This window comes from Talpa europaea, assembly GCF_964194135.1.
Source record: "Talpa europaea genome assembly, chromosome: 12".
Taxonomy (NCBI): Eukaryota; Metazoa; Chordata; class Mammalia; order Eulipotyphla; family Talpidae; genus Talpa; species Talpa europaea.
This window is the reverse complement of record NC_140079.1, coordinates 81501741-81566714: the sequence shown is the minus strand read 5'-3', so window position 1 is coordinate 81566714 and position 64974 is coordinate 81501741. Positions and strand designations below refer to the sequence as shown.

The 64974-nt window shown below is 47.9% G+C and overlaps 2 protein-coding genes across 2 annotated transcripts; one reads left to right on the top strand and one right to left on the bottom strand.

The window, feature by feature from the left end:
- Positions 1-4586: 4586 nt before the first annotated feature.
- On the bottom strand, positions 4587-16110 carry BRAT1 (BRCA1 associated ATM activator 1). The gene is made up of 13 exons (XM_084249495.1): positions 15876-16110; positions 12330-12484; positions 10807-10954; positions 9675-10047; positions 9342-9461; positions 8237-8328; positions 7606-7724; positions 7207-7393; positions 6916-6989; positions 6187-6289; positions 5981-6079; positions 5635-5810; positions 4587-5329 (listed from the first exon to the last, which is right to left on the bottom strand). Exons 1-13 carry the CDS (start codon positions 16000-16002, stop codon positions 4631-4633), a joined length of 2472 nt encoding a protein of 823 aa, XP_084105621.1. The 5' UTR covers positions 16003-16110; the 3' UTR covers positions 4587-4630.
- A 4447-nt stretch (positions 16111-20557) lies between these two features.
- IQCE (IQ motif containing E) lies at positions 20558-55516 on the top strand (the record flags this gene model as incomplete). Its single annotated transcript, XM_084250174.1, has 22 exons — positions 20558-20593; positions 22884-22931; positions 24089-24134; positions 27515-27643; positions 28206-28340; positions 29168-29238; positions 32366-32479; positions 32606-32656; positions 35283-35353; positions 36321-36393; positions 36633-36682; positions 38208-38371; positions 39813-39868; positions 40927-41123; positions 42815-42919; positions 44235-44325; positions 47558-47728; positions 48420-48443; positions 50674-50784; positions 51244-51428; positions 53474-53619; positions 55407-55516. The coding sequence occupies 22 exons, from the start codon at positions 20558-20560 to the stop codon at positions 55514-55516; spliced, it is 2184 nt and encodes a 727-aa protein (XP_084106300.1).
- Positions 55517-64974: the final 9458 nt, after the last annotated feature.

The following is a 64974-nucleotide window of genomic DNA, read 5'->3' as shown; positions in this document are numbered from 1 at the left end:
TAGACACAACGCTCCATCCACACAGGCTTCAGATGCTGCAATCACTGCACTGGGGCAGACGTGAGCTGGCTGGTCACATTCATCCTCTGCACACATGGCCTCGACACTTTGCCCAATATCCTTTACAGCTAGGCGTGGCCATGTCACTGAAGTCTGGGCCATGGAATGGAGGGAGTAATGTGTAAGTTCGGGTCTTGCCCATAAAAACGTCTTATATGAGCTTCCATGTTCTCCCATTTCTGTATTCCTGGGGTGGACCCAAACCCTAGAGGAGCCTTACGAGCCATGGGTTGATGACAAGAAAGTACAAGAACCAAAGAGTCAGGGTCCCCCAATTTGACATTCAGAAAGAAGCTCCTAACAGAGGAAAATCCGCAATGCACTGCTCTGTGAGCAACAAACTTGTATTAGTTTAAGTCACAGAATTTTAAGGTTTGAATGTTACCATAACTAATATAGACAGAGACTATAAAACTGAGCTTATTAAGTTAAAGAAGACAGACTTGAAAGTATTGGTACAGAACAGAAAGCTAAATAAGTTGATGTTTTTTCAAGTACAAATAGAACGTAACAAACCAAAAGACAGAAAACACTGAAATAGGGCCTCCCCGGTGGCGCAGCGGTTGAGCACTGGGTTGCGAAGCTGCCCGCGGCCTCTGCGGCGCCGGTTTGATCCCCGGCTGCTCCCCGGCCACCAGAGGAGGGTCCCACATGGCGCGCAGACCTCTCCTGCCGCCCGCTGCTCCCCTCAGCAGTGTACTTCGGTCCTTCTGCCTGCTCTGCTCCCTGCTCTGGCTCTGGTGAATTCTCTCGCCCTCCCGCACTTCTGACTGTACCCACTGCATGCATAAACAAAACAAACAAACAAATAAATAAACATGCCTCTAAAAAAAAAAAACACTGAAATATTCAAAGATGGAGGAAAAAGTGAGATTTCAGAATTTTATTGGAGTTCTAGCAGAGGAAGAGGACACACACACACACACACACACACATATATTATGGAACAAAGGAAATATTTTGAAAGATAGTTTTTGCCAGAACTGAATGAAAAACACCAATTCACAGATTCAGTCATTCCAGTGACTCCCAACAAAAAAGAAATTTTCATCTACATGACAGTAAAACTGCAGAAAACCTAAACAGTGAAAAAAAAATCTTTAAAGCAGCCACACAGGCCTTCAGAGAACAGCAGTTAGGTGGATAGCTGGACTCTTGACCGCAACCATGAAGTAACAGAATGCACAGTCTCAGTGTGCTGAGAAAACAACTGCCAGCTTAAGTCTATGCTAAGTAAACACTCCAAGAACACTAGTGAAGGCATCATAAGACACATCAAAACATACCTTATCACCAGGCTTTCCATTGGTGCTTGATGAAAATGCAGGTTCAAGACTGGTAGTTAGCAGATGGAAGGGAGTTGAATGTGCGTGAAATAAGAGGGACAATTTGGTGGTGGACAAACACTACACCTTTGGTGATTATGACAGTGTCAAACGTTGTATGCCAGAAATACACGTCACAAAACAGGTACCCCAAAAAGAAATTATTTAAGGGCCTCCCTGGTGGTGCAAGGGTTAAGACACAACCTGAGAAGCAATCCACAGCCACTGCAGCATGAGTTCGATCCCCTGGCCAGGGAGCAACCCACATGGCGCAGCAGACCTCTCCTGTCTCAACCGCTGTTCTCCTCAGCAGTGTATTTCAGTCAGTCTGCCTGTTCTGTTCCCCACTCTGTCTCTGGTGAATCCTCTCACCTCCCACACCTCTGGCCTGTACCCCAATTCTTGTATGCATAAATAAATCTTTTTTTAAAAAAAGAAATTTAAAAGAATGTATGGCGCCTCCCTGGTGGCACCAAGGGTTAAGTGTCAGCACTATGAAGTGATCAGTAGCCACTGCAGCATGAGTTCAATCCCCAGCCAGGGAGCTGACCCACATGGCGCAGAAGACCTCTCTTCTTGCCGACTGCACCCCTCAGCAGTGTATTCCAGTCAGTCCACCTGTTCTGCTCCCCACTGTGTCTCTGGTGAATCCTCTCACCCATTCCCCCCGACTCCCACCCCTCTGGCCTGCACCCCAGCTCTTGGATGCCTAAGTATTTTTTTAAAATCACAGGTTCATGAGCCCCACTATAGACCTTAAATCTACCCACACCGGGTGACAGTCTCATGTTGGTGACTTTGCAAGAGACAGTTGCTGAAGAGGCTGACAGGAGCCTGGCCTCAAGAGTTGTGTGCCAGACTGGAAGCGTGGATAGTTGTAAGCAGGGAAGTGACAATGACCAGATAGATCACTTTGGCCAATGAGAAACCAACTGGTAGGAGGGAAGAATGATGGAATGAGCCCCATTAAGAAGTGGTTGCAGGAATGAGAGACAGTGGGTAAAGTCATATGTCATGTGTCATGATGTCACATATACAGTCCTGTCTTAATGCAGTGCAGCTAGCCAGGTGGAAGTGAATGTACAGCCCCCGGGCTCAGATAGAAGTCTGGGTAAGTGGAGTGTGAGGATGGTGTATGGAGGCAGGGTGAAATCACTTAGGGGAAGCAGGCAGAATAGGAAAAGACCAGAAGTTTCTCTGATGTGGGGAAAGGGCACAGGTTTTCCAGAGGCTATGGGCTTTCACATCTCAGCCTGACCTGAAAACTGGGGATACCGATAGGTTTGGTCAAATGCTTTTTCTGCATTTATTGATATGATCAAGTGATTTTTCTTCTTTATCCTGTTGATATGATGCACTACCTTGATTTTCAAATGTTAAATCAGACTTGCAGGGGCCTCCCCGGTGGTGCAGCGGGTTGAGAGAACTGCTGTGAAGCTGTCCACAGCCTCCGCAGCACCAGTTCAATTCCCAGCCAGCCACAGATTCCCACGTGGCGCAACAGACCTCTCCTGTCTCGCCACTGCTCCCTCAGCAGTGTATTTCGGTCCTTCTGCATGTTCTGCCCTCTGCTCTGTCTCTGATGGATTCTCTCACCCTCCTGCACCTCTGGCCTGTATCCCAGTGCTTATATAAATAAAATCTTTAAAAAAAAAAAAAAAACAGACTTGCACACCTGGGATAATTCCCACTTGATCTTGGTCTATGATCCTTTTCAAATATTGTCAGATTCAATTTGCTATTTTGTTGAAGATCTTTGCATCTATATTCATGAGAGAGATTGTTCTGTAGTTTTTTTTAGAATGTCTGGTTTTATTAGGGAAATGTAGGGCTCATAGAATGAGTAAGGAATTACTCCCTTTGCTTCTATCTTCTGGAAGAGACTGTGGAGAATAGGAATCATTTCTTCCTTGGATGTTTCATAGAATTCACTTTTGTAAGATTATTATCACTGATTCAATTTAATAGGGATAAGTCTATTCAAATAGTCTGTCTCTTCTAGTGCAAGTTTTGGCAGACTGTCTTTCAAGGAAGTGGTCCATTTCACCAGGTTATCAAATGTGCCAGTATAAGTTATTCAGTTTTCCTTTATTATACTTTTAATGTCTGGGATCTGTAGTGATGCCCCATCTTTTGTTTGATAGAAACTATTTGAGTCCTCTTTTTTTTCTTAGCCTGCGTACAGGATTACCAATTTTATTGTTCTTTTCAAAGAACAAGCTTTTGATTTACTTGATTTTCTCCATTGATTTTCCTGGTCTTAAGTTCATTGTTTATTGTCCTTTTCTGCTTACTTTGAATTAAATTTGTTCTTTTTTCAATTTCCTAGCTTCCTAAGGCCGAAGATTAGAATCTAATTTGTTCTTCTTTTTCTAGATTTCTAAAGTGCAAATGTTTCTTTTTTTCTAATATATGAATTCAATGCTCCAAATTTGCTACTAAGCTCTGCTTCTGCTCTATCACACAAATTTTGTTCCATGTCCACATAGTTAAAAATATTTTTAAATTCTCTTGCGGTTTCTTCTTTAGAACTCTAGAACATTACCTCTGGAAAGCAAATGGCAAAATCCCCATTTGCAGATGAGCAAACAAGTTCTAAGAGGAAGCAGTGTACCAAGGTCACAGGGCCTGGAAGTGGGAGGGCTGGGGTGGTGTACATTTTGCTTCCTGGGGCCTGGCCTGATCTCAAGTCCTCCTCATCCTGCCTGGTCAGTGTGAGGGGAGACTTTGAACTGCTCAGGGTGATCCTGGAAATTCAGAGGTTGGAACTCCCTGGTCTTGGTTGTACCTGGGACCACAATTGCAAGGGGCCAGAGTCCAAGGCCAGACACTTTCCAGTCTGCTGCTTGCTCTCTGACATGTGGGCATTCCTGGGGCACAGTGGAGTCCAAGTAGAGACCCCACACCCTTCATGTCCACAAAACACAAGCCTGCCCTGCAGAAGAATCCTTCCTCAGACACTTCTCTAAGCTCCACTAGGCCTGGGATCTACAGGTGAGCACTTCCAAAACACAGTGCTGACTCAGTGGCACTGTCAAAGACCATTTATTTTGAGTAGAAAATAAACCATGACTTTAAAAATACATCACAATGTGGAACTCTTTGATCTCTCTGGTCTTTCCTAGTCCCAATTTTCCTGGAGGATTCCCTATGCAGCCAGGCTGGCTGGAGCTCTCAGGATAACTGGGGCCTAAGGCAGGGATATGGTGCAGTGGGGTAGGCTGGGAAGTAGCCCCCAGGTCACCTCAGTAGCAGTCAGCCTCATTCTCCCCCAAGATGCCTGCGGTGGCCAGCATGTCCTGCAGCAGTGACTGAGGACTCTTCTCCACGTGGTCACTGCTCTCTGCCAGTGCCCCCCTAAGGCCCTCCAGGTCCAGAGATCTCAGCACAGCAAGCACAGCCTTAGGCTCCAGGTCCCCCAGGGACTGGCCCTGCTCACCTGCCTGCCATCTCTGCAGAGCAGCCTCCACAGCAGCCGTGTCAGGGTTGCTCCCCACCTCCTGTGGGTTATCACAGGGAGCAGTCTTGGCCCTCAGGAAAAGGAGGAGGTCACAGGACTTCTGGGCCACGGGTCGGTCACAGTCAAACAATGCACGAAAGGCAAACTCAAACAGCCGCACTCGGCAGAGAGACTGTAGGGCCTGGATCTGTGGGCCAGGTGGGGCCACCTTGGGAAGGGTTGCAGTGTAGGGACAATGAGCACCAGGCTGGCCCAGGATCTGCACCAGGAACACCAGTGCCAGCTCCAGGCCCTGGGCCCGGACTTCCCAATCCAGGTCTTGGCTTGCCACCTGGAGCACTCTGGTCACAAACTGCTCCAAGTCAGTGACCACATCAGCATGGCCATCCCTCAGCCACTCAGTGAAGACCTGCATGGCAGCCCGGCGAGGGAAGCCCTCTGAGTCAGCAGAGAGGATGTGCAGAAGCTCCATGAGCAGTCCTGTCTAGAAGACAGAGCACAGGGATGAGAGGGAACTAGGAGGGTCTTACGCCGAGACACAGTACTGCAGAGATAACCCTGTACGGCAAGGAGCAGGCTAAGTTGGCTTCATTACTGCTTAGCCTTATATTTGCAGATCTGTGAAATAGGGTTGACCACATCCAAGTGAGGGGGTGACAGGGGTGCTGGGAGGCTGAGCAAAAGAACACAGGGGAAGCACATGGCAGAGCCCTGGCCTTGCACCATTCACAACAGCAGACCCACTCCACCCCAGGTATCCGTCACACACAGTTCTGTGTTGCCTCCTACCTCCTGGCCCCATGGGTGCTCAGAGCTGGTGGGGGTGTTGTACAGCCCCCAACTAGAGAGCTGCCCCATGGTGGTTACTGCACTTGCGCGGACGTAGCTTTCAGGGTCTCTCAGGAGCTGGTTGGCAAGTTTGGGCACTTCTGAGGCAAGAAGCACGCGTCTGAAGTCAGCCTGCCCTGGGGATCAAGTGGCCACAACCAGCTGTGACCAAGGGCTGAGCCCGCAGCCTCCCCTCATGTTCCCCTGAGGGTTACCACAGTATTCCCAGTTCCCAAAGCCAACAGGAAGTGACCAGTGTGCTAAGGCCTGGCCAAACTGCCAGGCCACCCCCCATGTCCTCACTTACCTCCCCAGTGTCTGGTTATCTGGGTCAAGAACTCCAGGCTCGAGTCTCTCACCTCCCAGCAGGGGCTGCACAGGCGCTTCTGCAGCACAGGGAGCAGTTCTGGGGCAGGAGGGGCTACTCAGTGAGGCCCAGGTCCTCCCATCCAGCCTCCAGGTGCCTCCACCCTTGTGACTCCCAAAGTTTACCCCAGGAACAGCCAGGGTTACCTTTGAGGAACAGCTGGATAGGAAAGTCTAGATCACAATTGCTGGGGGTCATGGGTGAGCTCAGGAGCCACCCCATTGTGGCCTGGAAGGTCTTTTTCAGAACCTGAAATAGGCAGAGCAGAGCTGAGGGCCATGAGGGAGGGGCAAGCTGGACAACCTGCCCTGATCAGCTCCCATCAGCCCCTGTCACTTCTCCTGTGTCCCCTGCCCCTGCCCTGGGGCACAGCATGGGGACAGGGTACAGGGAAAGGAACAGTGACTTTGACCTTATGAGGCACAAGCATCTGGAGTTGGAAAAACTGGCATCCCAAACTCAGGGAGGAGGGGGTAGCCTCGCGAGGACACCCAAACTAGGGAAATGAGATTTCTATACTGAGACACAAGAAACTATCTGGGGCAGCTTTTTCACCAAGCCTGTCACCCAAATTTCCCACCGTCTACTTGGCAGTATGAGCATGAATGCTGCATCCACCAAAGCCTGATGGTGGGGAACAAGGACAGGGTGTTTTGCAGATGTTAAGAGTTTGGGCCCAAAGCACAGGAGCCTTCTGGCTCCAGTTGATAATTTCCTGCTTCCACAACCCAGTACAACCTAGTATTCCATCTTCACTGACTCTGGGCCCTAGCAAGCACTTCACAAAACAGCTCAGGCCCCACCTAGGGCCTGCAAGGGTTCCCCATTTCTGCTCCCCTTCTCCTCTCCCTTCCCCCTTGCACCCATGCCTGTACCGTGGGGCTGGAGTCAGGGCTCTGGAGATATTCCAGGAGAATGGCAAACACCTGTGTCACCAACTCTGGTGGGCCTGTGAGAGATGCAGATGAATGAGGAACACCAGTCCCTCACCCTTGACCTCCCCAGCACAGGAGGAAGCATGTTAATCCAAAGAGAGCAGAGGACAGATGGCGCTGACTCGGAGTCCCACCGCCCCAGGGATGAATGCAAGTCATCAGTCCCGCGTGGCTCTAGCAGAAGGCACAGGCATGACACCCAAGTTGTGCAAGAGAAATGTTCTCGCTCACCTGTTCCCTGAGACAGAGTCCCCAGGAAGTCCAGGGCTGCTCGCTGGACCCGGACACAGCCCACCAGGATGGCACAGAGGCGGCCCCCCACATCAGAGGTGGGGGCTGCTGAGCCATTGCAGAACCTCAATACTGTCACCACCGCTCCAAGGAGAGGCGCCTGGGGCCACGGCGAAGGACACTGAGGCTGGGGAAGAAGGGTTGTTCAGTGCAGGCTCAAAGGTCTCCTTCCAGGCTGCTGCCCCATGCTTCACTCTCCCTTTCAATCACTCCCTCTATCTAAACATCAGGAGCCCCCAGAGCTAGGCTTGAGTCAATACCTAGCCCCACTAAGGAGTTGGTCCTGGAGCCACTTTACCCATGGTCTGAGCTAACATGAGCAGCCAGGGCCACACCTACCAGTGGCTGCAGCAACTCCAGGTGGGCCAGAGTCCGGCACAGGAGACCCACATAGGCTGACTTGGAGGACAGAAGCACATCCATTGTCACTGAGTCACCCTCAGTCCCATCCAGCAAAGCTAGAGGCCAAACCAGAAACAACTCCCAGTGAGCGGGCATTTTCTATATGGCTACAATAGGTCTTCCCACCCCCATGCCAGCACCCCATGACAGAGACCAGGATTCTGACGGGAGGACTCTGAGGCTCAGAATGGGTGGCTGGAGCAGGGTGACATCAGACTGGCCAGAGACAGGCTCTAAACCTATCTGTAGGGCTTTCTAGCACCAGTGCCAGATCACGTGTCTGTCCTGGGTCAGGAAGCACCAACTACCAGAGTCTGCGATGGGGGTGAAAAGCCGTTGTTCTGGGGCCAGTCCAGATGATGCCCACCAGTGATGGCACAGCCCCATTAACTCTGGGGTAGAGACATAAAGGGCGAAGTCACACCTGGGATAATGCCCTGGTCACCTTCACTCTTATTTGGGGACAAGCCTGTTACTCTGCTATCCATCAGCTTATCCCAAGCCAGGGACATGTCCAGACCCAGGGTTCCGCCCTCCCACACCTGCCCAGACTTCCAAAATAGTATACCTGGGAGCCCAGGAGCCTGAGTTGTGGCTTTCAGGATACAGACGAGGGGCTGGAGGAGAACACCAAAGGCCTGGGCCCTCAGTGCCTGTTGGCTGGAGACAGAGGACACAGTGAGCACACCCCAGTATTGAGGCATGCTGGTTGCCCCACTAATGGCCCTAGCAAGTCTGGAGCAAAGGGCCTGGTACTGGGGATCTGGACACCCTCTGGACAAACAACTTCCCTGCAATATGTGGACTACTGGTGTAGACTCCTTGGGAGCTGCTAGAAAGCATCTCCCCAAGCCCCAAAGAATGAAGGCCTAGCCATACCCAACCCAATGGGCAGTGGCCATAGGGACTGAGGTCCCCTCCTTCCAGGGGCATTCTAGTGATTCATCTCTGGTTCAGTTGAGCTATCCTTTTCAACGTTCTGGAAGCACCTGTCCCAAGTGCATGGGCTGGGATTGGGTAGGAGACGATGCCAGCACAGAGCTGTCCTTCCCCCAGGCTAGCCACTCACCCATCATTTTCCCTTTGGACTGCTCCCTCTCTCTGAACATTGGGAGAACCTGGAGCCCAGAGAGGGCCTACATTGCATTCCTAGTCCCTCTGCAAAGTGGGTCCTGGGGCAACTTTCACCCTTAATCTTGGCCAACATGACCACCTAGAACCCTGGAAGGCTTTCCTCATTCTTCCTCCCTCCCTTCCAGGAAGCTGTCCACAGTGCCCCTGTTCACCAGCCCCTCCCCCACCCATAGCGAATGGCCCCTAACACCCACCCTGGTGTGCGCACAGGGTGATGGCCCAAAATCCACAAGCTACGGTTGCTAAGGAGGGGGATAGAGAGCAGCAGAGTAAGGGGTCCTGGGTTTGACCAAACCCACTCTGAGTAGAGCATCTCCAAGAGTTGCTTTTTCTCTGGGGAGCCAGAGAATTAAGTAGAATAAAGTATGTCACTAAAGAGAAAACAGAAGCCACAGCCTATAGCACTGTCTTGATGACATGTCTGCACTGCCTCTGACTGTTCTCTGGTCTCAGAAGGTTCTTGGGAAGTTCCCTGCTTATGATGGCCATACTGGAGACCATTTTACCTGCACTTGCACAAAATAAACCCCAATCCTTACCAGTCCTGCAGTTTCAGGATCCCCAAAGCCAGAGGCCCTGCATGTGTAGGGTTCAGGTGGCTCAGTGTCTGTGCCAGTATCTCCCACAGGCCACAGTCTGATGAACTCAATACAGGAGAACTGCAGGAGACACAGAAAGAGAACATTATCCCTCTACCCCACACCGAAGTCCCTAGGGTGCCCAGTGGGGCTACAAGGCCTGAGGCTGGTGTACCCAGCTAAGACAGAGGGTCTTTCCTAAGTCTGTGGGCTTTCAGAACCCCTCTGGGTTTGGACTGTTCCCAGTTGCACTCCCACTCCCATGTGCCCCCAGTTGTGCCCCCGGGACCTGACCGGGCCACGCTGAGGAGAAGGTCCACCAGCGAGTGTGCGGCCGGGACAGGGTCTTTCTCAAGCAGACAGGTCACAAGGGGACTCAGCTGCACCCAAAGGACTTCGGCCCATGGACTGTGGCAGTGCCCAAAAGTGGTAGTCAGGACATTCAGGGCCTGTGTGATCCTTGGAGGAACCATCGAGCGCAAGGACTCTTCAATGTGACCCACGATCTTCTGGGCACACGGCGGCCAGTCGGCAGTCTGTGGGCTAGGATGCTCCCCAGGTAGGCTGCGCATTGACAGAGCAAGGATGTGCACCAGGAGCTGGCTGGCTGCCGAGGCCACAAACAGGCTGGGGTCTCCCTGAAGGGAGAAGATGGTATCAACAGCACCTTGGGGAGGGGATGAGGGGTGGAGAAGACAGGGGTCAGAGGAACAGTCTGATGTAGCCACCAGAGACTACATCACTGAGGGACTTGTCACCAGACTCAGGAAAAGACTTAAAAATAGCACATTCAGGAAGCCCCATTCCCGCCCTCCCCCAGGCTCAGAGTTGAGGAGTCAGAAAAAAGGCTTTCTGGGCCTCCCCGTGGCACAGCAGTTGAGCACTGGGTTGCGAGGCTGCCTGTGGCCTCTGCGGCACAGGTTTGATTCCCGGCCGCTGGGTGAGGGTCCCACATGGCATGCGGACCTCTCCTGCCACCCGCTGCTCCCCTCAGCAGTGTACTTTGGTCCTTCTGCCTGTTCTGCTCCCCGCTCTGGCTCTGGTGAATTCTCTCACCCTCCCGCACTTCTGACTGTACCTGGTGCTTGTATAAATAAATCAATCTTTAAAAAAAAAAGAAAAGAAAAAAGGCTTTCCAAGGCCCCTGGCACCATCTCCTCCTGCTTGAAACCATGGAGGTTTGGAGTCTTTCTGATTAGTTTCAAAGCCTCCCAGTGGCCTGACTTGGCTGCCATACAAGTCACAGGTGTGACCCTCAAGAGGCGTTTGCCCTTCCTGGTGTGATGCATGTATTCCTCACAACAGCCTTATGATTATCACTCACTTCCACAGATGAGAGGAGGCCCAGCAAGGTATAGTGATTTCCCTGGGGTCACACAGCAGTGAGCACGACAAGGCCAGAGGCTGAAAGCAGAAAGACACTCACCACAGTTGGCCAGGAAGTGTAGGGCACTGGGGTGCTGGGCCAGGGAGCGCAGGCCCTGGATCCAGCCACTGCGCACACCAGGGGCAGTCCAGGCTGCTTGGCCCAGGGGGCCTGCCTCTCCAAAGAGGCCAGGCAGCAACTCCCCCTGCTGGGAAGCAGAGAAGGAAGTGATTACCTGGGCATGTTCCCAGAGACAAGCAGCACAGATGACTTTCCTGTTACTCAGGGCTGGCAGAGGCACTTCTCTGGGGAACTTTCTCACAAGCTGCTGCTACAACGTGCCCGTGGGCAGGTGTGCTTGGGAGGTGGCAGGTAGACCACTGCAGGTCAGTGGCAGTCATGGCTGCTCATTCTGCCTCCCAGTGGCAGTACTCCAGGGGAAGAGTTGGGTTTTAAATGAAGGTTCATAACCCTGTTACAGTTCACTTCAGGAATTCTCCCAACATTACTATCACTTTACCTCCAAGGCCTACCTCTGCCAATGACAGCAGTTCAAAGACCCCAACCTCTCTATAGCCTGCTCAACTCCAAGGCTTAGCATGTGGGGTCTTCCAGGGTACGTACCCTCCTTCAGGGGAGGTCCTATCCTATCTGTCCTCACCTGTCCAAACTCTACAACCCAGCTCCAAGCCCACAACATGGAGATGACTGCTCCTCAGTCCCCGACAGTTTATGAATTTCACAGTACCATTATACATTTCTCATATTTCTTACCACACACATAAGATTTGTGTTGGCCACTAGATTTCAGTAGAGAACCTGGTGCTGCCTATTATTAACAGACCCTCATGGGTGTAGTTATTCACTCTGAGTTTTACTTGTCTTGACTCTAACAATGGAGGTCAGAGCCTTGCCTAGTCCAAGCCATTGGGTATCCTGTTCAGCTACAGCCCCACCTTCAAGGGATGAAACCCTCTACTCACCTTGGACTCCAGAATAAAGGACCATGGGATCACAAAGACATACTTTCAATTACTCAAGGATGAAGAGTCTAACTCTACAGTGACCCAGAGGCTCTAAGAGGTGGTTGCTGCCTTTAGCTCACAGGGGAGGCCCTCTGTGGAATCTGCTATGACCTAAAGGGCCTCCCCTAAACCCCACCAAAGTCATAGCTAGTTCACAATGGGAGGGTACAAAGGCTCAGCCTTGAGTAGACTGTCTGCATGTCCTGGGTCTTGTTAATCTTCATAACTGCCAAGTCCAAACAAGACAGGTATGATTCTTATCTCTGTCATAAGGAGAAATCAAGGCTTAGGGGGTTTGTGACCTTGGGCAAGATCATCCAGCAGTTGAGTGACAAAGAGTAAACCTAGTCCTGTCTTAATCCAATAAGCTCATCCCTTTGCCCCAACATCATTCCTGGTGAATTTTCAAAGGGGGGTTATACTCAGGCATAAAATCTTGCAGTACAAGCCACGTTTCAAAGTCTCAGGGGCTATGACGGCCACCACCACATATGCACTACAGGAGAAGCAGCAGTGCACCTCTTGGTGGGTCGCTCAGGGGGCAGGGACCAGGCTCACCTGAAGATACTGGAAGCAGTCTTCCTGGGCTGCAAATACTCCTGTGAGGCGGAGTGAGAAGGAGAGGACTCTGGAGTGAAGGTCAAGGGGTTTCAGCATATGGAATAGCAGCTCTACCAGGCAAGGATTCTCCTGTAATAACAAAAGACTGGACCCTGGAGATGGCCCAGTGGGGAAGCATGTCACTTGGGCAGAGCACTACGTGTCCCCCTAAGGGATGGTTCTTCCAGCAACTCCCAGGTCACTCTGCTCTCAAGCAGTGAGATTTAGCAGTCTCACTGGGAGGAACTGTTTGCAGCAAAGGGTTCATAACTTCAATTCAATTAGGGGGGACAAACCAGAAAGCAACCTCAACAATGGGGAAAGGACATAGACAGGAAATATGAATGGCCAGCAAATCTGAAAAATATATACTGTCTAGTTGATTATGAAAAAGAAACGCAAACTTCTACTTTTACTTCTCAAATGGATCTTTTTATCTTAAACTGAGAGAACTGGATGCAAAGAAATATAATGGATGGGTATTCGTTTCCAGACCTGGCATCCAAAATTTCTATACCTAACTACACTGTTGTTCAAAAGCGCACTCACAAGGAAGAAAGACATTTTGAGGCAAAGCTGGGACAAGCCCTTGCTAAAAGAACTACTAAAACTATCAATAAGAAAGAAAATGAGTAAAGAAGAGAGAAGAAGCAAAGAGACCAATAAATTTAAATTTAAAACAGGACTGACTTTACCAATTAAAAAACTTCTGGGGACCTCCCTGGTGGCACAGGGGTTAAAGACGGCACTGTCGGGCTGTCACCAGCCACTGCATCACAAGTTCGATCCCAGGCCAGCCAGGGGGCAACCCACATGGCATAGCAATAGCAGGCTTCTCCTGTCTACTAAATAAGATTAACATTACACAGACAATTATACTATGTTAAAAGTATGTGGAGGTAATGTGCTCTAAGGACTTTATTTAGAGATGAACAGAGGATAGACAATTCTAACTTTTGATGTTTAAAATCCAGTTTGGTTAACCACTAATGAACATAAATGGAATGCATGACTTCAAAAACCAGAAGAAAAATGAACAAAACAAAAGCTCTAGCAATCAAATGGAGGGGTGGAAAGTAACAAAGACAAAGACAAGGCATGGAAAATGTTAAAAATATATATAGTGAAAATAGTTTCAAACAGAAAAGTAATCTCAACAAATGAAAAATACAAAAGAGCTCTCAGATGAAAATAAGACCCAAAGACTTCCAATCTACTGTTTACAAGAAGAAATGAAAAGTGACAACACAGAAAGCTGAGGAAAAAAGAAATAAAAAAAAGGCAGGGTGAGCAAACTCTAATTTTAAATGGTGGGACAGCAAGAGTAACAGAGCCAACTTTAAAGCAAAGCTCATTATGGTGCTTTTAAAAGAAAACCACTGTCCAAGGAGACAAAGCCCAGGAAGATATAATGCACATACCTAACCCACCTGAAAGTAAACAGAACAAAAAGGGCAGAATTTCAAAAAAAAAGTATGGGATTTTTACACAGCTCTCAGAAACAATTAAGCAAACAAATAGGCAAGAAAAGCAGGATTAAATAACATGAACTAAGGTATAAGTAGTAAAGTAAGTAGGCAGTGACTGCTAGTGGGTACCAGGTTTCCTTGGGGGAAGAGGGATGAAACTGTTGCAAATTAGATTGTGGTCATGGCTGTACAACCCAGTCAATTTAAAATGTCACTGAATTGTACATGTTAAATTGATCAATTGCGTAGTACATAAATTATATCTCAAATAAACTGTTTAGAAAGAATTGAAAAAATTTTACTACAAATTGTAGGTTGAGGACCCTACATCAGGATCTTACAAACACCCAACATAGCACCATACAGGGAAATCTACAGAGCATATGCAAAATTTGCCTGTGTACTATTCCACAACAAAGGCCTCAACAGGGACCTCCCTGGTGGCCTAGAGATTAAGTCTCAGTCCTACCACCACGAAGGCCCACCACTGTGGCCTGAGTTCAGCCAGGGACCTCTCCTGTTTCGCCTGCTGTTCCCCTTAGCAGGGTATTTCAGTAGATCTTCCGGTTCTGCTCCCCAATGTCTCTGGTGAATCCTCACACACACATACACTCCCCCAACATACCTCTGACCTAAACCCCAGTTCTTCTATACAAAAATATTTAAAAATAAATAAATAAAAATCTTTTTTAAAAAAAGTCTCATCTACTAAATCTGGATGAATATTTTTTCAAAAGTATCAAAATATAGGTATTTCTTAACTCCATGAAATAAATTAGAAACCAATAATAAAAAGAATGAAAAAAATTTTTTAATCTAAAGGATGCTCTTTGAAATAATTTATTAGTGAAGAAAAATAACACTGAAAAGCTACAGTATCTGGAACCAAATTATTATTATTTTTTTAAGATTTATTTATTTATTTATACAAGCACTGGGTACAGTCAGAAGAGCGGGAGGGTGAGAGAATTCACCAGAGCCAGAGCGGGGAGCAGAACAGGCAGAAGGACCAAAGTACACTGCTGAGGGGAGCAACTGGCGGCAGGAGAGGTCCGCGCGCCATGTGGAACCCTCCTCTGGTGGCCAGGGAGCAGCCAGGGATCAAACCGGCGCTGCAGAGGCTGCAGGCAGCTTCACAAGCCAGCGCTCAACCACTGCGCCACCGGGGAGGCCCTCTGGAACTAAATTATAATGAAAGCAGTACATAATGAAACTTGCAGGATACAGCTGAAGTTACACTTTCAGAAAAATTGTAGCCTTGAATGCAAATATTAGGAAACAAGAAAAACCTATTATTCATCTTGAAGACTAACACAAACAAGATAAACCAAGGAAAATAACAAGTAGCAGAAATTAATGACATGGACTCTACCCTAAAGTAATTATCAGTCAAGAGCACAGTTAGATGAGATTTATGTGCAAGGAATGCCACTATGGCATTATTTACAATCACAAACTTTACAAACACAAGCATCTAACAATAGTGGAGTGACTGTATACATTATGATCCACTCATACGGTAAATGACATAAAGTCAATAAAATCCATGTGTTTCATGGGGAAAACACCCACTATAATGGTAAGTGAGTAAAAGCATGACACCAAATGGCATTTACAGTGCAAAATGATTTTTATAAGAAAATAATGTGTTAGAGAAAAAGGCTGGGAGTAAAATTGTTAATGATGGCTTAATTTTCCTCTTTGCTCCTTTGTATTGTTCAAGTCATAAACAGAAAGAAAAAAAAAACTGATTTCTTAAAACAAACAAAATAATGCAATGAGAACAACAAAATATGTGTCCTTATCCTCCGCAGCCACCCAGCATGAACTGGACAGGAGGTCTGAATCACAGCTGAATCAGCTAAGGACTTCCAGCTTGAGTTCTCCTGGTCACTCCCCAGGTTTGAGCTTGATGTGTCCCAATTAGTCAAGGGAGTCTTTGGGTCGTGAAAGGAAGCCTCCTGCACCTTGTCCCATACTCTGCATATTACCCTTGGTTTCTGGGGAAAGTCAACAACAGCACCCTCGTGCTTACCTGCTTCAGTTACCGTTTTAAACCAATCCAGCAGCTTTTCCAAACAGGTGTCATCTGCCACTGGCTGCCTGGGGTCGGCCAGAAGGGCACAGAGGGGTGGGAGTAACCTGGAGCACTCTGGATCCATGGTGACGCCAGGGGACCCTGCAAATAAAATGTCAAGGCCAGACCACAATGCGGGTCCTAGTAACAGGGTGGCCCCAGGCCCACTCAAGCACCAGAACTTTCATCTCAGGCCAAGGGTGAAGAACCTGATCCTTAGAGGGAAGCTTCCAGCCGCCCAAATGGACACAAAGCCTCAACCTGGTTGGAGCTGTGAGTCCAGGCCATAGGGCTGGAAGAGTTTGGTGTAAACCAGAGGCCTTAGGAGCTCAAAGAATGCTAACTTTGGACATTGCTGGAGAGGAACACTATGAAGCTCACCTAGGCTACCAGGTGGGCCACAATGTGTGTGTGTAGGGGGGGAAGAGGGGGTGCGTGCATCCTGGAGTCAGCCACAAATACAGGGGTAGGAAAGCCTCAGTCACACAGAAGTGTCTGCCCCTCCCGGGATCGGTGTGTGCGTGTGTGCGTGTCAGCAGTGTGCCCAGAGGTCCAGGTTCTCTGTCCAGTGCCAGTCCCTCCTCGGCGTGGGTGTGCATCTGCGTGCAGGGTCCAGCAGGGGATGCGGTGCCCTGCAGTCAGGGTGGCCTCGCAGGCGTTAAGGGTAATAAGGGCAGTCAGTGACTCTATCATGGGGAGGTCGGCCCCTTGGGCTGGAGTTGACTGTCCCAGCCGACTGACCGTCAGTCCAACCCCGGCGAGCTTAGGGCCCCGTGGAAGGAGCGCTCCCTGCGGTTCCGAGTCAGGTGGCTCTGTGCGCCCGGGTCACCAGAACGTCCAGAAGGGTTTCACGCCGCTCCCCGGCTGCTCCCCTGGCCGCCGGCCCCTCACCCCACGCCCCGACTCGTCAGGACCTATGACCGCGACTCCCTCCCACGGCGCGCGCCACACTGGCAGGGTTCCGTGGGCTGTGGAGGCCCAGCTCCTGCCGCCTCAGGTCCCGCCCCGGACCGCGCCACCTTCTGGGTCTGCAGGGAACCGAGGACGAGACGGTGGGTGCGGGGTACGGTGAACGCTCCCCTGGAGGTCACGGAGAACTTAGAGTCCGCAGACATTAAGGATGAGCTCAAACTGAGAGAGGGTGGGGACAGGCAGCGGCTAACCCGGTCGCCCCAGGCCACCACCCCATTACCTCAGTGGTACCTGCCCAGGCGTCCGGGAGCATGGCGCCTGGGGGCGGGGCTCCCTGCGGAAGGGGCGGGGACTATTCCGGAAGGGGCGTGGTTTCCCCGGCCAAGGGAGGGGGGAGCTGGGAGGGCTGCACGTGCCAGCAAAAGGAGTCATTGAGTATGTGAGGCTCAAATGAGTCAGTATCTGTAAATTTGATTGAAATAGTGGCCCTGTTCCAAAGGCTTCCACCAGCATCGCACCTTGCTTTATTTTCCAGCTCTCTGACATTTATTATCTATGAGAATATTCCATATCCAGAATGTAAGCCTTCTGGGGCCGGGCTCTGCCGTGTTCTCGGCTCTGTCTCAATGCCTTGGAGAGGGTCTGGCACATGCCTGACTCTCTAGGGCGCTCCGTTGAATGAGCCTGAGATTACGGGTTTTTTCAAGATTTTAGGGGATACACGAGGAAGTAGTGGATTTCCCCTGGGTATTAAATTGAACCGGAAACTTAAAAAATAGTGCTTTTTATGGGGGAACCACTTTGGACAATCACTTCTCTGATCCTCAACCTCTATCATTGAAATCCCCAATAACTAAGTGGTCGTTTTGTTAGGGGGAAAGGATGTCCTGAGATAATCTCATACAGGCTTTGTGGACTCCACCCCCACTCCAGACTAAAGCCATCAGGACATTGGGAAAGACAAATCCCATCACCACCAAGGGGAGGGTGGCTGGGACCTGAGGGTGGAGTTGGGCAGCCAGGTTGGATATAAAAACCAAACACGTGGGCCTTGCTCTCTCTCTGGCTCGCGATCGCTCGCCTCCCGGCTTCACCGCTCCTGGCTGGCGGCCAGCTCTCAGAGCGCCATTTTGGGATTCCTGACCGGCGGATCGGGTAGGACTCATTTAAAACTTTGTCTCCCGCTTTTCTCCCAGAGCTGTACATTTCCTCATTTCCCCTTCCCTTGTAAATAAACCTTTTATTAACCTTTCACGTGTGCCTGCAGTAGAGCATTGATAAGTCCTTTTAAGCGCGCGGGTGAGGACCCACAGTCAGGCACCCCGTTTTGTATCGGGGTTGCTCTACAACAGTTTCAAGTAACCCTAGATGAGCAGCGTAAAGAAGTTTCTAGGTATCGCATACCGTAAAATGCCCATCTCACTATATGTCAAGTTATCTTTATAACCCACTGAATTCCCTTGCATCAGAGAAGTCTAAATTAGGAACCAGAACATATGGTAAATCCTCTACCCGACAGCACTCAGGAAGCAAGGCAGAGAAGGAACTCCAGTGAGTAAAGTAGATCATTTTCGAACAAATACTATTTCACTATTTCAAACACCATTCAAGTAATCAAAGTAGCAGCAAAGTGTTATTTGATAGGTTCTGTTTCTTGAGGAGTTACCAAGTGCCAGGCACTGAGGTAAATTTGATTTCTGTTATTTCCTTTGATGCTAACAAAGGCCCTGAAACTGTCTTCTTTCTGTATCAAGGAAACAGGTTGTTCAAGACTCTGACTCCTGAGCACTACCAGGCTTAGTCTTCCTTGCTTGTGGAGGGACAACCTCTAACCATGATACGGGTCACTCACTTTGTTGTACACATGAGAAAATCGAGGAAAAGAGGTTTGTGGATCTGTGGAAGGTGGTGGGGCCAGAACTAGAACACTCATCACTTGCCCCAGCATTCCTTCTACTACACTAGGCTATCCTAGTGGGAGCATCCATTTGTTCCTCACCAGAAAGCAATAACACTCACATTGCATCTGCTTTGGAACAGGGCCACTATTTCAAGCAAATTTACAGATACCGACTCATTTGATCCTCACGGCAATCCTTTTCTCTGCTTCATATGATCCTGAAGAAACGGAGAAGCTACTCAACTCCAGCATATTCATTGACTGAGTATCTGGCATGTGTCAGACCCTCTCCAAGGCATTGAGATACAGCCGTGAACATGGCAGAGCCTGGTCCCAAAAGGCTTACATTCTGGATATGGAATATTCTTGTAGATAATAAATGTCAGAGAGCTGAAAAATAAAACAAGGCGAGATGCTGGCCTATATGAAGAGAAAGAGCAAATCATACTTCCCAAGAATACAGTCATGCATAACTTAACGTTCCTATCAGGTGGTCCCAACAAGTTATACCTTAACAGCCTAGGTGTGTAATAGGCTGTACCATCTAGATTTGTATAAGCACCCTCTGTGACTTTTGTACAAGGAGGAAATGAACTAATAGGGCATTTTCCAGAATGTTTTCTCGTCTTTAGCAACACTTGGCTGTAATTTAAATTGAAAGCTTCTATTTTTTGAAGTGCCACCCAAGATTGTCATGATACTGTAACAGGGTGGTCCCCAGGAAAGGGGGAGGTTCCCTGCCCCACCCAAGGAAGGGTGGAGCTGAGCAGGAAGAGGAGAAGCTGAAGAAGAGACTGAGGAAGGAAGCAGGATGGAGCCAGGAGACCTGGAGGAGGCGCATGGAGCCTAGAGACACGTGAAGAAGCTGCGCTTGTCTTTTGGTCGTGGACTGGGTGACACAGATGTGGGTGAGACCCATGGAGAAGTGACCATGGCAGCTTTTATCTTGATGTTGATTTTGCTCTTTTCCTTCCGGGCTTGTCCGGTTGTTTGTGACCCTTTGCTGTGGGTCCCCACTGGAAGATGCTTTAGACTTGTAGCAGGCTTTGGGGCTTTGCTCTGGGCCGATCCCATATGGATGGACTTTTACCCACGAGGGGATGGGTAACTTTGGGTGCTTGATTTAGAAACTAGACTCTTTGCCTTACCTGTATTGTTTCCTAGTTTTATTAAAGTTCCTTCCCATTAAAGTCTCCTATGTTTTGTGTTGATGCGGCGGATGGCAGAACCCATTTACAATAGGCAGGTTTGCGGGGTTTGGGCTGCCCCTCTCCCTGTCCTATAACAATACATGCTAAGCACAGCACAGCCTCTCATTTGTTTCTTGCCCTGTGGCTACATGAGAACCCCAGCGAAGGAGATGAGGTCAAGGAAGACAGTTTTCTGAATGTCAGGAGCTTGTGACAGCGCAGAAGCCCTTGGTCCTTTCAAGGTTATCAATTTCCTGCTCGGTGACTAGCGCACAAGCCTGTTGTGTACCATCCACGAGTGAAAAAAAAAAAAAAAAAAAAGCCGAGCTCCCTACACTGTAAAACGCAGTGCACTGAGAAACCAGCGGGCTCCGGCCCCGCCCGGCGCTGGGCTCACGACTCCCGGCGCCCTGCCTGCAGGCCCGGCGGTGTCTCTGCGCACGCGCGCAGCCGCCGGGTTTGCCGGGCGCCGGCCACATCCGGGACTCGGCGCGCCGCCGCGCGGTTGCTATGGCAGCAGGGTCGCGGCCCGGCGCGCGGGAGGGCCGAGAGGCTGCTGGCTGCGGGGAGCAAGTGGAGCCTCAAAGCCGGACCAGCGCGCCTGTAACTCCGAGGTGCGGTCGGGGACCGCCTCCGCCATGTCGCTGGACACCGCGGAGCGGGCCTCGGAGACGGTAAGTGGAGCGGGGGGTCGCGGGGAGGGGCCGGGCCTCCTTTCCCCTGCCCGTTGCCCGCCGCCTGCGGGGCCCGCCGCGGGCCGGAGGAAGGAGGCGCACGGCCCGCGGCCGCCGGTGACAGCTGCCATTATTGTTACCGCATAAGAGCGGACCTCCCGTCCCCACCCGCGTGCTGCTGGCGGGGCCTCTGCGTCCCTCGCCCGGCCTCCAGCAGCCTCGGGATCCTGCTTGCCCTTGCACGGACCCCCTTTCCAGGAAGCCTTCCCGGACTCCGCGTCCTCGTCGCCCGGCGCCTGAGGGGCTGGGCGGGTGCCGAGCCTGCGACACGGCCGCCAGGTGACGGAGCTCCCTGCGTAAGTGCCCACCACCCTATGCCTTAAGGGCTAGGGGTGTCCTCGAGTTCTGTCCTGTGACAACCGAGGGAATTGTTGGAACCATCCCCGGGCTGTGGGTGGAAGCCCTGGGCTCTGGGAGCAGGCCTTGCCATCACTGATGGGAGAGGACTTCCTGGAGGATGTGCTGCCCAGGTTTACTCCCTAGAGCGAAGGGAAACGTGCCTCTTTACCAAGCCATTTTGGAAAGGTCCTCTTGGCTGGAGGTATAAGCGTGAATAAGTTGCATTCCCAAAGGGGCAGGACAAGGCAATAAACAGATCATTAAGATCTGAAAGTGATAGAATCTGTGCAGAAAATAAAACATGCCATATGAGAGAGATGGGTTAGGGAGGAGGGCTGCTGTGGATTGGATGCCAGGACTAACCATCCTGTGGAGTTCACACTTATAAGGAGGAGGCAGTCTGATTCTAATCTAAGAGCAGAGGGACGCCTGGTACTAAGGTCCAGGAGTGGAAATGGCTGTGCTGTCAAAGCTTGCTGGGTTTCCTATGGGGTGGGCGGGTATGGAAGCCAGGGGAGCATGGCCCTGAGTGGAAGTAGAAGAGTGGGCATGGGCCTGATTCCGGAGAACCTTGCGGACCCTGGAAAGAGATTGATTTTTATTCAGGGAATAGTGGGTAGGCTTTGGAGGGTGTCAGAGAGAGAGAACTTCCTTCTCACAAACTCATGGAGACCACTGTATATGTGGGCTGTACAGAGCTCACCTGGAGTAGGAGTTCAGTGCTGCGAACCTCTTGGAGCACTGAAATGTCCTACTTGTTCCTGAAGGCACGGAGTCCTGTCTCTGAAAGGCCTGACAGCTTTGGGGCTTCACTACACTGACATCTGTTACTGCTCCTTCAACTTTCAAAAGTAACTTCATGCATTGTGACTATAAAAATAATTCATGTTCATTAGAGAACATTTGGAACATTAATTATCCAAAATCTAGCCACAAGCAGAAAACTACAATTAATGTTTGGTACATTTTCTTCCAATCTTTTTTCCAAGCATCTTTTTTCCTTATATTTTGTTTTTCAATTGAGATCGTATTTACATTGTTTTGTAACTTTTACCATTTTGTTTGTTTGTTTTTTATAACTTGTTACCATTTCATTTATCCACATGTTTTTTAAGAACATGATTATAAAACCTTGAACCCAAGGAGGGCACCCATATTTTATTCATCCATCTCCCTGCTTTTATTATTTTTATTTTCTGCTATTAGAAATGATGCTGCTATAAATGCTCTTGCCCATATAAGCATCTGTTAAGCACCTTGTACATGACAGGATCTGAGGACCCCCCCAAAAAAAATAAATCCCAGTGTCTTGGTCTCAAGTCTCAGTCTTTTGAAAGTGAACACAGGCTTATTTGTGGCTTTCCTGCTGAGTTTGGATCTGTTTTAAACCTCTGGTCTCCCCAGCTCCCCAAGTCCCGTGGAATAGAGCTGCCCCTGGACCTGCTGGTGGGCCTTTAAAGAGCACTTCCTGTCTGCCAGGGAGCTCCTGTGCCACAGGTGGAAGCTGACCATAGTGCTGAGCCAGAACCGCCGTGGAATACAGCCATGGGTTCCTTGTGCTTTGATGGAAAGATGATTAAGGGAACATTTAAACAGTGAAAAGTGAAAGGCTTGTGAAGAATTGTTTCTTTATCCAAAGTACACGTGATTCTGTGGATACATTGTTGCTAAATATAGCAACAGATATGGATCCAACTCTATTAATGTCCCCCGCCCCTCCCTTCCGAAGATGACCCAAGCAGACTTGCTGCTGTCTGCTCTGATGTCCTGAGTCCCCCACTCTGGGCTTCTGCTTTAGCTGCTGTGAATGGGCCATCTTCACTTTCTAAGTGTGACTATTGGAAGCCAAGTAGGTGCCTTAAAGTTTCAGTGTTTTCATCTCTTCTTCTAGGGAGATGACAGTCTATCCGCTATTACCTTTGACTCTGACTTTGAGACGGTGAGTATGATGGGGGCCAGCAGCTTATCTGGCCTTCACACATGACCCTCATAGTTGCACAGCTGGTCAGTCCCCAAACATGCTATATTACAGCTGGAATGCAAATTCTAAACACTACTTATATTGGAAAAGTTTCAAACCCTTAGTGGGATTTAAGTAAATGTGATTATCATTTTAAAACTGTGTACCTGAGCAGGGTATAAGGAGATTGCAAATTCTTATCTTGTATCGAGTATGGGCCTATACTCCCCACACCCCCAACCTCCAGTCCTGATACATAAGGGGATGGCAACATTGTCAAAAGTGACTTGGCAGCTGTGGCTCTACTGGGACTGATGGCCTCATCCCTGGACCAGATGGAAGAAACAGGTAGAAGACAGAGCTGCTGACTATACTTGCAGTAAAAAGAGCAGAGGTAGCTTCATGTATCTCCTGGCATAGGGAATTCTAGCCAAACACATAGCTCTGAGGGAATCTGGTAGAACGGTCTCGATTCCAATTCAACGCTGTGAACTCAAGGGAGAACATCATTGTCTGAGGTGAGGGACCTCAAAGAATCAAGAATCTTCCCTCAACACCACTAAGACTCTGGGCCTGAGGTGCTCCCTAGAGAAGTAGGAAAACAAACCAAATCCCAGGTAGAGTTCAGACAACATAGTCATAGTATCACTGTGTCTGATGGAAGGGAAGTAAGAGGCCCTCTGTCCTGTGTGAAAGAGGTGGGGATGCAAGCTGACTGTGTCCTGCTTGTGCTGTTCTGCAGGCTTTCCTCTGTGGGGTTTGCATTTGACTTATTCATAGGGGTTGCATCTTGGTGTACCTGGCCTGGTGAACCATGAGGACACTGGGTGTTCAGAGATATGCCTTTGCGTGGTATCCACACAGTGGATTTAGACTCACCATATCCTCCATCTTTCATGATCAGGTTGCACTAGGAGAGCCAGCGAGCCCCAGCTCAATCTAGCGTGCTATCCATCACATGTCCAGGGGGACCTCATGTGTTGCTAGTTTTGCTCCAGACATTCCAGCATCCTCTCTCATTGCTCTTACACCACCCCAATCCCTTCTGAACATGCCTGTGCTTCACAATTGGGACTGTTGTGACTGCTCAAGAAGGTGCAGCATGCTTTATTCACATGCTTTCTTCATTCTTTCAGAAAGCAAAAAGGAAAAGTTTCCACAAACCTCTTCCCACATCACCAAGTAAGTATGACCAGGCCCTCAAATTTCCACAGTTTAACTCAGAAAATGGCTTTTAGAAACAGTCCTTCCCTGATGTCCTAAGAGAAAGATCTAGAATGTTTTTGTTTTTGAACAGTTAGGGCTATTGAGACACAACACCCATACCAGTTAGCTCCATTTGGCATTGGGATCTTGGGAGCACATGCTCCTGGGGTCACTTCCCCCATATTCCCATTGGGAGGTGGCCTCACTGGGGCCTGCGGCCCCTGACCGATCATCTTTCTACCAAGCTTTCCATAGGACACAACACAGTGCCTCTTGGTCTTTTGCATCTTTAACCTCAGGATTTGTTCCTTATGGCTGAAAGCAGCTCATCTGGGCACTGTACTGAGAAAGTGTAGATATTCCAGGACCAGGGTGAAAGTTAGTTTTTCCCATTTGTGGTGGCCCTGGGCTGCTTTTGCTGGCAAGATTCTTCCATTCCCCATCTTCTACAGGAGGAGGGCAACTCTGTCCAGGGAGGCCTCTTCCTTGGCAGTGGTCAGGGAGGCAGTCATCTGTTAGAGGATGTTGTGAGGATGGAACTTTCTCAGTCTGCACTGCTGTTCCAGAGACTGTGCTGCTTCTGAGCAGTAGACATTTCTCATAGGCCCAGTGACTGAAAATCCAGGCTCAGGGGCAGCATGGTTCTGTGGGCCCTCTTCTAGGTTACAGATGTCTAGGTTACAACTGTCTCATGGTGGAAGAGATGAGGGTGTTCTCTGTCTTCCCTTTTATAAGAGCATTAATCCCATTGTGAGGACTGCTTCCCACCTCCTAACGCCCTGGGAGTTAGGTTTAAACATATAAGCTGGGAGGGAGGGACCTCAGACATTCATCCATGACAAACAGGGCTAGTCTGGCTGGCCACCCAGGCCTCTGTCTCTGTATTTCAAACATTGCTCTAGAATACAGTGAATCATATTTTCATTTTATGAATCAAGAAAAGTGTCTTGATGACAAACTTTAAATCCTAGACTGGCTTCCTTTTGCTACCCAAAAACCTGTCACCCTCCCTGAATTTATTGTATTTGTGTGTATATATGTATTTTAGATACATATATTTTAAACATGTTTTGTTATTTATGACATATACACAGAATGCAAATGAGCTTTGATATTAGCCCAAGAAAAGCCTGGATAAGTTCCTGCAAAGAAAGTGTGTTACATATTACAAATATACATAAACACTAGATAGAATTCTTCCAGCAATATGGATGTTTGATGTCCTTCCTCTCCTTCAGTGAAGAAAACTGAGAATTGGTATCAGGAGTGTTTGTGTTTTAAAACTTATTGTAGAACCATTTTAAGTCCTTTTTTGGCTAGAAGTTACCAGAGGTAAATATTGGAGCAGCTTTCATTATTCTTGATGAAAGTCAAGCATTTCAAGTGTTGAAGATAGTAATAATCAAATCACTTTTATCTTGATTTCTCCAAGCCCCAAAGCATTACAGATGTGGGGGTGTTGTAGCTAATGCCTCACACTCCGCCTTCACACTTCAGGCCTAACTCCTCAGATACAGCCTGCCTCTCGCTCTGGTCTCCTCCTTCATGCCACTTGGTTGGCACGTGTGTTTCTGCCTGAATGTATATGCTGTGAGTGCAGGGACCGCGTCTGTCCCATGCCTTCACATGTGCTTTTCTTTAATGCTAAGTCAAAGGTTCATCAGTTTTGTCATTTCCAAAGTGTTCTGAGGCTTTTCGTCCTCACAGCTACCTGGGGAAGGTGGGACCGCTGTGATATCTCTTTTCTTTCAGCATTTATTATTTTAAAGGCAGAATCAATCACTAACAGACTTCTCTTTTGTTCAAGTTTCCATCTTCACAACTTTCATTGTCCAGAGAAATTCTAGCACATCATTAAAAAAAAAAAAAAAAAAGCACATGTTAGGAGGGAAATGTTATTTTTGTTTTTTTTCTAATCACTAATTTATTTTTATAAATGAGCACTTCTAGAATATTGGGAGGTCTTCAGAATATCTTGGAAGGTGGGTGAAAATGTATCAAGGTTTGGGCCTCCCCGGTGGCGCAGTGCTGGGTTGCAAAGCTGCCCTCAGCCTCTGCAGCACTGGTTCGATCCCCGGCTGCTCCCCGGCCACCGGAGGAGGGTCCCACATGGCGCGCAGACCTCTCCTGCCACCCGCTGCTCCCCTCAGCAGTGTACTTCGGTCCTTCTGCCTGCTCTGCTCCCCGCTCTGGCTCTGGTGAATTCTCTCACCCTCCCCCGCTTCTGACTGTGCCCAGTGCATGTATAAACAAACAAATAAAAAGAAAAAAACAAACAAACAAATAAATAAGTAAAAATACATGCCTCTTTAAAAAATAAATAAATAAATAAAATTTAAAAAAATAAGAAAATGTATCAAGGTTTAATGTGTCTTTATTCTCTTATTCTAAGTTACGATAGAAATTTTTCCATAAATTTTGAAGCCATGTAAAATACTTGGAAATTGGGCCTCCCTGGCAGTGCAGGGATGTTAAGTCTCAGCACTATGAAGCTACCTACAGTCACTGTAGCACAAGTTCGATCCCCAGCCAGGGAGCTAACCCACATGGCGCAGCAGACCTCTCCTGTCTCACCTGCTGCTCCCCTCAGCAGTATATTTCAGTCATTCCACCTGTTCTGTTCCCACTCTGTCTCTGGTGAATCCTCTCACCCCCCCACACACCTCTGGCCTACACCCCGGCTATTGTATGCATAAATTAAATCTTTTTAAAAAAAAAACTTGGAAATTAATTATTAGAAATAGACTTGGATTTTCAGGACCTTTTATGCATATTAATTACTTTGCTATTCAAAGAATGTAACCTGTTTTATGAATAACTTAGTTTTTGTCTTCATTTATCATATTTTATGTAATTAAAGAGATGAACTCTCAGAAAAAAACAATTTTAAGACTTTTCCCATATTGTGGTAACAAAATCAAAAATGCCCTGGAAAGAATAATTTTAAAGTATCTTCAGATATTTTAAATGTTAAGTTCTATATGTTATTACATCATTAGTAACTTAGAAAAAATATTTAGTGTTAAATATAAAGTACAAAAAATTGTATGTTCACTATGACTATGTAAAAAAAATACATGTACCTGAAAAATTGACAGTTAACTATTGTAATATTGGTAGGATTTTATTTATAGTTTAAAATAAAATTCCCATTATGTTATTTCTTTGTAATAAAATTTAAAGAATCAATGTAAGTATATATATAAAACCACATTTTAAAGTTTTGTCAGAATGATTTATCTAGAGTCATTATACCCTTGTGAATATTATCTTTTATCATTTTTGTCTTTTGAAACACATATGTTAAGGGGGCATTGGTATTTTGAAGCTCTAAAATCATACATTGACTTTTTTAGAGTCACCTTATTACACTAAGCCAAGAAAAGTGGCATCCTGGAGATCTCTGAGGACAGCAGCAACTATGCCTCTCAGTAATCGAATGTCCTTAACCCCACAGAAGCTGTGGCTGGGAAACTCAAAGCAAGGTATGTGGTTGCTCCACTAGAGACCCTTCCTGCTCAAGAGAAGTTTTAGAAATTAAGGGTGGTGCTTTAAGCTAGAGTTTTGAGTATGGCTTGTTTGAATGTCATCTTACTAAAGATGTTGAGTCTCGCAGCTTTTATGTATTATCTGAGTTTGATTTCTGTAGGTTTGCATGTCTGACACTTGCTCCTTGCAAGTCTTATGTTGTCTCAGTGCTGCTGGCAGTGGTGTGTTGGAGCCAGCTCTTATAAGCTTACAAGAGTCAATTGTTCAGTTTTTAGGAATTTTGTGTGCTGGGCAATATGACACTGGCAGCTTGAAATAGGACTTGGTGGGGGCATTTGTACCATCCCTGATCATTTGAAATGGGCAAATGCTAAAAATCAGGACTCTATTATTTGAGAGCTGGTTGTTAAGCATTTCTCCGCACACCACTGATTGCCAGTATCTATCAATACTTGTTGACTTGAACTTTCTTCAACCTGAAAAGGTTGATTATTAAAGGCAAAACTTCCCATTGTATTTGCTTGTACCTGTCATTAAAACCATGCACATTCGAACCAGGAAGTCTGACCCAACCCCTGAAGTCAGACCTCACTTTGGAGCATGCATGGACCAACCCCCCCAGCTGCACTCCTGACTATCTGACAGAAGCTTTAAGAATGAAGAGGTCAAATCTCAGGCGTTCTGCCAGCAATGGTGAGCACGTTGATGGTGACAAGCCCATGAGAAGGAAAAACTTGGGATTTTGAGTGTCCTTTGACAAAGTGAGATTTGGAACTGCCTATATTATCTCTCCCAGTAGGAGGTTGGAGAGTGTCCTGAGAAGTCCTAAAAAGTTCAGACTGACCTGCTGGAAAGCTTGAACAGTGACATCTAGCAGGCTTTGGTCTTATTTAAATATATTGTATAGACAATATTAGAAACAGAAAGAAACATTGCAAATAATAATAAAAAGCCCACCTCTTAACAAAAAGAATCTATTTGCTTTCTGTTTTCCTACCCAAGCTATCATCACTTTTCCTGTTGACTCCCACAGGGAGGGGGTGTAACCTCTGTACCCCATGAGCTGATTGCCTCACTGCATTTATGGCTGGGAGTTCTATTTTGTGCTTAAATATTTATATGTGAGACATCATGTTGAAACCAGAGTATGCTTTGCTGCTTTGGGTGGCTATTGTCATCTGCTCTGAACATCATTTGCCTTTGGTTGTTTTGTTTGCTACTTAAAATTTAAACATATCGCTTCTCCTTTTTTGACTCCCATCTTTAATCCTTATATTATACTTAAGTTCTGGGTTCACATCCTTTAGTTATATTTTGCTTCATCTTTCTATAGCACTGCTATTTTTGTTTTCCTTACTTTTGGGGGAAGGTATCATCAGCCTAAAAATATTCAAATATTTTTGCTCTTTTTTATTCTCCTTTTTTAAAGGGATAAGTTTATTAACTTCCAGGTTTAGGCATGGCCAAGCATTTTTTGTATTTTTCCAATAATCTTCTAAGAGTTGTGTATCTTCCTCCAGGTCATGTCCCTGGGACCCCTGTCTACAGAGAGAAAGAAGACATGTATGACGAGATCATTGAATTGAAGAAGGTAGTGTTTCTGTCTGATCTTTGTTGATGTTAACCGATGAAAGCCTTCTCTAACAATGCACTAACAAGTCATTACCTGTGCTGTGAGGTATCTGTATGGAAAGAACGTGAGAACATGAGCTTTAGAGTGACACCTGTGAGCTGGGTGACCTGGTTAAAGACAGGCCTTGCACCAGCTGTTTAAGAGGCCTCACAAGTTTAGAATCCTGTTTTTCATCTCACCATACTGCGGAAGAAGTGGATTAATTTCAGAGAGTCCCTTTGTGCACTGATTATGATAAGGTCATTTGGTGTTGTAATTATCAATAACCTCCCATTGTGTAATTCTTTAGTGTCAGCAAGACTTTTCATTTGCCCTGTCGCATTTGATCTCTACCGGAGCTCTGTGAGGTAGGCAGGGCCCGTTGACAACTGTTACCTGGTGATGACCTTCATACTCAGAGAAGTCAGTAGTCTTTCAAGGTTAACCAGTAACAGAACCATGATTTCCATCAAGATCAATGCCTTCCAAGGCCAAGGCTCTTATTCTAACTCATGCTGTCTAACATTCCCTAAAGTAAATTACATTGAAAGAAGTAATTGTCATCAACACCATCATCATCACCACACTTATCACAGCAGTCTTTGATAACCCTTGTGCTGCAGGAGAAATGACCAGGATTCAGTCCCTGCTCTAACCTTGGTCTATAGACCTACTATCCTCAATGCCAAATGCTGGAGGCTGTGATCAGTGGACACTAGAGGCTGAGCAGGGAGCTGGCAGCCAGTGTGCCTAGAGTATGGTGAGGAGTGGCAGCTGTCTCTCCCGAGGAGCACTGGTATAGGCTTCTGTGTCCCAGTCAATCCAGAGAGAATTTAGGTAGAGTCAAAAGAACACTCATCCCCAGGAGCTGTCTACAGTGAGAGTGTTCCCTGATGAACTGATGTGCACTTTGTCCTTAGAAATTTTAAGCAAATGTTGGATATAATCTCTGATACAATTATCAGAGATATAGTAGAGGATTCTTACTTTGTTTGGGAGACTGTACTAAATGAACTCTGAGAGACCCTGAAATTCTGAGTAATCACAGCATTAACACCATTGGAAACAATCTTCTTGGGACTAAAAATGGGTCCTGGGTAGAATTATGTGGACTTTATTCAAACTTACCATTGTGGGTTTCCAAGTAAAATCAGCTTAAGTTCTTAAATTCAGAAAGAATATTATTTTCGATACTCTATTGCTCTGGCTCCTGAATGTGGGAGTTTTTCTGTGGCAAGTGATGTCTCAGTTTCCTATTGAAAATGGGGATGATAAGAGCATGTTTCATAGGGTTATCAGGAGTCAATAATAAAATCACCCACAACATGCTTTAGTGCTGTGTCTGACAAACTAATAGAGTAACACTTGTAGACCACTAGTAAAAAACATGATTTGAAATAATTACAGACTCCCAAGAAACTGCAAAGACAGTACCAAGCGGTCCCTTGCATCCTCCCCCAGCCTCCCCCAGTGTTACATCAGACATAGCTACAGCACAGCGTCAGGCCAGAACATTTACATTTATTGATGTGTTAGGATTTAAGTCTTTCCCGCACATGTGCGTGTGTGTGTGTGTGTGTGTGTCCATCCTCATCACCACTGGACTCCTCTGACACCCTCACCCAGTGAGGACGCCGTGCACCTTGTCACAGCCCAGCACGTGTAGAAGTGCAGGGTCACCACTCAACCTATGCTGGTGGGGTGGGGCTGCTGTTTTTTTTTTTTTTTTTTTAGAAGCAGGTATTATCTGTACATTTTCTGCCTTGTGAGGCTTCCCTTTTCCTGGTCTTTCAGCTGGCTTTTCTTGGGGCTTTCCTGTCTGTGTGCATTGGCTTGTCCAAGTATTGGTTTCTTGGGCACCCTGTCGAGGATACAGGTAGAAAAAAGAAAACTGAAAGCACCCTCCGCATGTCCTTCCGTACCTCCTCCTTCCCACCTTTCTGAGTCTTCTTATGATTGCTTTATTTATGATGGTAAAGGTTTTTAGCCCTATTTTGCGGGAAGATTAGGAAAAAGTGAGTCTGTTACATATTCTGGGAGCAGAATTTCATCTTTCCCAGTGACTGTGTACTAACTAATTTATTCATTCAACACTCATCAAGTACCCATTCTGTCTCATGCCCTACAGCAGAACTGAGAGTCTTGCCCACTGTGGCCATGTGGCGGACGTACCAGGCCAACCTTGGTGGGATATGCACACTGGGTGTTCTTTTCAGCTATGGTGGTTGACTTTCTTCAGTCAGCCTCTCTTGAGCCCTGGGAGTTCCTTGAAAGGAGAAGGGTATTAACAAAGTAACGGACCAGATTGGCTGCAGGTCGCATGCTGGGAGCAGTAAGCTATGACATAGCTGGCCAGAGCTTGTGAGCCCTCTTGGCATCCTGCAGCTCAGGCTAAGGGCTTTCATAGACTAGGAGAAACCTTTTTCAAATGAGGACATTGAAAACAAAAATTAAATATACCCTACCATCATCATTTCATAGAAGGACTATATAAGTCCATAATAGTAGGAAGGGATAGGGGGTCATTTCAAAATACACAATTGTTACAAAAATGAAACAGTGAGAAATTGCTTTATGAGAAACTGACAATATAGTATTTTTCTTCTCAGTTCACCACATACTGGTGAAAAATTGATCTTCAGATAAGCATTTGGGAACCATAACTCTAGCAACTAAGCCTTAATGTAGGATGGCAGTTTTAAGTGGACATTGGCCTTGGAAGAGTTTTAGTGGTATGCAGTGTGACAAAAACGGGCTTAGTTGCTTTGTCATATGGACATGGCAGAGGTGGCATGGTGCCTACCAGAATTGCTGTTCAGTGTTTGTAGAACAGTTCTCCTGGGGGCGCCACTGGTGTTTTGAGTGGAGTTTTTTAGTTGCAGTGGACTGTCCTGTACTCAGCAGCATTTTGTTTCCTTAGTTCCCACCCACAAAATGCCAGATCCCTTATCTTGGACATCCAGATCCCTCCCATCAGCCACACACAGCACTCTTATGGGGAACCAGGAAGCTTTGAAATTCTTCTCCAGTTCACTGTTTCATGGGATGTTTGTGTACACATCGTGTGTGTGCATGGGTACGTGTGCATGGGCCTTTTTTTCTTCAGTCATTACACACGCAGAAAAGTGATGTGGATCTGATGAGAACAAAACTCCGGCGCTTAGAAGAGGAAAATAACAGAAAGGATCGGCAGATAGAACAGCTGTTGGATCCATCCCGAGTAAGTCCTGGCCCTGCGGTGGTCCTGCCCTGACTGTGGAGTGGGAGCCACAGGTTTCCACTCCTCAGACTAAGGGGGAAAGTAGAAACCACATGTTGTCTTCATTTCTCAATCTGCTTACCACAGGGCCCGGATTTTGTTCGGACTCTGGCAGAGAAAAGGCCTGACACTGGCTGGGTGAGTATAGTCTCCAGCAGGACAGAAACCTTCCCCCAAAGTCTTTCTGTGGCCGTGGAGAGGAGCCTTTTCTCTAAAGCATTCTCACAGAGAAGTACGAGAGATGGGCGAAGCTCAGAACTTCCTGAATCCACTTTCCACAGAACCACAGGGGCTCTGCTGCAGGGGACTAGGGGCAGTGAGAGGGAGCTGAACTTCTGCACCACAAACAGAATTAGGGAAAGTAGTCACCATGGAGAACGTCCCCCTCATACCTAAAAACCTCGTGCTGAACAAATGAGACTTAACACAGAGAAGCAAAGCTAAAACAAAGTGAATGTTATGCAAAGTGAATGAAACAAATGATGAAAAATGGAGCTTTTATTTGATTAATGCTATGGCAGTAATCCTTAGCTTTCAGAGCAAAATGAATCACAATACATCTCTTATGAATCAAGGAAGGATTTTTTTTAAATGGGATAGGTGAAAAGAAAACTGGAAGGGAGACAATTGAACACACAGACTAAAATAACAACAATGATGTGATAGAGGGTTTGATAAGTTTAAAATTTTTAATTAAAGTCCATAGTCAATGATGGAAACTGGGTCAGTGTGAAGGGGGAGGGGAGAGGATAGTATTGATCAGTACAACAGAATTGTCTGTCTAGAACAGATGAAGAATCTATCCAGATCTTTAAAGAATATCATCAGTTTGCTCTGAACAGACTCACAGAGCCTGGTTCTGTGCTTGGGCTCTACCAAATAACCACCAGAGTGTTTGAGAAGGAATTAGTGTTTCCATAAGAAAACGCTTTGAGGTGACAGCAACTCCTCAGCATCTCTGCTTGGACAGGGTGCACATGTGCGCCTTAGCCTTTGATCCTTTGAAATAGGGACTTCAATCCCCATTTTTAAAATCAGGAAACTGAGGCTAAAATATTTGCCCAAATTGGGTTCCTAGTGAAAGACAAATGCTCTGGGAGGCTGGGTTCTCATTGTTTCACCAACAGTAAACACTCAAGCGGGTAGGTACAGCCTGACACCTAAAAGCAAAATAAACACCAACCGTCAGCTCCTGTTTTGGCAGGACTGTGGAAACACGGCTGCTCAGAACTGAGACCTCGTGCCTGCAAAGGCGAGTCTGTAAAACTGTGCTTAACGTTGTTAGTCTAAACTCTTCTTAGAACTGTGCCTGAAGAAAAACTCCAATACAAAAACCATTTACACATATATTACACATATATCTATAAACTATTTACAGATGTATTAATAGCTGTCCAGTGGTGTGGGGATATAGAGGATTGAGGAGAAGGTATTCAAATTGGAATACTGTCCCATCAAAAAATCTTCAGAAAAAAATTTTAAAAGGAATATAGCAGTGCACCTGTGTTCAACCTATTGAACAAATGTCTATATGATTCATTTGGGTGAAGGTGTAAGATTCTGTATATAATGGATTCATTTTAAAGAAGGGGTTCTTAGTTTATTTTGTTCTGGTACTGTGTTTTTTAAATTAAAGTTGGTTGAAAATAGAAATTCCAGATTATAGGGTGCAGTTTTCACCCTAATGCCCATTGCCAAGTCGTCCCTCAAAGTGGCCATATCCCAGACTGAACTTGTCTGCTTGTCATCACCTACCCTTGTGGAAGGAAGACTAGTCCAGGATTTGTACTGCAGGACTGTTGGTAATGGCAGAAACTGATTACAATGTAAATATCAATAGCCGAATGGGTGAATATACCATGTGTGTTCTTACTACTGAAAAGAACTTCAACATAGGGAACTAGCAGGAGGATCACCAAAAAGGTTTGTGGAGTGAAGAAAAAATAAAGTGTGGGATATGGGTTGGGGGCAGCGATGGTGGGTTCCATCCCCTCAGTGGCAACTACCCACACGTGCAAGCATAGAGAATGCACATTTGGCTTATAAGGATGTTTAGTTGGGAGGGGCAGGGTCAAGGGGTCTAGTTTCATGTATAATGTCTTAAATTTTTTACAATAAGATGTATTCACACATTACTAATATTTAAAATTTAAAATCCAGTTAAAAAATTGTTTGGCTGTTGAGAAAGGGATCTTGTTTTATTAGGAGTATAAAGAAGTATTCTCTCCCCAAATGACATACTAACAGAGAAGGAAGAAATGAGGTGAATATGCACACATTGGTCCCCCCAGAAGGAGGTGTAGACTGCTGCGAGTTGTCTGCCCCTGCTCTGGCCCTTCACTTCGGCTCACCCCCCGGACTGAGTTGTTAGGCATGGTTAGGGCAGGGAACATAGGTATCTAGAGATTGTGTGGACTTCCCTAGCAGAAATCAGTGCAGCATCCTGCCAGTCGCCCAAGTGTGGACTGTGTTCAGAGGAAACCCTCATTTTTGCTGTGCCCAGTTGCCATATACCTGCTGCCAGGGCATCCTCACCTCTGCCCTTCAACTTGCCAGTGCACACCATGAGCCAGGAGACCTGGGTGCCCTTCTCTGTGCTGCACTCTTTGTCTAAAGGCAAAGCCAGCGATCACCTAGGGGGGACAGAATGACTGCATTCCAAAGGGGACCCCATCATGGCCTGGGGACAGGACAGTTGAGTCTCTCAAGGGAGGGGAGGCTGGGACATGGGAACCACAAACTTGACTCAGTGTTCTGTTGGCAGGTTATTAATGGGTTGAAGCAGAGAATTCTCAAGCTGGAGCAGCAGTGCAAGGACAAAGACAGCACTATCAAGTACGGAGATGCTGGCAGGCAGCCCTCCAGGCCTTGCCCCCAGGCTCACCATAACTGCCCACTTGTCCTGTCTTCTTTCTCAGCAGTAGTTGCTGTTTTCTAAGACAAGAGCTTTAGTTCCCAGTGCCACCCTCTGTCGGTGTCCCTTGTGCCAGTTTCATCTTTGTGCCAAAAAATGCAAGTGAATATTAGCTATCCCTTCCAAATGCCACCAAAGAACAGGATTTTTTTTTCATCACTACATTTAAGAAATGCTCACTTTCCATAGGTTTCTGTGGATCACTTTTTATGTTTATTTACTTATATTTATATTTGTTTCCCCAGCTGCTTTTCTCTGTTGCACACATTTCTTTCCTGTCTTAATACAGAGGGACAGTCTTTCCTAGCTGTGCTTGAGTTTGTTTAAGGATGTCTGAAGCCCCATGTCTCCTCTTTATCTTATACTCCCCCCTTTATTTGTGTCTTGCTGAAATTGTCTTCCATATTTCAGAGCCCTGAACTCTACTTTCATTTCTATACTACAGCCCTTAAAGTTGTTAGATGTTGAGAACAAGCTGAATTTTACTGCCAGTACACTTCCCCCCAACCATGATCTGTACCCTCCCTACCCCCGAGGTCTCTCTTCACAATTGTTCCAACATCTCAGCACAGCCACTTCTTTAGTAAAGAATTTCTTTAGAGTCAGTTTCCTTACCTCTTGGCAAGTGACTAGTCCATGATTGGCAAGTGGCTAGTCCATGATTGAAGGGTCATGTGGGTGTGAGGAATTCTCTTATCAATTTCAAAAACCAGTCTTGTGTGAGCCCAGATGCCAGATGAGGGGCGACTGAGTTGGGCTTTTCCTTTCCCTGCCAGTTTTCTTCCTAAGCCTGCCCTTCTCTGAGTGTTCTGGAAAACACTTCCTCTTCCTCTTGCTCTGGCCCGGAAATGCTGGTGCTGCCATGCTAACTCTGCACTTGGGTTTTAGCAAATTGCAGACTGACATGAAGACCACTAACCTGGAAGAGATGAGGATTGCCATGGAGACGTATTACGAGGAGGTGTGTGCCCTTCTGACCAGGGCGGGGTAAGGGGTGGGAAGTGCAGCCAGGAGTCTGCTGCAGAACTGGGTGGCTGCCTGCTGCAGTGCTGGGCCTGCTCTCGTCTCTTCAGCTGATCACATATCCCTTAGTGCTCATCTCCTGCTGCCGGGCAGAGATCGGGGATCTGAACAGTTTTTTCAGAGGTGGCTCTTCATGCTCATTTTGTATTTTAATGTATTTAAATTTGGTCTTTACAGATTCACCGTCTCCAGACTCTCTTGGCAAGTTCTGAAACGACGGGAAAGAAGTATGATCCTCTCTTTGGGGGCCATGTTTCATGTGTTATCTTTATGTTAGACTGCCCTAAAGTAGGGTTTCTAGTCATTTCATGGAACTCCATGAGTGTCCTTTGGGACAGTGCCAGTACCTCTCCCTGTTAGCTGTTGGTTCAGGTTGTCTGTCTCCACTGGGGTGTTTACAGCTGTGCCTTCAGCGCTGCCGCTGCCTACTGCCAAGCTCAGAGTCAGCACACCCTGCGTTAGTCGTTCATACTTCCTCACGGCTGCCAGCTCAGAGCGAGAAAGCCCTGTTTTTCTGAGTAGATCTTCCTTTTAGGGAGACACTTAATACCAAGTACAAGTTCATTTTGCCAGATGAGTTTACTAGGCGAGACATCAAGGTTTCCTCACCTTATAGATTTTTCAGATGATGCCTGCCTTTCAAAACACTTTGGAAGGAGTGATCCCTCCTCATGGATTTGCTCATATCCCTGGCATCTGCCGGAAACAAACATTTACACTGTGCCAGGCATGGTCTTTCCTATACCCCTTCCTCCCACCTCCCACCCCCCACCCCGAAGTTTAAAATGGAGCTTGGAAACTTTTCCTGTCAAGGGCCAGAGAGTAAGTAACAGTCAATTCTTATTACCTGCTGTAGAATGTTCTATAAAGTCTCCACCAACACTGAACCACTGCTCCCAGGGGAAACCGGGGCTGGTTCCTGAGGGCATCTGGTCACATGTTTTCATCAGCCAGCCGATATGAACCTGTTTTTATGTGTGTTTCTATTTGAAGATGCCTTATATCACAAAAGCTGTTGATTTATTAGCCCTAAACTCCTGGGCCACAGCACTAACTCAGGCTGGAGTAAAGCTCACCCAACAGCCTTCTCACGATTAGGACACCAGGCAGCTCTTCAGCACTATGGCTGGGGGCATTTTAAATAGTGAAAGCATGAAGAAAAAGCACAAACATGAAAAGCTTTCACTCAATAGCCACGAAAATGATGCTTGTTGACAGTGAGCCTGAAGCAGGAGGCAGGGGCACCTTGATGGATGAGCCAGTCCACTCGAACTTCTCCATACTTGGCCCATGATTGTGAGTGACCCTGAAAGTACCACAGTGTTCACTTGGGGCTACAGGTAAATGTTAAGCAGTAGGCAAATCCACAAATATAGAATCTGTGAACGATGAGAACTGGCTGCATTTTAGACTTTATGGGATAAGAGGCACAATCAGACTACTACAGATAGTGATGTAACAGGAGAAAACAAATTCACAAATTTCCTAGTGCTACACTTTAAAATATATTGCTAATAATTGAATACTTTGTTACGTATCTTTACTAGTGAGAAAGATTGAATTCTGTTTTTTGGGGGTGGCAGCTTGCCTACTTGGGGTTCAGAGTTAATATTCCCATTCAATTGCAAGTATTCATCTGCGAAAGCCCTCTGAGCACACCGGCCAGGGCCGTCATGTGCCTCCCCTCGTCTGGATGCTTATTAAACTGGCTTAGAAACCCACTTCTTAGCCACATGGTTTGTTTGTTCCTAGGCCTCCAGGAGAGAAGAAAACAGGCCCCAAAAGGCAGAAAAAAGTGAGCAGTGCCCTGTTAAGCCTGTCCAGGAGTGTGCAGGAGCTCACAGAGGAGAACCAGAGCCTGAAGGAGGACCTGGACCGCATGCTGAGCAACTCTCCCACCTGCTCCAAAATGAAAGGTGACTCCCAGAGAGATGCCCAGGAAGAGGGGAGCCACCCCAGGGGAGGGAACTTGAGCAGAGAGGCTGTGACTTTCATTCCTTGAGGGCAGACATGGGGTGACTGCTGGGGGAAAGGTAGTTTTCCTGCGCATCCACGAAGATCCTCTTTCGTTTGCAGACACACCCCACAGAGCAGCACTACTTGGAAACTTAGTCCAAATCATAAGCACCAGCTGTGTGCCAAGCACTGTTACAGGAGGTGGAGGTAGAGCAATGGACTAAGCATGCAGGTGTCTTCTAGATGTCCCCTAGAGGGACATGGCAGCAGGGAAGGAGAAGAGACCAGCAGATCCGACATAGATGGAGGGAGGGAGGTGAAGGAAGTAGAGTAGCAGAGGTGGAGGGGCAGCGCACCTATGAGTAGAGGCAGCAAGGAACGCCCACCAGTGGTGACAGTACAGAGCTGAGAGAGGTGAGTGACAGCCGGTCGATATCCAGTGTGCCCAGCATGGGCGGCCGTGGGCGAGTCATAGTGACGAAGACAGAAGCAGCAGGGGCCAGATGGGGTGAGGGCCTTGCCAACCAATCCGGGGCAGGATTTGAGCAGAAGGGAACAGTGTTTTTCATGAAGCTTCTTGGATTCTATGCTAAGACCTTGTGTAGAAAAGGGGCCTGGAGTGCTAAAAGAGGGTTGCTGGTAGCCTGGACCAGGCCGGCACCCTGCCTTTGGGAGAAAGTATGACTTGCCAGAGGGGGAGAGTCAGGCTTAAGGCCTTTTATCTGAGCATCCAGCGGTGGAGTAGACAGAAGAGGAGCAGGTGTGGGAGAGGGACTTGTCAGATCTGCTGGGTATAACAGGTTCCCTTGGAGAAGGTGTGTCAACAAGCTCAGGCAGAGTCTTTGGACAGGGGACTCACCTTTAGTCGTCAGTGACCTGATGAGCAAGGTGTGTCTCCCATCACCAAGTGGATAAGCAGGCAAGGGAACATCCAGGTTGGCCTGAGAAGATGGTGCTCAGAGGTAGGTCATGTGCAAGTCAGCAGAGCTGATGGGGAGTGAGGCCAGCGGCCTGAGATGCCCCGAAGGCCAGGTGACGGAAGGAAGGGACAAGTGGATGTGTGGGGGCTGGGAGGGGCAGCACATGATTGAGCTGGATTGGCAGAGTGAGATTCTTGGTGACCTTGGGATGATCATAACATGCTGGAGCAGCCAAGTCTGACCAGGGTAGAATCAGGAAAGAATATCACTCTGAGACACTGAGGGATTTGACAGAGGGGCCAGGGATCTTCACTGTCCAGACGTCCTTTGGACTGCAAGAGTCCCAGCTCTACTGATGGCTGCACACACTGTGCTGACCTGGGGGCACTATTGGTCCATTTCTGAGATGGGGGTCCAGGCTGAAGGGCCCAGAGGGATGGTTGTATGAAGTGTGTCTTTATCAGCCCATTGCTTCCATCAGGTTATGTGGAGTGGAGCAAGCCCCGGTTGCTCAGACGGATTGCAGAGCTGGAAAAAGTGAGTGCACCACCTCGTGTCTCCCCGCCACTCCACACTAGCCCATGTGAAGGGGTGGCAGGGTTCTCAGAGTGGGGAGCACAGGCACCGAGCTTTGCTTAAAGTAAAACGGGTTTGGATTGAGCACATGCACAGCACTATCTACCAGGCAGCATGCAGGTGAGGCAGGACCTCGGGCACGTCAGTCCCATCCTCGTGTTCCAGATGGTCACGCAGGGCCCTTTACTACTCATCACTACCACTGTTTGCTTCTCTGCTTATATAATATTTGAATTCATAGAAAACTGTTCATTCATATTTTGCCAACCAGAAAATTTGGAAATTGGCATAGCTTCTGTGTAAATTTGCAAACTGGTAATCAATCTGATTCTGTTGCCATTGATCAGCAGTGTCAATGCCCTTAGCATAACCTGGTAATATATTAAATTAGAGCTGTCTCATTGTTTGACTGAGCAGAGTAAAGAAGAACAGAACATTTAAAAAATAATAATTTAACATATTTACAAAGAAGAAAACTTACATGTTGGTAAATTATGGGTATTTTAAAATATAAAGCTTATACGGGGAGAAAGTCATCCAAGATGGCTCAGGATTCCAGTTGGTAGAATTATCTAGGCTGAGAGGTAGTGAGGGCAGTGGACATCTGCAGGTGCTCAGGATCATTTAGTTAGCAGACTGGGTTAGCATTTCAGATTGAAAGCAGAAGTGGGAATGTTCAGAAATTCTAGGGAAATAATAGGGTAAAGGAACAAGTAAAAGTAGTTAGGAATTCACCTTCCCTGTGCCCTTTGTTCTATTTTACTGATTGCTTCTATTTCACTGGGGCTCCCCTCACCCCCAACCCCCATCCCCACCCCAGGTCTGAGTCTGCTCTGAGTACAGGAGGGCCCTCTGCCCACAGGATTCTGGAGGGGTAGGATTGTCCCCTGTCAGGTCAGAGCAGAGTTCTTGCCTTGCTGGAGGGGAGTTGCCCTTGAGCCACTGTCTCTTTTCTGGGTTTCATCAATGAAAAGTGAAGATGACAAATAACATCTAACAAATATCTGTGTGGTCTCCAGAAAATCAGCTCGATGGAAAGCCCCAAGTCACACTCAGAAGGGGTCAAGTCCAACGTGCTGGCTCACTCTGCCTCATGCTCCACTGTGCCCAAGCAGCCGCATCCCGACCGCCAGGAGGACACCGAGCGCCTCCGGGGGGCAGTGAAGAGCCTGAGAGGCGAGCGGAGCGCCCTGCAGACCCAGCTGCTGGAGAAAGAGTGCGTTGTCCCTGCACTGTTCTTGTGCATTGGTCAGATGATCAGCTCATAGTAGTTACTGCATAATTTTTGTAGGATTCCAAAATTTTTATTTTGGTTGGGAAATAAAGGCAATGTTAGTGTTAAAAAGAAGATATTAGTCAGCTAGATTATATCACTAAGGGGAGACATACCATTTTTCTTTACACTGAATTCCAAAGAGATATTTAAATTCTTTTTTAGTGAAGCATTTGCTTTCATTGATTTGCATAAAATAGCTAGGTCATCAATTAGATCTTATGTGGAATAATTAAAATAGTAGTATTTTACGATATCTGATCTTTATATCAACTAGGACATAGATACTGTGAATTGAAAGGCCAAGTCTCAAAGTTTTGCTTGTTCATTGTTCATTCTTAATGTCTTAATCTGTGACCCACTTAAATGTGGCCTGTCTCCTGTTTATGGTGGCTTCTAGTCACAGTTCTGCATGAGCGCGCACAGCCCATATGTCTTCTGGGATGGTGTTTATGTGTTAGGCCTTTCTACTCAGAGTGTGTCCTGGAAAGCCAGTAGCCCCTGCCCCCAGGTGATTAGAGGAGCAGCACCTTGGCGGGCCCCAGACTTCTTGAATCCAACTCTGCCCTAACGAGATCCCCATGGGCACATTTTGGTCTGAGAAGGACCCACTAATCAACTCCTGGCCTAGTATGTTCTCTGCTGCCTTCTGTTTATAGCAGAAGGCAAATGCCTTCACACCTCACCTGACCTGTTACTTCCAATCAAAGTCTAAAGCTGCATCTATTTGAATGAATATGTTGTTTATAAAAATTGATATTTCAGGGCCTCCCCTGGTGGCGCAACGGTTGAACGCTGGGCTGCAAGGCTGCCCGCAGCCTCTGCAGCGCTGGTTCATTCCCTGCCGCCGTCCCACAAAAAAAAAAAAAAGATATTTCATAGATTTAAAAATTGCACTAGTCATATTGAAAGTAAATGTGTCTGTGTTTGTCTTGTAAGCAATCACATGGCACAATAATAGCTTTCACTTATTGAGCTCTTACTAGGTGGCTGGCGCATCTCTTAATGCACATGGTGTTTTAGCACATTCATGTGGAGATTAACAGGACCTTGACCAGTTAGGTCACCAGGAGAGCAGCCAGTGGAACTTACTGAGAGTAAGCAGGTCTCTTTGGAAGTCACGGTCTTAGCTACCAGTCCCCCTGTGGGATGTAGGACAGCTCAGAGGAAGCAGTCATGTTGGAAGGCGCGCGGGTTCACACCCCCAACCTCAGGCTCTGCTCAGGCAGCACCAAGTCTAGTCCACGGCAGGGCCTTCAGAATATGAGTACTGGATGTGAAAGGTACCTAACTGGTGACAAGCACTGTGAGACTGTGAGGGCTGTGAAAGCAGGCCCTAGTCAGATTTTACTCAGCATGGTGTCCCCTAGGCCTAACAGGTGCTGGCACACAGTAGGTGCTCCGTAAATATCTGATGGAAGACTAGCAGGACATCAGGTCTTGGGGTCTGTTCCTGGTTCTGCATAGTTATGAACAAGTGCCTTTCTTCACTGTCTGCTGCTATCAGCAGCAGCCATACGTGGGAAGGCGGACAAGGTTATTTTCTGAAAGCTCCTCCTGCTCTGATGATGGGTGTAACTGTGATCCTTTGTGTTTTGATGAATGCTGAAATGTCTCCGGTTCTGTGTGTTCAGTTTAGAGGTAAAGCAGCTACTACAGACAAAGGCTGATTTGCAGAAGGAACTGGAAAGTGTGAAGGAAGGTGAGAAGGAAAGGAGAGAGAGAGAGGAAGCTTTGAGGTAAGTGAACCAGAGCTCATGGTTTTCAGAGCAAACACACACAGTTCCAAGCTGTTCACTTCCCCCTGCAGCCCCCAATCTATTCTCAGCACAGTGTCAAGAGTAGTTTTTTTTTAAACTTCAGCTTGATTAAGTCACTCTTTCTGAGGTAGCCAGTGATTTTCTGTTTCCTTCAAGCAGATATCCAAATTCTAGGTCAAGGCTCTTCTTGGTTAGGTTAGTGTTTGCCTCTTTGGCCTCATGGCTGCCTCTCCCTGCACCTCTTGGCAGTTCCAGAATGTGCCACAGATCCACATCTCTGGTCAGCACAACCCAGGTGTCAGCTGCCCCCTGAGACAGGTGCCTCCCATGATCCTCATACCTTTATTGTCCGCATAGCCAAAAGCAGAAGCAACCCAAATACCCTTCAGCACATATATTCATACATAGTGGTCTGCAGGCAGCCATCCCTCCTGGCACACGATTTACAGAGGCATAGAATTCTGATACATGTTACAACAGGATGTACCTCAAGAACTTGGTACTCACTTAGGGCTGCAGAGAGAAAAGGCCGCATGTGTACACTTGCATTTGTTTGAAATGTCTGGAATAGGCAACTCCGTAGAGACAGAAAATAGAGCACTGGTTGAGGAGATGGGGAGTAACTGTTGACAGGGTTCCTTTTTGAAATGGGGGATGGAAATGTTCTAAGATTAGATGGTGGTGATGGTTACATAACATTGTAAATATACTGAAAACCACTTAATTGTTTAATTTGGTGAGTTTCATGTCAATGAACTTTGTGTCAATAAAAATTGCCTCCAAAAAGTAGATGAAAAATCTGAGCAGAAATATTAAGCACTGACATTAATTAGTAAGATACAGATTACTAGAATGAATAGAAAATATTTTCAGGAGAAATGTGGCTACATTTTTATTAGAAAGCTAAAATTAAAGTAAATCAGAAACAGCATATGTACAATGTAGAATTATTTTTACTTTGCCTTTAAAATCTATAGGACACAAGTTGTGAAGAAACAATTCACATTGTTTATAAAAGTCCCAAATGACACCTACTCATCGTCCATACAGTATCTTTTCAGTTCTCACCATTTGCCTGGACTGGTGCTAGGCCCTGGGACCCCTCAGTCCAAGCCCAAGTGGTCTCCTGAAGGGAGATGACAGACAGTGGGGGTGCTCGGGTATGGTCGTGGCGCAGGTGCCCATGTTGCTCCCAGGGGTGGCCTCGCAGCTCTGTAGGCAGCCATCCCTCCTGTCATAAGTCCTCATCTGTGTGCTGACAAGTCAGGTGGCTTCTCTCCCCTTCCCACTTCAGAGAGGAAATTCGAATACTGACCAAGAAATTACAAGAATTGGAAGAAACCAAGACAGATGAGAAAGAGGGTCCCGTGGAGTGGACTCCTGAGGTATGGTTTAGCTTTTTTTGGTCTTAGTGGGCCGGCAGGTCTTGCAGGTGATATGCACTGTTCTGGTTGCTTCCACACCAACTCCTGACAATCCAGAAAAAATGTCCTTAATCTGATTTCCTTTCTTCATCAGCATCGATTCTGTAAAATTGCATGACGTCTGGAGTTCTGGACTACAGTAATTGATTGTCAGTTAAGTGGCTTCTTAAACTAGTATTCCAGTTTTGGATCTTTAAACTGGTGAACACACATCTTCCCAAAATTTCAAATATGCAGAAAGTTGAATTATCCCACATGGGATGATGGTTCATTAGCAGGTGGAAAGGAGTTTGAAAAGGCCCTGGAGGGAACCAACCTGCTGGTTTGTAAACATAGAACAGGTCAGTTTCTCGATGTTCTCTCCCTGTGCATTAGTAACCCACAACTTCAGAAGAAAAAATGACCCCAGTGTGGACATTGATCATCAGGAAAGGACCCTCCCCAACACGAGGCATCCTCTCTTTCTTTGAGCGCCTTCACCACTGGGTTTGCCTCTTTCTGTTAATTTCAGAAATCACATTGAAATCCTCCACTACCTTAGTGCAGGCAGAGTGGCCCGCGGGGAGATTCCTCATAAGGGTTTTCCTTAAGAATTACATCTTTTTTCAACCTCCCCATTTCTCCTGATAGCCCTTAAATTTGCTTGGTGTCAAAATTACACTCAAGTGTTTATCAATATTTTGGCACCTTATTATATGACTTTGAGACGTAGTGGCCCTATAAATGACAGGAACAAATCGAGTATCCCAGATTTCCCGCTGTTCAGGGTGAGCTGGGGAAGGGATCCTGACCTCTGTGCAAGGCTCTCAGTACAAGGACATCTGCTGCAGTGGAGACCACAGAGCCAGATGGGAGGCCGATTAGTGAGCAGTGGGACATTCCCCAGCCATTGGAAGGGTAAAACAGATATGCAGTCACTGACATGGAAAGGGGCCTGTGACCTGTCATTGATGGAAACGCATTCTTCTCCCCTAGAACGGTGCACAGCCGTGATCCTCTAAAAAACTTATATGTAGAAAAATGTCTGGGAAGATGACCAAAGTGTGACTGTTGCAGCAGGGTAGGAGTTTTACTTTCTTTTAGCCTTGTCCAGAGGTTTCTAAGTATGTATTATCTCTGGGTGTTTGTTTGTTTTCCCTTGCTTGAGAAGCATTTTCATTTTATTTATTTTGTTTTAAAGATTTATTTATTTATTTATTTATACAAGCACTGGGTACAATCAGAAGCGTGGGAGGGTGAGAGAATTCACCAGAGCCAGAGCGGGGAGCAGAGCAGGCAGAAGGACCGAAGTACACTGCTGAGGGGAGCAGCGGGCGGCAGGAGAGGTCTGCACACCATGTGGGATCCTCCTCCGGTGGCCGGGGAGCAGCCGGGGATTGAACCGGTGCTGCAGAGGCTGCGGGCAGCTGCGCAACCCAGTGCTCAACCGCTGCGCCACCGGAGAGGCCCAGAAGCATTTTCATTTTAAAGAAAAAGAATACTGGGATTAATTGGGAAGATATGTGTGCTTCTACATAAGGAAATTGGGGGCCTCCCTGATGGCACAAGGAGTTAAGTCTCAGCACCATGAAGCTATCAGCAGCCACTGCAGCACGCGTTCAATCCCCGGCCAGGGAGCTACCCACATGGCACAGCAGACCTCTCCTGTCTCGCCCGCTGCTCCCCTCAGCAGTGTATTTCAGTAGATCTGCCTGTTCCGCTCTCCACTCTGTCTCTGGTGAATGCTCTCATTACCCCCCCCCCGCCCCCCGCCCCACACACACACATCTCTGATACATAAATAAATAAATCTTTTTAAAAAAGGTAAATTTAGGACCTCCCTGGTGGCACAAGGGTTAAGATGCAACTTATGAAGCTATCCGCAGCCACTGCAGCATGAGTTCGATTCCCGGCCAGCCAGGGAGCAACCCACATGGCACAGCAGAACTCTCCTCTCTCACCTGCTGCTCCCCTCAGCAGTGTACTTTGGTCAATCTGCCTGTTCTGTTCCCCACTCTGTCTCTGGTGAATCCTCTCACCACTACCACCACCACCCCTGCCCCACATCTCTGGCCTGTACCCCAGCTCTTCTATGCATAAATAAATAATTCTTTTTTTAAAAAAAAGTAAATTTAAATAAGGAAATTGGCTCTCAGCATTCAGATGCGAATGATGAATTTGTGAGTTTAATTGGAGTAGATATGAGTCAGTTTTTAACAGTTGCTTCAAGGAATTTATATGTATATCAAAATGTAAAATTTGTTCGGCTCTCTGCCAAGAGTTTTGGAGTAAATGTTCCTTTATCTCCTAAGTAACCGACTTTACCTTTTTGTTCACACTGGCACCAGCACATGGCAACAGAATTCTCATCTTGCCTAGCGGAGCCCAGTCAGGAAATATGTTGGGACTGGGGCAAGAAACAGGGCGGTCTTGGAGTCACAGACCTGAATGCCCAACTCAGAATATTGGTGGCAGTGACTCTGTGAGCACTTGTGAAATAGCAGTGACAGAGCCAGTTGCTCGGGGCGTTGTGGCCCAGACAGCTTAGCACTCAGAATCACTGCATGGTTTAGTTTGGTGGCAGTTTTGTGTCGCTCCAGGAGGACTCTCTCCAGCTGTGAGACACAAGCAAGACCACTGAGTTTGCACTGGTGACATGAGAAAAATAGTATTTTCATTTTTATTGACAGATGTTTGATTGAGAGGTTACTATAGATAATAAATTTGAACCCATCAGTGTTTTAATGGTCACCATAGCAATTATGGGTTCTTTCTACGTTAAAAGCTAAGCTAGAAATCTACTGAACTTATTCCAAATTCCTATTTTTGTAATACAGCATCAGACTAAAAGACACAAAAGAACCCCAGGTATGCAAATACTCTTGCAATAATGTGCCAATTTTGCTGAGCTGAGAACATGTACAACATTTGAAATAGAGGCCTCTGGACCCAGTAGGTGAGCTCGCCTCTCCCAGAAGAGTGCCCCCAGACAGTTTAGGGAGTTTAATAAAAGCGAATTTAAACATATTTACTTGCTTTCATCTTGTTTCTCCAGAGACTTCTGCTGTATGGACTGATAAACAGTGTGGCTACAGATTTTCCCTCTGAATTTAAAAAAATCTAATCTGATACGTCCAGCCTGTGTTGGGGCCACATCCTGCAGCACATGCTGCTGCAGGCATGATCATGCTTCCATACCTTGCTTTTCTTGCAGATCCAAGAAGAACCCCAAGCCCTCCAGTCCCACAGAAACCCCATTCTGCAAGACTTTGGACCAGATACAAGTGAGGGGGGCTTCTCCCGGCCACCCTCCTCCTGCTCTGAAGGGAGAAGAGACGCAGCTGCCAGGACTCTGCAGACCCGCTGGAAGGTGTACAAACACAAGGTGAGGTTTCCCAAGGGCACCTGCCCTCTCACCAACGATGGGCACACAGAGTTGTCCTCCCACCAGAGAAGGCATTTTGTTGTTCGTTTATTCAATCGACTGACATTTATGGGTCCCTTTGCTGTGTGGAGCTCCACGATATGTGTGGTGGACATGTGGAACAATGTAGGAGACAGAATGGGCGCAGCTGAAAGTGACTCTGTGGGCCGAGGAGCAGAGAGGTGCCAGCATAGTGGAGAGAGTGGGGACCCTGCTGGGAAGGAAACAGGAAGGCTTACCTTTCAGCCTGTGCTGGAAGGATGAGTGGGGTGCCCATTGCCAGAAAAGGCCAATGGCTTGTCCAGAAAGCAACTGTTGGCTCATTTGCTCCATCCTAGACAGCAGTGGTAGGCTGGGTCACAGGGACACTGCTGCTGGTGCAGCCCCCCATCCTACCCTGGAAATACCCCCAGCATGGACTCCCGCTCAGGAATCTTACTGTTGACTGACTGATAAAGCCACTGTGGAATTCACCCCACAGCAGGTGCCTCCTGGGGTGTGGTGGTGGAGGGACGCTGTCAGTGAGGGGTCGCTGGGAACTTACCCGCTTTTCCATCCCCTGTTGACTGGTGGTGCTAAGATCAGGACATGAAAATAGTACTGTGGGAAAATTCATCTTCATGTTAACTTCTAATTTATCTCTTTATTTCAGAAAAAAAAAGCTGTTTTGGATGAGGTAAGCAAGTTTCATTTCACTAATTTCAAAATACGTCTTTTTCCTTCAGAGTGAAGTGACTGTGGCATCTTAGGTGCTGATTTTCATGAAGTCAGACCAGACCCCAACATTTATACCACATAAACCTTTGGATAAGTTTGCACTGTCAAAATTCATTCATTCTTCCAGCACACTTTCATTGACATCACTTTTGTGCCAAGCAACCTGATGGGCCCTGGGTCCCCAAAAAGACATGAAGAAAGGCAGGTCAAAGTGCAGTTAGGCTGCATCGTGGCACCTTTGGGGTGCATCCCACTTGCAAGCAGGAAAGTGCCTTAGAGGTGCTGTTCTTGCTAGGCCTTGAGAATGATTAAGAACTGCCTGACTGAGAGGCAAGAGAAAGAACCTTGGAGGCAGAACTCAGTCAAGCTCTGGATGTATGGAAGTGTGGCTCATTATGGGAGGCAAGGGTAGCTGTGTGACGAGCCTGTGGGTAAGATGGGAAATAGCAGCTGGCGGCAGTCACTAGCAGCAGAGAACTAGTGGAATTTGGGGCAGTGCAGACGTCAGCCACCTTGCCTGTTTTCGTGACCCCTCACTGGTCGTTTGCTTCTGCTTTTGACCTTCTGCAGCCTAGTGTCCACACAGTCACCAGGGTGACATAATTTTAAATGTTAATTAATACCATTCTTTTCACACTTAGAACAGAATCCAAACTTGTTCCCTAAAGACCCTTCCAACTCTGCATACTCCTCTTTAACTCATCTGGGGGATTTTCTGGCATGACTTGACAATATCAAGCTATTCCCACCACAGGACCTTTGCACTTGCTGCTCCTGCTGCAGAGAGGCTCTTTCCAGATATTTGCATGTCCTTCTCCCTTACTTATCCAGATATTACCAGCTCAGAGACCCTTTCTGAGTGTTCTATACTACCTGTCACTTTCCAGCCTATGTCCTGGTTTATTTTCTTCATGGCATTTATCCTCCCTTAATTTTTTTTAATTGTTTATCTCCCATTAGAATTATCTCCATGGAGGTAGAAAACATCGGCTTTTTGGGTAGAAAACACCTGTTTTTTTGCTGCTGTGTTCCTAGTTCCAAGAATGAATGAGTGAATAAATGAACTTGGTACTCCTCAGAGGACCAAATAACATGTTTACAGCCCAGACAGCTGGTGTGTGCTGTCCTCCATTCTGTGTCTTCTCTTCTGGTGTCCCCCCCCCCCCCAGCCTCAGTTTCCTCATAGTGGAGCCCAGATGATAAGTCGTGCACAGTTGTGTGGGGTCAGTCTGTTAGTGTGGACACAGTATGGGCAGGACAGAGGCTCGCTCTGCTTTTCGTCCTGCGTTGGTTGCTATGGTTGATGTCAACCACTATAGCAGCAGCTTTGCCGCATCCAGGATGTGAGCCTTCTGAGTTCTGTGTCCTTAGCGACTGACGTTCTCTCACCTGCCTTGGTAGTACTTGTTCTCAACCCCATGTTTGTGACAGTTCCGTCACCTTGCCTTCAAGAAAAAGTGAAGATGTCTCCTTTCGGTAACTGTTTATGGAAGTGTCTAGGCCTCTAGACAAATGTCTCCTCAAGGCTCAGTGTGCTTGCTTGTCATCCTTCTAAAAAGGAGCTGAGTGGAGATGCAGAGAGGGGAGCCAAGCTTCCCCAAGCATGGGCCATGCAAATACAATGCTGCCCCCGAATTCCACAGCATTGGCTTCAGAACTGACAGAGCACCACGTACTTTAACATTAAGGTCAAAGGATAAATAATTCCTTTGTGATCATATGCTCCACTGCTTGATTTTACATATATGTGGAAAGTGTATGAATTAGAATAAACACCATGAAGTCAATTGTGCCAACATGAAAACATAACCATGTGTAAAATATGGACTGGTATTAGCAGCTGAATTTAAAAAGGCAATTTATATGATCTGAAGAGAAACCAGAGTACTTTAGCAGCTAAATTTAATAACATTTAACAGATGATTCATTTACTTTCCAAGATTCAGCTTCCTGTGGGATCATCTGCCTTTTCCTCCCTAGAGAGTAGAGTCAGAATGTTTCTTGCTGTAGGAGATTCTGGGTCAGGGAAAGAGAGGTTCTCAGATACCCCTGTGATTGTGTTGGTAGTAAGGGAAGTAATTTTCTCTGCTGTAATTTTTAGCTTTTCCCTCTGGAATTTCCCTTGATCTATACCTGCCATCTTCCAGAGAAATTAAAATCTGTTCCTCTCTCTACTCTTTCCCTGCCAGGCAGCTGTTGTGCTTCAGGCAGCTTTCAGGGGACATCTAACACGGGCAAGGCTATTGACAAGCACAGCAAGTGGTTCAGAAGCTTCCAGCATGCCCTGCCTTCCTGACCAGGTAACCTCACAGGGGCTGGACACAGACCTAGAGTTCTCATCATTCCCTCTCCGTTTCTTCCTCCCATACTTAAGCAACCAAGGGAAGCATGGGGCATCTTCCAGCCTCGTGTCCTGCCTGCCCTATGGGTGTGTCACCTTCTCCATCCTACAGCACATTGCAGCCAAGCAGCAACACCTGTGGACCCTCCCCAGGTAGATTAGGCCTCAGGGACCAAATCACTTAGCAATTATGACACATCAAGTAGCATGTCAATCCTGCAATTAAGACATAAGATTAAAAATATAATGAAGACAGAAGCTTTCCATGGCAGCACCCTCCTTTATAAAAAGTGCAAGCTGTTCATTAAGAATCTCTAGAGTCTAAGAATTAAGAACCCACAATCAGGAAATTGCTGGCTACGTAATTGGTAATGAGGTGAGTCACCTGGAACAGAATGTGCTCTTACCTGGTTCTCAGGTTGAGGGTGACTGCCCTCGAGGTTCTCCAGTGGTTTTCTTCCCCACTATCATTTTGCTACAGAACACCCCCTCGCCCCGTATGCCAAGTCCCCTTGACCAGGCTGAGGATGACCCAGAGCAAGAGGAGGCCATTACCATCATCCAGTCTGTTCTCCGGGCACACCTGGCTCGGACCAGGCACAGGTAAGTCTGATTATCAGGCCCACCTCTGCTCTGTGTCACAGGGACGCGCCGGACACAGTCACTGCGCAAGAGGCCACCCATCCAGAGAGCCAGCACCTGGGCCAGAGAAAAAGTTATGCCTTGTGAAAAAACCCCACCTCTCCGTGCAGGTGGGGTAAGCCCCAAGTTCTGGTCCTCATGAAGAGGCCTCTCTAGAATCATTTCCTTGCACTGGGAGAAAACAAGTGGCCAGTTTGAGACCATGTACTGGTAGCCACCAGTTTGTAGCGTTACTGTCAGCTTGTCCTAATGCATTGCCCATTTTAGAGAAAAATGTGACCTGACCCAGTGTTCAGAAGATGTAGGCATTGTCAGAAGCCTTCCTCCAGCAACACAGACTCTTTCTGAGCAGCAGCATTCCTGCTAGGCCTCCCCGGTCACGGGGACTTTGTTGGTTGCAGAAAATCAGAACCCCACTTAGGTCAACTCAGCTAAAGAGTGGAACTTCTAGTGAGGCTAGGAGAACATCAGGCACAAGGCACGGATGCTGCTGGCTGGGACCGGGCCAGGCCTGGACTCTGCTGCTTGGGGAAGCTCGGCTCCCCGCTCTCCATCTCCACTCAGCAGCACTCTACTTGCTGGCTCGCACCCCTTTGCCATGGATTTCTCTGTTTCTCAGGCTTTGTGGCAGAAAATTGCAGCCACCATGTTTTTAAATCTGCAGTTTCTCTCTGCAAAAGGAGAGCTGGAATCTCATAACCCAGACTCTACCTTCCCACCTCCCTCAGATGGGAACAGGGGCTCAGTGCAGGCTGGGGATCCACCCCTGATGCAATCAGCCACAACCAGAAGATGGAGAGCTGCACAGCCGTGAGCATGTCCAATGAAGTGAGGCCACTGGCTCCACGCAGACCCAGGGCACCAAAAGGAAGTGGGAGGAAACAGAGTCTCAGGACCAGCCTCTGCTAGCAATGGCTGTTCGCTCTGTCAAGCCCTACTATAGGGCCCAGACAGTGTTGATGTTCTGTAATGTCAGAAACGGCTAGTGTTTCTCTCTTCTAGTGTTGCCAGTAAGGGAACCGGCACTGCTGCTGCGACTAAGAGACCTGTGTCAGCTGCGCGTGACAGGACCTCCTCCCCACCCTGCCCGGCAGCTGTTCCTGGTAATTTCATTTCCTTTCGGATTCTAATGTGAGGGGCAGCTGGCCCCTGAGGTTTGAGCCAAAAGAGCTGCTACTCTCCCCAAAGCTTGACATGTGAAAGGACACGTGGGGGACTTTCCTCCCTGTGACCACCTGCAAACTCAGTGATGCCCTCAGCCCGGAAGTCACCTCAACCAAGTCTCCCTCACCACAGCTTTGTCCCTTGGATTGTAGGGATGGCCTGAAGGGACTCCCTGAGCCCAGGAGACTAGAGAATGGGGTCAGGCATCATGGACAGCAGTGTATTCCCACGGATATTGCAGTGGGAGTGTCGTGATTTTCATATCTAGAGTTTGCTCTTGGCTCCCTTGGGCCCAAGTTTTTCCTATTTATTCGTTTTAAGTAATACTTTATACAAAAATAGTCAGTGGATAATCAATCCCTAATGGTGAGGCCTGGTCCCAGCCTGCCATCCTCATGTGTGAAATGGAGAATTGGGTGAGACAGTCTGAGAGCCGCTGTGATCGTGTGAGCTATGATTGTGTGATCTACGATTCTTTCAGCCTTATACTCTAGCTAGAAGACCTCATCTACACTTGCTTGTTGTGACTATTGCTATCACGCTAAAGATGACCAAAAGATCCTGGTTTGAGATTTTATCTCTTATCAGACCAAGAAATGTAGTCTTGAGATTTTATGAAGGTGGAGTGTGGGTCGGGTCCAGCATGCTTCCAGTCCTGGCCTCCTAGCCTGGCTTCTGCGGTCTCAGAGATGGAATTGGAGAGGGGCAGGGTGCAGGTAGAGATGACGCTTCATGTCAGGAAAAACTACAAAGAAAGTGGGTTTTCTGATGAAAAAGTGTTAGAGTAGACAGATGTGAGGGTGTGGCGGCTCCAGCCAGCATCTGGCGCTGTCTCTACACAGTGCGGGTGCTTCCAGTTTGCATGTTCCTTCAGGGAAGGAAGACAGTGAAGCGAGCAGCTGGGAGACCATGGGGGGACCAGCTACCGAGGAAGAAGTGCCAAGGCCTTGGGGACCAGGGAGCCCCACCACCCTGCAGCCCTGCCCTGGTGAGTTGAGGCCAATGGTGGGCCACAGCGAACCCTCTTGCTCTGTGAGCCCATGACTTTAGCTCGCTGCAAGCCCGCTCTGGCTGAGCACCCTTGGCCTGCCAAGCTTCCTTTCAGGGGCTGGCCTGCTGGGAACAGGATTTTGGAGACTATTCTGCATAAGCAGCACCTAGAAATCACATTTTAATCTTTTTCCTAGCTTTGTCAGAGCTCACAAACTTTGAACTTTGATATTCTCTCCATTTGTATAGCTCAACTAACAAAGATTAGCAGCCTGGGGTTATAGGAGAGCCGTGCCAACATGCAAAGCCCAAGAAGCCCCGGGGGCCATCCTAGAACTTGTGGGCACCCCAAAAGGCTTTAAGTTGTTCTCCAAACAGCCCTTTCATGCCCATTTTACCAGACCCTGCATTCAGTGACCTTTAGATTCTTTGATCAAAGTTAAAGTGTTTGTTTATGCTGCCCTTTTCTCCTCTTGATAAATGTATGTAATTTTGAAGCAGCAGTTTCATCCACCTGTCTGAAAAGTATTATCACAGAACATTCAAGCATTCAGCTTTTATTTACCCAAGGATACGAGTATGTGAAAAGTAGAGATGGAGCTCTTCTTTTATCTAATTGTAAAAGTGTTTTTAAAGGAAAAAAACCCTTGAAAACTAATGTTTTTAATTTCATAAGTTTCCACTTTCATGCAATTGGGCCTTCATCCACGGTTCTGCATCTGCAGATTCATCCAGCCCCCGATGGGAAATCCATACCATGTAGTTAGGCCTCTGATGGTTTTGTCAATACGGAACACAAACTGTTTTCTTGTCATTATCATCTAAACAAGTATTTACATTTACATTGTGTAGGTGTTATAAGTAATCTAGAGATGGTTTAAAGTACATAGGAGCGTGTGCACAGGTTATATGCAAATGCTATACCATTTTACATAAGGGGGTTGAACCTCTGTGGATGTGGTATTCACAGAGCAAATACCAAGGGGTGACTGTATTAGTTTTCTGGAAAGTTACAGAAAAAAAGCTGACGCAGCTACAGTATCTGTAGCACTGCTCAGCCCTAATTTCCTTCACCTTTTTATCTCAAATCAGTGGTTGGTCACTTTTTCACTTTCATTATTATGAAATAATAGATGAAAGGCCCTTTTTAGGGGCTGTGAAGCCTGCTGATAACCTGCCCTGCCTAACACCCATCACCCCCAGTCCATGGGGTTCGTTGCCGGCATCTCATTCCAGTGTAAACTGGGATGTTTAGATGTGAATGAAGAAAGTGTAGCTGGGGAGGATGGCCCACCCATGTGAAGCTCACAGTGTTCGTGAGGTCGGGCTTGTCCTGCCTCACCTCAGTGGGGTGTGCCACGTGGGAGCCAGCCGTTCTCACAGAGAGGCTGGGGCCGCTGCCTCATCTGCACTGCAGGCCAGACTCCTGGAGCTGCTGTGCGGGCGGCTCAGCTCCTGCCACAGAATCACCCTTCCTTCACGCTGGTGGTCTTTACCTTTCCAAGGTGTGCATTCCTTTTTGGAAAGGGCCAGAATATTCAGTGCTGAGCTTAGAAACAGATGTGGGTGCAACTCAGAGTTCAATGAGTAGCACTCTGCCATGAGTGGCTCTCATGGCATCCCCCAGAGACTAGTTAAAAAAGTACCAATTTCGAAGAAAACAGCAGTATACCCACTGTTTGTGGGTGTGACCTGGGGCTGATGTGAAAGCGTGTCCAGATGGGTGCCCAGAAACAGGTCCCGAGCAGTCGGTGTGACAGCCTCCCTCTCTCTGGTTCCTTGCAGTGGCGTCCTCTCTCTCAGGGCCACCTACAGATGATGTCAGCTCCGATGACTCGGACGAGATTATTTTTGCTCCATCTCTGCCTATGAAGAAAAGCACCTCCCCGCCCTAGACCCCTGCACATGCCCCGCTGTGGTGATGGCTCTAGCGGAGGAGGTTGGGGCTGAGAGGACAAAGCACTTGTAGAAGACATAATAACTATAAATGAAAAATAATTTATCTTGTTAGGAAAAGAACGGTACATACTTACCACCAGAACATCTTAATGGGTTTTTCTCTTTTGTTTTGCTTGTTTAAGGAATCCCAAATGCCTTTATTCTCTGGCCAGGGTCAGGGGCCCATCTCCAGCTGCAGTTCACCCTGGGGTTTCAGTTCCAGGCAGACACAGCTGCCCGGAATAGTGGGGGCAGCCAGGGAGCCCTGCAGAGACACATTCTCTTGTAGCAACAGACTGGCTGTCTTTGGCCTTGACTTGGGAAGAGCTGCTCCGTTAGGATCCAGCACTGACCTCATCACCTTCCTCATCCTCGTTGACATCTACTCCACCAGGATTTGCTCCCATCTCCACCTAGTAGGTCCAGCCAGACCCGCTGAGCCATACCTTTTGGAAGAGCAAGAGATGACACAGGCCTGCAGTGGGCGGTAGGTTTTCCCTCATCCCCACAACAAAATGCAGTCCTTGCAAAATGAGAAGACATCCCAAGATGAATTCTTATTCTTTAGGCCTTTCCTGCCCCCCTCACCACACAGATCTTTCTACTGTCATCTTTCCTACCCCATGGGGCGCTGCCCAAGGAGTCTGGTAGAATTTTGTGATAGTTATTTAGGCCTTTAAAAAAATGCCAAACTATAATATAATCACAGAAGCAATATCCAGTTTTCTCTTGAAAACTGCAGCAGGGGATGGCTGTCCCCAATCACAGTTACTATGACTCTAAGAGGTCCCCAGGTCTCCCTCTGCAGGCCACAGGTCCAAGAGGCATGACCTTGTCAGCATCCTGAAGCCCCATCTGTTTGGCAGGGTTCCTTAAGAAAGTCAGTTCTGGCCCTTTGTTAGTGAGATTAACACTTGTTGGTGGTAAAAATGAGGTACCTTGGTTTGGGTAGGGCTTCCAGGGCCTCTGAGCCTATATCCCGTCTGACATCTGTATCTGCAGACCCCTGTCAGGACTGACTCCCCTCTGGGGTGGAGACGACATCTCAGAAGAGATTGATGTTTAAAAGCTGGCCCAAAGACCAACCTGATGGGCTCTGCAAAACTTGCCCCATCCCATCCCTAATCTCCTGCAATTCTGTAGCCTTTCTGATGTCCAACCTCAGGGAAGTCCAGCATGAGCCAGGTCTGTGGGGCGCTGAGTTGTCCTGGCCCTATTGCTGGGACAGGCTGGCCCTATTCCCCACTTAGGTGCTATTCAGTGTGTTGAAAAAAATTCAGCTAGGGGGCCGGCTTGTATAATTTTTTCTTTACTTGGTCTGTTGTCTGCCAGATCAATTGTGTTCATTCTTTTTGTCCCCCATTGACTCATTGACTGGCTGACTTGCTGCTGATGTGAGCATTCTGTAGACCCTACCTGTGCTCAGCCCACTGGGGCTGTTCCCAGGTGCAATGTCCCATCATTCTTTGGGGACCCAGAGCTAAAGGTCTATGGGGCCAATGTACCCAATTCAGCACCTAAGGGAGAAAAGGCACATTCCCCAGGTTGCAGGGGGCAGGGGGGGATGTCTAAATTACTTACCACTTTCAGGAAGGAATAGCCTCTGGAACTCTAGGTTCTGGGTACCCACAAAGCTCGGTCACTAAAAGGATGTCCCTGCTTGGGGCTGGCTCTGCATGGTGTCCAGGGCTATCTTGTGTACCATGACCTGTAAGATCCTGGCCAACCAGCAGAGCTGAGATCAGCCCATGGACTTGAGTTTTCCACTCAAGAAAATGCCACTGAAAACTGTAAGTATGTTCCTTTGGTCTGCCTGCACAACTGGGTGCAGCAAGCATTCTTGAAGCTGCCATAGTAAGTCACTGTGCCTCAAGTGTGTGTCTTCAGCTGATGTCCAGTGACTGTCCAGTGCCCTTTGCTGGATGCAGCCTTCTCTTGTGATCCCTTCCTACACTCTGTGAATTTGTTCCTTGGAGGACATGCCAGGGTCAGGCATGTTTTCAAGGCCCCAGGTCATAGCCTGGGGATTCTAAGGCCACAGGAACAGGCAGGGCAGTGAGGAGCCTGGGACCCGGGAGGACCACCTTCCTTATGCTGCCTCCATGGTGCTCTGCTAGACAGGTCACCTGGGCATCTCTCCACACAGTCCTCTCAGAGCCAGGCTGCTGACAGTGGCAGTGGGGTGAGCTGGGTGGGGGTGATCTGGGGGCAGGGCCTCAAGAGGTGGCAAAACAACACCCCTGGGAAGATTAGAAATGGAAAGTGGATAGAGGAGAAAGGGACTTCACAGGTGGTAGGTGCCCAAAGGCCCAGGTCTGTACTTTGGGTGGAGACTGAGTGGCATATGAGGCTCACTGCAGCACCTGCCTGCCTCGTTGAACTAAGCAGCCAGGCTATTTGCTGTTAGAGGCTGTGTGGGTGATCCGGCTCTATAAGAGCTTCCTTCTCTCCATCCTAGATACCACAAACCGGCAGTAACAGAAGTGGAATCTCTGGACCTTGGCTGTGTCGGCAGAACCACGCCTTCTACCCTGACCCTGCTGGCGTCCCTCCGTGCAGAGCTGGGAGTCGTGGCATCCTGACGGGGCCACACCGGGCTGCCAATGCCCTCTCCTCACAGCAGTGCTGCCCATGGGTTCCAGGGGCACACGCAGGATGCACAGGAAGCTGACATGTTCTGCAGCCCTTGGTTCACACCCATCTACCAGATGCCAACTGAGGAGAAAATGCAGGAGGGGCCCTACTGGCAGGAGGGCCTGGAACAGGGCAGACAGGCTGCCTGGACACTTGTAGGAAGACACTGGGGCCAAAGCTAAAGAGCATGGGAGGGGTGCATGTTTGGGGGCAGACTAGGGAGCTGCTCTGCTGTGGGTTTCTGCGCAGGGTGACCCCAAAGCAGGGCTGAGGCTGGAAGGTGGGAGCCAGCAGCAGGTTCAGTGAGGAGGGCTGCCAAGACCGCGTGACCTCCAGGTCTCCTGACCAGTGGGGTGCTCTTAGCAGTGCTCAGCTGACCGGGGCTACCTTCAGGCAACAGCCTGGTGATTGGACGGAGCCGCTTCACCCGTTAGGGTTTAGTTGGCTTGTTCACATGTGCGTTGAGGGACCCTAGAATAGACAGATGGTCTGAGCACGCCTTGACTACTGACAAGGGGAAAGAGGGCCACTCTCTAGTCAGACGGACCAGAAGCCCTCACCCTGGCTGAGTCCAGTTGCGTTAGTGAAAAGCAGACCAGCCTAGCTCATCTGTCCAGGATGCAGACAGCAGAGCAGAGCTTAATTTTTTAGGAAATAAATAACCTCTGCAAAGCCCGCTAACCATCAAGGTTTGAGTGAAGTGTAAACGCCACCATGACCTGTCTAAGCGAATGCAAAACCCTCCTTTGGCCTTGGAGGCCATGTTTGCTCTCAGATGACCCAGACCTGCTGAGCAGCAGATTGCTGACCTGCTGTGTGTCTGGGCCGGCTACTCCAGGCTCCCACACACCAAGTTCTCGAAAGTCTGTTAGCAGTCGACACCCCAGGGAAGCATCCTTAAAACTGAGAAGTGACGCCAAGAAGTTGAACAGTGAAACCAGGTGGCTCACAGAGGAAGAAGTGGATCGGCTGGTCTTTGACATATTTACTTAGAATAATTCTACCTTTATACATAATTTATACATGAATCTTTTGGAAGGGATAGCTTTTCACTCTATGCTACTCATTATTGGCCTTTGTAAATAAAAGTTGTTTTACAGACTATTTGTCTTGATTGCCCCATAAATTTGTCACTTTAATTACCTCCAGGTGTTCATGATGCCACAGCTCATGCCACCCAAACACTTCAGTTGATCTGCTTCAGAAACCCTATTTTTCTGAGCTTCTGGCATTTTGCTTTGGTGACAGCACAGGCTGGGGGTTTAGAGCCATCTGGAGGAAGGGAAGGGATCCCACCGCCAACTCCTGGCCATGCATGAATTTTTTTTAAAGATTTATTTCTGTATACAAGAACTGGGGTGTAGGCCAGAGGGGTGGAGTGGGGGTGGGGGATGAGAGGATTCACCAGAGACAGAGTGGGGAGCAGAACAGGCAGATCTACTGAAAGACACTGCTGAGGGGAGCAGCGGGCGAGGCAGGAGAGGTCTGCTGCACCATGTGGGTCAGCTCCCTGGCCAGCCGGGGATCGAACTTGTGCTGCAGTGGCTGGCAGTAGCTTTATAGCGCTGTGTCTTTAACCCCTGTGCCACCAGGGAGGTCCCCCATGCATAAATTCTGATGCATCTATGGGCACCAGGGTCTCTTCTCAATGTTCCTTCTAAGCAAGCAGCAGAAATGAAAATTGGGGCAGGGGGAGAATTTCTACAAATTCTATTTGAGGAATGGAGTAAATCATTTATTTAGAAATCAAACACAGGGGCCTCCCCAGTGGCGCCGTGGTTGAGCGCTGGGTTGCAAAGCTTCCCGCAGCCTCTGCAGTGCCTGTTCGATCCCCGGCTGCTCCCGGCCACCGGAGGAGGGTCCCACATGGCGCGCAGACCTCTCCTGCCGCCCGCTGCTCCCCTCAGCAGTGTACTTCGGTCCTTCTGCCTGCTCTGCTCCCTGCTCTGGCTCTGGTGAATTCTCTCACCCTCCCGCGCTTCTGACTGTACCCAGTGCTTGTGTAAATAAATAAACAAATCTTTTAAAAAAAATCAAACACAAAGTTGATTTCTAGGTAAGTACGGTCTTCCAATATTTTGTTGCATAGAATAAGGTGCATCTGTGGCTTTGTGTGTACACTGCTGCTTGCCAGGCCCTTCAATCCTGGCTGGGATGTGTTTGAAGGTCCTGCGAGGACTTGTTTGTTGTTCCAGCACTTGCCTGAGCCTGTTTCTGTGTCCCAGTCACTCTGTGTCTGGTTGGAAAACACCATGCTTTGTAGAGAGACTGGTAGGGCCTGAAGGAGTCGAGAGTAGAGAGAGTGGTGCATCAAACCCACCCCACCACCCTGCCTCATGTGTGCCACGAGGCTCAAGCCTAGGAAAGGGGCAGCCTCTGGTGACAGGATTATGGCGAAAAGTCCAATCTCTACCCCATAAACAGGAAAAGTGCAGGGAGATAGAGACCAACATGAACATATAACTAATAAATGAACATGCGCGCACACAGAATCTCCCTGTTCCTGCCATTGGTTTTGGTGCCCTTAGGAATTCTCTGGTTAAAAGTAGCCCCCAGTTTGGTCTGCATAGCGCATGTGGACCTCTTTGAAGACTGGTAACAGGGTTACCCCCAGATCCTTGCCAAGATGATTTAAAATATGAGCGTTCTCAAAAGCCAGGGAATATTTAAAAAAAAAAAATTCAGAATCCAAGTGCCTTGTTCTTTTCAGCTCTGCTCTCGGGTTCAGAATAGAATTGATGAGGTTGAAGCACAAGTTCAAGTTTCTTTGCTCGGGTGCCAGCTCAGGGCTTTTGGCCAGCACTTTCCCATTAACACCCTGGGAGCCCATCCCGGGGCAGCCCAGGGGGCAGCCCATTAGACAGCGTCTGCCTGAGGAGTCTGCAGGAGTCCTGCGTTTCCATGGTGCTGTGTCCTTCTGAATGGGGGGGGGGGGGAGATGCCCCCTGGGCTATTCATTAATTAACACACAGAACAGCCTGGGATTCAAAGGAGAGAGCCTGAGTGGGCCAAGTCTTCTGGGACTGCCATTCATGGACAGAGTCTCTCCAGCCCTCCCCAGGCCGGCTTTAAAGGAAAGCAAGTAGGGAATGGGGGTGGAGGGTAGCAGCTCAGAGAGAAGCAGGGCTTGTTTGCCTCAAAGCGGCCTGTCCCTGCTAATAGCTATGAACCTGCTGCCAACCCTTCTCAGGCTGGCCTTGTTCCCCAACTCACGGTGATGATGTTGTTTTGGGTTCGGAGAGTGGGGTCCGAGGGTTCACTCTGGGAAAGTTTTCACCACAGCTCCCCCTTCAGCGGCACGCAGGGTTTCCCAGGCAAGTTTCTCCAAGACACAGAGATGTTAGTTATATCCAAAAGGACAGGTTTATTATAAAAGGGAGAGAAGAGTAAAGGACACTTGCATAGGCACAAGTGGGCAGGAAGAGCTGGCCCGAAAGGGACAGGTTTGCTGAGAGAGGCCTGCATGATCGCAGGCGGGCGGCCTTGAGGAGAGCTGCCTCCGCTGAGGGAGATCAGTAAAGAAAAACCCCTGCATGGTACAAGTCACAGGCAGGCAGGAAGGCTGCTGCCCTGCAGAGGGAGAGAGTTGGCGAGAGGAGCACCTGCATAGGACCAGGTGGGCAGGACAGCTCCTGCTTCAATCTGTGCCCTCCGCAGCGTTTGATGCAGACACTTCCTTCCTAGCCACTCTTCTCCCCACCTCCTGTGATTTTCCTCCTACCCCTCCGGCAAAAAAAATGTCTTTCAGGGCCTCCCTGGTGGTGCAGGGGTTAACAACAGTGCTATCAAGCTATCTGCAGCCTCTGGAGCACCAGTTCAATCCCCGGCTGGCCAGGGAGCAACCCACATGGTGCAGCAGACCTCTCCTGCCTCGCCCGCTGCTCCCCTTAGCAGTGTATTTCAGTAGATCTGCCTGTTCTGCTCCCCACTCTCTCTGGTGAATCTGCACCTCTGGCTTACACCCCAGTTCTTGTATGCATAAATAAATAAATCTTAAAAAAAAAAAAAAACATCTTTCACAGCCTGTTTGTCAAATGTGTGTGTCCCCAGAGTTCATCCCTAGCACCCAGGCTGTAAACATTGCTGTGGACGTTTGCATGTGTGTGTCTCAGAGGCCTCAACCCCACAGCACTGGTGGCTCTTCACCCCCAACCTGCTTCCATCTGGTAGTCAGATCACACTGATTGGTGTCACAGGCCACTGGATCATGAAGGGGACATCATCCCAGCTCCCCTCATCCTCAGCCCCACCCCCAGCCTGTCACCAAGGCCTCCTGGGCTCCTCAGCAGCCCCCAACTCTGTTGCCACATCTGCAATGAGGTCAGGGGACGTCACCAGCCATCCATGGACACCAGTATGATCTCTTGAGCATGCCATGCCACCCTCACACAGGCAAAAGCACATGCACACAACAACACACACACACATGCACAAATGTGTGTACAGGCAAACACGTAAACACACAAAACATGCATGCACACACACAAACAAAACCACACATGCACACACACTCATTCTAAACTTAAAGCCGTCCTGAACTGCACGAGGCTCTGCCATGTCTCCCTAGAGCAGACCACAACAAAGAGCAGCTGTGTGACCAGAGTGAGAACATGGACATTTTACAGGTGTGGATGGGCCTGTCAGGTGTCAGTCTGCTAACAGCTGGCTCACTTGGTCATCCATACACATTTAAGGCCACATATAAAATGAGATCACCCTCAAGTCCAAGAGCAACTGACTCAAGGACGTGAGCCTGGGTGGAGACCGCGGTAGCTTGGTGGCGGCTTCTGCCCTGCATGCCGTGTCCTTATCTCCACAGGCCACTGCCGGCTGTCTTTAAAGTGAGTGTGTACAGGAGGATCCACAGTGACACCCACTACTGTCAATGCAAGGCTCTTCTCCTGGGATAATGGCGAAACCTGAGTTACTTTTCCTAGGATTTTTTAAAGCGGTTTCTGTCAGTTGACCTGACATGGGGTTCAGGTGGCTTTTCCCAGCATGTGGCTGTCAAAGTAGCCCAGAGGCCTGTACTATGAGATGCTTTGTAAGGACCTAAGCCGGAGGCAGGTCCCTCTTTTTCAAAGGATAAAACCCTCCTCTCATGTTTAAACTGTCCGGGAATGAAACAAAGACCTCGCTCACCCCCTGCTGCTCCTGTCTCAGAAACCCCCACTTTGAGAGCAAACTTGGCAGCCTCCAGAACGCAGCCTCCTGCCCCGCCCTCCCTCCCTAGGCCAATAGCTTCTTCCCTTTCAGCCTCAGGCCAGTTCCTTCACTTAGAGAGCTGGTTCCTTCTCGCTGGTGTTTTTTCCATCTAGAATAACCACTGCTGACATTCGGTAAATAGCACTGCAGATACCCTGCGTGGATGCAGAGAGAGGTATCTGAGAAGGAAGGGAGGAAGAAGGAATTAAGCTAGGGAGGGAGGGTTGGAGGGAAGGGGAGAAAAAGTAGATAAATACTATACAAATAATTTTGCAATATTATAAAAACAGAAATACCTGCAATTTTATTTTAAAATATTACAATTTATTTCACTTGAATTTAACAGAAGAGACCCTGAAGAAATTTCTTCTAACTGCTGTCCCAGGTGTGGTAGTTTTTGCTTCCTAAGGCGGCTCTTTCAGTGTTTTTGCTGATAGAGGCACTCGCTCCTCCCCCCACCCCCACCCCGCCTTGGGATCCCTAAGGACAGGAGTAGGGGGCTCACAGAGTCAGGGGGCTCCTGGTCATGAGCTATTTTTCTACCAAGAACCACCCAGAGGGCTCTCAAGGTCCCACCACTCCTACCCCAAGTCATGTGGAGCTTGGTAAAACTCTCCTGCAGCTGTGGGCCTTGGGGCATTCTGGAAACTTTCTCAATCTATGGACTCACTGCTACAGTGACCCCTTTGCAAATCAAGAGATCCAAACAATGATTCTCAGAACTTTGTGGACATTTGCTTCTTTGCTTCTCTTCATCATTGCTTCTAAGGGATTGGGAAGGGTTAAGATCTGCACTGTGCCCTTCTGGAATCTTCTCATATTTTTTCTTGGGCTCCTTTCACAGTTTGTGACCTGAGACTGTACCTTTTTGTTATTTGGTTACTGCTGTGGGAATTTTGACTTCTTCCTCCTGCATTCAATTTTTCCTCATCCTGTTAGGTACTAAGGAGAGATTCTGCTCTAACCTTACTCTTCCATTTTACCCTGAAACCCCACTGGTCTTTAAACAGGCTCAGTCTCCCATTTAAAACCAAATCCATGCAGCCCTCTACCCTCACCATCTCTCCTGCCCTTGGCTTTCAGAATGCTCAAGGCTGTATCTCAGACTCCAAGTTCCACTTACGGCTCTGGCTTCTGTGCTGCCCACGTCTGGCATCTGCCCTGCCCACTTGCACCAGCCTCACTAAGGCCACCAAAGTCCCATCTCACCTGACCTCTTAGCAACATCTGACACTTCCAGAAACACTTCCTCCCCTTGCTGCCCTGAAACCCTACTCTTTCCTCCCACACTGCAGACAATGCTCTTTGGCCACCTGCTGGAGTCCCTTAAAGTTTGTCCTGTGCTCCTCCACTCAGACCAGCCCTGGCACCCTGGCCGGGGTGACATCTATCATTGCAGGTGATGGCAAATGTGTCTCCCTAGCACAGCTGTCTTCTGGACTCCAGGCCTGGCTGCCCAGCCACCTCCTAATCATCTCTTCAACTTGTCCAAAATTACACTCACCAGCCTCACACCCACTAGAATGGCCACCATAAAAATAAAAAATAACAATAAAAAAAAAAAACAGGGCCTCCC

Excerpts from the sequence above, each read along its gene's own strand:
- BRAT1 (XM_084249495.1), bottom strand. The coding sequence starts at position 16,002 with ATGGATCCAGAGTGCTCCAGGTTACTCCCACCCCTCTGTGCCCTTCTG. Across the intron at positions 12,485-15,875 it reads TAAAACGGTAACTGAAGCAG|GGTCCAGTCTTTTGTTATTA; the intron begins GTAAGCACGAGG and ends GGCCATCTCCAG. Across the intron at positions 8,329-9,341 it reads ATCCTGAAACTGCAGGACTG|CCAACAGGCACTGAGGGCCC; the intron begins GTAAGGATTGGG and ends CTCTGTCTCCAG.